The sequence below is a fragment of the Tachysurus fulvidraco genome, chromosome 5, assembly GCF_022655615.1.
Source record: "Tachysurus fulvidraco isolate hzauxx_2018 chromosome 5, HZAU_PFXX_2.0, whole genome shotgun sequence".
In the NCBI taxonomy this organism is placed as follows: Eukaryota; Metazoa; Chordata; class Actinopteri; order Siluriformes; family Bagridae; genus Tachysurus; species Tachysurus fulvidraco.
The window spans coordinates 5,024,330-5,090,869 of NC_062522.1; the positions used below are offsets into that span (position 1 = coordinate 5,024,330).

Here is a 66,540-nt window from a genome sequence, read left to right on the forward strand (position 1 = left end):
TTCCTGTCTTTTGTATACTATCTGCTTAACTCACTTTGTTCTAGAGTAGTGTGATTTGAATCGTGTTATATTCTATAGCATTGTTGATTTTTATAGTGTTGGTTTTTGTTGTTCTCTCAGCTGATTAATCAGGAGTAGTTTCAGTCTCCCTTAAGGTGTGAATTGGGGGCAGGGCTTACCTATTTAAATTGAAGGTTCTCTGCTACAGACGCTAGCGTCTGTAGCGGTTTGTTAGTAGCTCTCTCCCTCTCTCTCTAACATTAGTGTCTAGTATTGTTTTGATATATTCTACCATACCTTAATTCTCACTCTTGTTTGACCACAAATATGTGCCTTAAACCCATCTCTGTACTCAAGGCCTACTCTCGCAGACGCTCTCATCCACAAAGCAGAGGTCACAATCCCAATAACCTCATCTACCCTCCTCTGTTGTGTAAGTCTCAAACAGTAGTGGTAGGTGGGCTCTGGAATTGTCAGTCTGGGGTAAAGAAAGCTGATTTTATCTCTGCTTCAACTTCCCATTACTCCTTTGATTTTCTTGCTCTAACAGAAACCTGGATATCCCCACAGAACACTGCTACACCAGCTGCTTTATGCTGATGATACACAACTTATCTTCTCTTTCCCACCCTCAGATGCCACAGCTTCTGACCGGATCTCAGCATGTCTGGCAGAAATTTCATCATGGATGACTGCTCATCAGTTAAAGCTCAATCCTAGCAAAACTGAACTGCTGTTCATCCCAGGTGATTCATCCCCAGGTCACGATCTTGCTATATCCTTGCACAACGATCTGATCTCCCCTTCAGCCACAGCTCGCAACCTTGGGGTAACCGTGGACAATCAACTGTCCTTTTCTTCTCTACAACATTAGAAGTATTCGGCCATTTTTGTCCACACAGACTGCCCAGGTACTTGTTCAGTCTCTTGTCATTTCTAGACTGGATTACTGCAATGCACTGCTGGCAGGTCTACCTATGAACGCAATCCGTCCTCTGCAAATGATCCAAAATGCAGCTGCCCGGCTTGTTTTCAACCTGCCAAAGTTCTCTCATACCACCCCGCTGCTGCGATCCCTCCACTGGCTTCCGGTAGCTGCACGCACCCGATTCAAAACACTGATGCTGGCCTACAAAGCCAAAAATGGACCAGCTCCCTCTTACCTCAAAGCCCTCATCATTTCTCGCACTGCACCCCGTAACCTCCGATCTACCAGCACTGCTCGACTGGTTCCACCATCTCTCAGGGTAAGAGGCAAGTATACTACAAGACTCTTCTCTGTACTGGCACCAAGGTGGTGGAATGAACTTCCCCTAGAGGTCCGGACAGCTGAGTCACTGGCTATTTTCAAGCGGCGGTTGAAGACCTACTTATTCAGGAAGCACTTCAACTAGCACTTCTTTCTAGCACTTCTTAGCACTTCCTTATCCTTTGCATTTAAAAAAAAAAAAAAAACCTTTGACACTTTTTCATTGTAACTTTGAACAAATGTTTTAAACTCATGGTATCTTAAGTATGTAACCTAGTGAACCAGCATTAATGTATTCAGTGTTAGAGATTTAAGCACTTATGTACGTCGCTCTGGATAAGGGCGTCTGCCAAATGCTGTAAATGTAAATGTAAATGTAAATGACCTGGGGATGAATCCGATCAGAAATGCTGAGATCCGATCAGAAGATGTGGTATCTGAGGTTGGGAAAGAGAAGATAAGTTGTGTATCATCAGCATAGCAGTGGTGAGCGAACCCATGTGAGGAAATAACTTCACCAAGAGAGTGAGTATACAGGGAGAAAAGAAGAGGACCAAGTACTGAGCCCTGTGGGACACCAGTGGAGAGTCTGCATGGAGCAGATGTCACTCCCCTCCATGTTACCTGATATGAGCGTCCTTCCAGGTAGGAAGCGAAAAATTCCCAAGCTGATCCGCAAATCCCAAGACTCTTGAGGCTGGATAAGAGAGTCTTGTGGTTGACTGTTTCAAACACTGCTGAAAGGTCAAGTAGGATAAGGACAGATGACAGTTTGGCTGATCTAGCAGCATGTAGTTTCTTAGAGACATCCAAAAAGGCTGTCTTTGTTGAATGAGCTGCTTTAAAGCCAGACTGGTTGGGATCTTGGAAGTTGTTCTGTGAGAGATAGACAGACAGTTGATTATAGACAATGCGTTCAAGAATTTTTAAAAGAAACGAGAGAAGTGATACTGGTCTGTAGATATTGATGTCTGATGGATCCAGAGCAGGTTTCTTTAGGATGGGAATAACCCTTGCTCTCTTGAAAGTAGTTGGTACCTGACCAGATGCTATGGATCTATTGATGATAGTGGTAATGAAGGGCAGAAGGTCTTGCGAGATGGTCTGGAGCATAGTGGAAGGTAGTGGATCCAATTGGCAGGTGGTAGGATTGCAGGACTGTATGAGTTGTAAAATCTCTTCTGCTGCTACAGTTGAGAAATGTGACAACGAAGGTGTAGGGAAATCCATATTCTGAGATGTAAGTGCAGTTGGGGCTGAAGTGAAGGTCCAGCAGATTTCTTCAATCTTCTCCTAGTAGAAAGAAGCAAAGTCTTTTGTAGTCAGGGAGGATGAAGGAGGAGGAGCTGGGAGGTTGAGCAGAGAAGAGATGATGCTGTGGAATTTCCGAGGGTCATCTGAGGAAGCTTCAAGCTTTTCCTTGTAGAGGAAGTCTTGGCAGAAGTCACATCTGAGGAGAATTTGGCAAGGAGTGTTCGTTAAGAATCAAGATCTGCATGATTTCTTCCACATCATGCTACCACCCTCAGAATACTGAGAAATACTATGAACCAGATGGTAAGGGGAAGGCTCACCACGAGCGACCTAAATCGTGAATGTGGTGAATGAACCACCTTAATTCATGCAGTTCTTAGAAATAACTTCAGTTTAGCAACGAGTATCTTGCTATAACACCCCTAATACTTGTATTAATCAGTTATGTATATTGTAAGCATGTTTTGAACTTGCTTTTAACAGGGTCCTTGGTCTCTAGAGACGTGACTGCATATGCTGGGACAAGAAGCAACATCAAGTGCAAATATGAGGATGAATACAAAGACAAACCTAAATCCTTCTATAAGATAAAAGAGACAGATCAGTGGAGTTTTAATCAAATACGTACAAAAACAAACAGTGAATGGTCACATAATGGCAGATTCTCAATTCATGACAACAGAAGTGCAAGATTCTTCAGTGTGTTTATCAGAGAGCTGAATATGGAGGACACTGGAACATACGCATGTGGTATTGCTGTGACTAATGAAACAGAGATCCACACTATAGTGAATCTGAATGTAACAGAAGGTGAGGAGCTGATAAGACTGTTGTCTTCCTTTTTATACGTAAACATATCAGAATTATTGCAATGGTCAAATGTTACTTTGTAAAATTGTGATATGATGAATGTATCGTATATAAACTGACGTGACTGGTTGTGATTTGTAGGTTTGTCCTACGAGAAGTCCATCAGTGAGATTGTCCATATAGGACAAGATTTGACTGTAAGCTGTAATTACCCAGAATCCCACAGGAACGACAATAAGTTTCTCTGCAAAAGGACTGGAACTGCTGCTTGTTCTTATGCTTTGACTGTTAAAGAAAGTAGAAAGTATGTAAAAAAGGGACATCTCTCCCTGTATGATGACAGAGAAAAACAAATCCTTACTGTGAACTTCAGAAATATGACTGAGCAGGACAATGGTGAATATTGGTGTGGAGCTGAAGTGAACTGGAAATCTGATCATGGCTACAAGGTTTATTTCACACGGATCAACCTGGAAGTAACTGGTGAGTGACACTGACATTTTATATCTTGACCTTTGGACTTTTCAGAAAAACTATGCATCCAGGAAGTATTCACAGTGCTTCACTTTTTCCACTTTTTCTTATGTGACAGCCTTATTCCAAAATGAATTCAATACATTCTTTTTGTCAAAATTCTACAAAAATAACCATAACGATGAGAAAAAACATTTGTTTGAAATCTTTGCAAATTTATTAAAAATAAAAAAAGCAAAAAAATTAACTTTTTTCACTGACCTGTTGTAGAATGGACATTAATTACATTATTTTCTGTCCACGAGGATGAGGTTCCCTTCTAAAGACTGGTTCCTCTCGGGAGTTTTTCCTTGCCACCTTCGGCTCTGGCTTACTCATTAGGGATAGATGTAAGAATAGTATAGTATAGTAACATTCATTCAATCATTCATTTTCTACCGTTCATCGGAACTTCTCGGGTCACGGGGAGCCTGTGCCTATCTCAGGTGTCATCGGGCATCGAGGCAGGATACACCCTGGACGGAGTGCCAACCCATCACAGGGCACACACACACACTCTCATTCACTCACACACTCACACACTACGGACAATTTTCCAGAGATGCCAATCAACCTACCATGCATGTCTTTGGACCGGGGGAGGAAACCGGAGTACCCGGAGGAAACCCCCGAGGCATGGGGAGAACATGCAAACTCCACACACACAAGGCGGAGGCAGGAATCGAACCCCTGACCCTGGAGGTGTGAGGCAAACGTGCTAACCACTAAGCCACCATGCCCCCAGTATAGTAACTTTTTTTTTTTTTTCTACATTTTTTCTATACTTATGTAAAGCTGCTTTGAGACAATTTGATTTGTTATAAATGCTATACAAAAAAATATAATTTAATTTCTTTTAATTGAAATGTACATAAGTATTCACAGCCTTTGCCATGACACTCAAAATTGAGCTCCGGTGCATCCTCTTTCCACTATTCATCCTTGAGATGTTTCCAGAACTTGATTGGATTGTCTACACCTGTCTATATAAGGTCCTACACTTAACAGTGCATGTCAGAGCACCAAACAAACCATGAAGTCCAAGGAATTTAGACCTCTTTAGACCTCTGAGACAGGATTGTATCGAGGCACAGATCACAGATCTTCTTCAGCATTGACGGTCCCAATAAGCACTGTGGCCTCCATCATCTGTAAATGGAAGTAGTTTGGAAGCACCAGAACTCTTCCTAGAGTTGGCTGCCTGGCCAAAGTGAGTGATCAGGTTAGAAGGCCTTAATCAGGAAGGTGACCAAGAACCTCAGACTGAGGAAAAGGTTCATCTTCCAGCAGGACAACAACCCTAAGCAAACTTCCAAGATAACAAAGAAGTGGTTAAGGAACAACTTTTTGATGCCCTTTTTCCACCAAAAAGAACCGGGTGCTGGTTCAGAGCTAACTAGCTGGTTCAAAGTTGGTTCCACTGGCGAACCTTCTAAGAACCGGTTTGCCTTTCCACCAGCTAGAGAGCCATCACAGAGCCGAGTCTGACGTCACTGTATATGTGTCACGTGTCCCAGCAACTTTAGCGCAGCAGCGGCAAACACAACATCAACAATGGTGGATGTTGCTTTACTGTTAATGCTCATGGCTTTGTGAACCTACATTGGCATCCAAACGTGGCGAATAAAACGTGTACGTGCAGCTCCATGTAATCTGTTATTTTATCAGAAAAAGTTAGCCTTAGCATGTAGCTACCTACTATCATGTGTGCTGATAATGTATCATATCGCGGTAAAGTAAAAGTGTATTAAACATTGGTATACTCAAGGTATATTATCAAATGTGCTAACAGTAGCCCCGCCCACAGCCCCTGACACAAGCGGTTCTTAAGTCTAGACCAGCAACGTTTTGGTGCTACTTAAGAACCACTTTTCCTGGTTCAGAGCCGGTGCTTTGGCTGACGAAAAAGAAAGAACTGGTTCTAAATTAAGCTCTGGCTCCGAACCAGCACTCAAACTGCCTCAGTGGAAAAGGGGCATGAATGTCCATGAAAGGCCCAGCCAGAACCTAGACTTGAACCTGTTTGAACTTCTCTGGAGATATCTGGCTGTGAACCAACACTCCTCATCCAACCTGATGGAGAGGATGAGAGGTCCTGTCTAGAATGGGAGAAACTTCCCAAAAATAGATGTGCCAACCTTGTAGCATCATATCAGGAATAGGGAGAGATATATAGTATTTTAAATTTTAAGTTAATCTATTTTGAATTCATTTTAAACTTTAATTGTATATATTTATTTATTTCTTCTTCTTCTTCTTCTTCTTCTTCTTCTTATTATTATTATTATTATTATTATTATTATTATTATTATTATTATTATTTTTATATATATTTATTGCTTTTTCTCTCTCTTCTGTTTCCATACTCCAAAGCAGTAAAGCTGCTTTGAGAGAATGGAAATTGTTAAATCCGCTATACAAATAAATTGAATTGAATTAAAAAAAAAATACTCAAAAAGATTGAGGCTGTAATTGCTGCCAAAAGTGCTTCAGCAAAGTACTGCGCATAGGCTGTAAAAACATGTGATTTTTTTTTGTTTTTTTTATTTTTAATAATTTTGCAAAGATTTCAAACAAACATATTTCACGTTTTAATTATGGGGTATTGTTTGTAGAATTTTGAGGAATATTATAAATTTAATCCATATTTTATTAAGGCTGTAACATAAAAAAATATGTGGGGAAAAGTGAAGCAATGTGAATACTTTCTTAAGAGATTTCACTTCACTGGAACTAAGATGCCCAAACCTGTTACAGTATATTAATGTGCCATTCACAAAATGAGGTTCATGAAGGCATGGTTTGCGGAGATTGGTGTGGAAGATCTTAAATGGCCTTCACATAGCCATGACATTGACCCACCATAGAATTCCAATGCTCTTGCGGCTGTATGGACGAATCCCTTCAGCCAAGCTTTGGGGAAAAGTTTTCCTAAATGACTGAAGGTTATTAGAACTGCACTGGGGAAGGGGATTAAATCTTGAATGGGATGTTCAGCAATAATATTTGTTGAACATATGCTACTCAGGTGTCCACACACATTTCTTTTGACCATATAGTGTAGTTTTAACATGACCGAATGACTGATGACTCATTTTCTTCCAGGATTTCCAGTTGTGGTCATCGTGTTAGCGATCCTCTTGCCACTTCTGTGTATAATCTCATCCCTCGGTGTGATTCTATATAAGATGTACAAGCGACAAGGCACGTACACACAAACACACATGCACACCATGTATTTGTGGTTTTATTCCACATCTTCTTTACCCTGATATATCTTATGTGTGCACACACATGCCTGAGATCTTCACCAGTAACAACTTGAAAGTGATGAAGTGGTTGCCATAAATACCTTCATGCCATTCCATTTCTTTTCCTTTCATGAATGTGTCCATTAATGCGATTGCAAAATCACCAAATATTATAGGGACTGTTTTCCTTTTTTTGCTGAAAGGTTGGTGAACTGAAAGAAAGGCATATAAAGATCAGCAGAGCCGATATCACTTTTCGTTTCATCCACGAATGACAATTACCAGTTTGTTAATGAACTACAAGTATCACTTTACTCAAAATTAGCAGGTCTATGGCTTTCATTCAGACTTAAAGTGAAGGGTCTCTGCTCTGCTGTGTGCAATATCAGTTTTTTAAGTGAATTAAAAATATGATTCAATACATAGAATGATTCATTCACTTGTTCAAAAACACTGATTCGTTTAGGTGTTAAACACTGCAACAGCTTAGACAGTAATGTAGAACTGAATCATGTCCAAAACTCTTAGAGTTTGCTCAGATTTACGACACTACCCATCATCCCCAGTGTATCCTATGACAATGTCATATGTCTTGCATCATCACTCACACCTGTTCCATGTTACTCTTAATAAGCAGTCCTGTATAATTTTATTTATATGGACTTTGTTGTCAAGCTTGTGTTGCATTTATGTGTTGTCATGTGTGCCACAGTATTTTTTGGTGTTTCTATGTTCTTCATATAATGCAATTGATGTTTATTCTTGTTTTTACATCTTTGGTTTTGTTAGGGCTTAAAACATGCTTAAAACTGTTACTACATAACAGTACACATGTCAAAAGGGTTTTAGTCATACATGTGGTTTCAGTACTTATCAAGCTCATAGTAACTTAAGTAACTAACATAGTCACTTGTTCTTTTTAATGTTATCATCTCTGTGTAGGTCAAGGAACAACTGCACAGATTTACAGAGGGGTGAGTACATTCACTCAATCCGCTCACTTTTCACATTTCAGGCTTTTAATACTTACTATTTTTGTTTGTCATTTCAGTCTAACAGCGGAGTTGAGAATGAACCCGAGGCTGTTTATGACATTGCAAACGTCAACATCTACCAGTTCGATCCAGTCTATGAAAATCTCAGTTTTTAAACTGACCAACATGATTCAGTCTATCAGAATGTAAAGCCACTGAGCTTAAGGCTTCTTTGTTACACTGATCTTACTGGTCTTAATCCAAAAACCATTATGATTTTTTTAATGTCAGATTATATTTGTAACTTTTAATGATGAAAATCACCCAGAATTTGTTTCCTGTCCCTCTCAAAAACATATAAACATGGCTCGTTTGTCCACGCTGTGTAGCAACCAAGCTACAACATGCTAACAAATAAGGAAGGATGTGTGGTGAGAGAAATAGTTTTGTTAATGAACAATAGACTTTAACAAAAAGATGTGACCAAACCCAGTACTGCATCCCAAATGAGAAAAATATAGTCTGATGTGATCTTTGTACTTTTTGCTTTAACATAAAATGTTTAATTTCATGTTAGTGTTTTCCTTGTGAGTAATATATATATGCCATTCCCTAAAATAAAATAATTCATTTGAATTTGAGTAAAAGCCTGTTTGTTTCCTCAGTTATCCAATTAATGTTTTTATCAGTAAAATGACAAGCTTGTCTAACTTGTCTAACTTGTCTCCCTTCACCACTGAATCTAACAATAAACTGTTAAAATATTATGTACACTATTGTTGTTACATGTTGGATTCCTATATTTTCTATTAGTAGCCTGTATATATTGTATATATACATACTCTACATATTCTGCATATTAATAAATATACACCATACACAAATAAACCCCAACCCAACACTGTCAATATGATTTGACATCATAATATTTTCAAATTATATTAGTCATTTGAAAAGGACTGCACTTTTCTCACAAACTTCTCCAATAAAATTGCTGAGACGTGTTGTCTCAAAGCAGAAGTGATAATTGCTAATTTTCTGTTTAAGACACAGATTTGTTAAGACTGAGCACATTGACAGAGCTGAACAAAGACAATAATGGTGTGTAACAGAACAGGAGCTTTAAAATCTTTCTGAAGTAGAGTTGGTGTAGAGATCTGTGAGAGTGAACTCAGGATGAAGATCCTCCTCATCTTCGCTCTCTGTCTGGTCTTAGGTAAAGAAATGCACTTCAAAATAATCCTCACTATCAGCAGCAGTGTTACATGAAGAAAGGTTTAGCTCAGATGGATTTTTGGTGTTAGATGGAGGAGCCTCAAAGGAAATAACAGGATATTCAGGAGGAGGAATCATTATCAAGTGCAAGTTTGATAACAGATTACAAACAAAATGCAAAATATTTCTGTAAGGGTTCACTGCCAGTCTGTTCTAAACAAATATATACAGGATATAAAAACCAGTGGGTAAATTCAGGAAGACTCTCACTGTTTGATCACACCAGCTCAGCAGTGTTATGTGTGATGATCAGAGAGCTCACTGTACAGGACAATGGGACGTACTACTGTGGAGTTTAGTTTTGTTCAATGATGTACTATAAGAAAGATAAGAAAGGTGAGTCTCCCACCACTGCCTTCTGTTTATGTTGCTGAACATTCAGCATCAGTCTTATTAGCTTTACTGAATTTTATGAACAATACAAAGTTTTGTAAAGTGCTCAGTGAGTTTAAAAAACTCTCTCGGGTCTGGCCTCGACGTGGCGAGGGAGCTTGCGTGTTCCAGTGACCCTGGAAAGCGATACAGTCGGGAGCTCGCTCCTGGTAGGGTCACCCTAGGTGGGCCGGTCTCCAGGGTAGGTTCCAGACAAACAAAGACCCCAGCATGTCGGTACGCTGTGAGGTGGCAGCCCCACCAACCGACTATTCTACGGAGGGCTAACAACCCACCCAGGAGAAACCTCTTTTGTTACGAAACCGATCAGAGAAAGAAACTGGACTGCCCAACATGGTAACGGACCCCAGCCTGCCCCCGACCAACAAGTACGGATCAACCTTCGTCATAAAACCCGAATCGCCACATGGAATGTCCAGACATTCCTTCGCCCTGGAGCTGCCACCCTGCTGTCCCGAGAGCTCTGCCACTATAACATCTCCTTGGCCGGGCTCTATGAAGTTCGCTGGCACGGCAATGGTGAAATAACAGCAGGCGGCCATTGCTACTTCTGGAATGGCCCCGAGAGACGAACAGGCCTTTATGGTGTGGCCCTTGCCATCTCAAAGGACCTCCGCAAGTCCTTAATCAGCTGGACACCCCTGAGCAACAGATTACTGTCGGCCCGCTTTCTCCAACAACATGACAAGATGACAGTAATCGTCGCTTATGCTCCCACCGATGTTGCTGATGAGTATGCAAAGGATGCTTTCTTTGACCAACTCCACCAGGCTGTTGGCCTAGCCTCACCACATGACATCACCATCATCCTCACCGATACCAATGCCACTTTGTCCATCAGTGATCGGTCCACAGGCTCACCTGTCGGCACAATCTTTGCTGACAGGTCCACAAACGACAACGGTAACCACCTTCTCCTTCTCTGAAACCATAATAACCTCTGTGTTGCTGATACCTGGTTCCCCAGGAAGCTTATCCGTTACTGGACATGGTACAGCCCAGATGGCAGAACCAGGAAAGCGCTGGACCATATCCTCATCTCTCGACGCTGGAAGTCGATTGTCACCAACTGCCGTGTGTACCGAGGAGCAGAGCTTGGCAACACAGACCATCGCCTGCTGGTGGCCCATCTCAAGTTAAAGCTGCGAGCCAACCAGCACACCAAGACTCTGCCTCGCCTGGACTCCTCCCTACTCAGTGACCCAAACATCGCCACAGACTTCAGTTGCGCCATCCGCCGCACCTTTTATAACCTGGCTAAAGACAAGGTGAACGACTGGCAGACCTTCAAGGAAAGTATCATCCAGTCAGCTCACAATGTCTTCGGACACTTTCGACCTCCCCCGAAAAAGCCCTGGATATCAGAGAGGACACTTAACATCATCGACCGGCGACATGAGGCCCGTCTCCGAGGTGACCTGACAGAGTATCGGCGACTGAGCCGCCAACGCAATGTGGCTATAGCCGAGGATAGAGAGAAGTTCTGGCAAGCAGAAGCTAAACAACTAGAGTCCGCGGCTAATAATAACAACATGAGCCATGTTTTCTGCTGCGCCAAGCCCGTAATGGCCCCCGCATTAAGACAGCCCTGGTGAAAGATTCTGATGGCAACCTTATAGCAACTGAAGCAAACTGCCTCGAACGCTGGAAAGAGCACTTCAGCCTCCTTCTGCAGCATGGCACCTCCCCAGCCGATCCCACCATCTCATTGGCCGCTAATACTGCAGCCCCTATTGTTGCCTGCAGTACAAGCCCTGTCACACCTGAGGAAGTGCGAGCTGCCCTGGGGAAACTTAACAACAGGAAAGCCCCTGGCATATGTGCAATTACCGCAGAGATGCTAAAGTCAGGTGGTGAACGCATTGTCGAGTGGCTTACCCGCATATTCAATGAGGTGTGGGAGACAGAGAGGCTCCCCAGCGACTGGACCAGAGGAGTCATCTTGCCCTTCTGGAAACGTAAGGGCGACAGGCTAGTCTGCGGCAACCACAGAGGCATTACCCTTCTCTCCATCCCCGGCAAGATCTTTACCAGGATCTTGCTTACTCGTGCTCTCCCAGCCATTAGAAGCATCCGCTGTCCCCAGCAGGCCGGCTTCATGCCTAATCGCTCTACAATAGACCAAATCTCCACCGTTCGCTTGCTGATAGAGAAGACCTATGAATTCCGTAAAGATCGTCATCTTTACATCGGATTCATAGATCTGAAGTCTGCCTTCAATACCGTCTGCCACACTTCACTGTGGAGTATCCTACACACCCTTGGAGTACCACCCAAGATCGATGCCCTGTTCAAGCTGCTTTATAGCAATGCTCAGAGCTGTGTCCGCATCAATGGCAGAGACTCAGACTGGTTTCCCATCTCCAGTGGCGTTTGCCAGGGCTGCATGGCTGCACCTGACCTCTTCAATTGCATCATTGACCATCTGATGTCCAGGGTTTTTGAGCGGGTCCCCGGTGTGTCCTTCGGCAGCTACCACCTGACTGACCTGGAGTATGCTGATGACACCATCCTGCTCAGCACGTCAACAAGGAGTTGCTATAGAGGAAGCAGAGCAGCTGGCACAAGACCGTCAGTGCTGGAAACAACTAGTTCATCTGGTCGGCTCAACGCACAGGGATGGGACAACCCCCTACCCATCGCAGGAGCCAAATTGATTGATTGAAATTCAGTTTAAAAAAGAATCAGATAATATATAACTACATTGTTATATAATTCCCATTTAAACTAACTCTTCTGGACACTTTAGAACTTTTTTATCCATTGGGGGCATAGTTTCCCTTTTTTTTGGCCATATCTTTGTCCTTGTTTCAGCTAGAGGAATGAATTTTTGGGACAATCCTTAATATAACATGTACTTTGGAAAGAGCATTTCAAATTTTTGACAAGGTCTATAAGTCAAGTCAAGTCAAGTCACCTTTATTGTCACATCACCACGGCACATGTGCCTTGGTGAGTGAAATTCTTGGGAGCGAGCTCCAGACATTGCAGAACCATTTACATACAGTAGTAACATAACATAAACATAAATAGAACAGTTTACAGACAGGTTAGAGAAAAAAAAATTTGCAAAATGCTCAGTATCATTGAAATGTGCAAATGTGGAAAATGTGGAAAGGGTGCAATGAGTTCATACATAGTCAGTACACACAGTGTACTGCTAGACATATATATATATATAACCATACATATATGTATGTATAAGTATAAATATAAATATAAATATATATATAAAGTATTATATACATGTAATATTATGTAACATGTTAAGGTGCAATGGACTGTACAGATACAGAAATGTCCTGTGGTACCGATAGCTTATTGTCAGATAGATTGTTATTTTAGATTAGATGCAGTGTGTGTGTATAGTCCCATGTGTATTGATGCAGTACGAACACCATGTGCGTGTGTGCATGTGTGTATAGTCCGGTGTTGAACTGTTGAATGCTGTGTGCTGTGTTATTTATGGCTGTTAATTAGTCTGATGGCCTGAGGGAAAAAGCTATCCCTCAGTCGACTAGTGCGGGATCGGATGCTGCGGAGACGTCTTCCTGAAGAGGAGCAGAGAGAGCAGTCTGTTGGATGGGTGGCTGGAGTCATTAATGATCCTCCGAGCTTTCCTTATGCACCGCCTGTTGTAGATGTCCTGGAGGGAGGGAAGCTCACCTCCAACAATGTGGCTGGCAGTTCGCACGACCCTTTCCAGAGGCTTACGGTTGCCAACGGTGCTGTTTCCAAACCAAGCGGTGATGCAGCCCGTCAGGATGCTCTCTATAGTGCAGGTGTAGAATGTTCTGAGGATGCTGGGGCTCATTCCAAACTTCCTCAGCCATCTCAGGAAGAAGAGGCGTTGATGTGCCTTCTTCAGCACTGTGTCGCTGTGTGTGGACCAGGTGAGATCCTCACTGATGTTGACACCCAGAAACTTAAAGCTGCTCACACGCTCCACAGGTGTCTTGTCGATGGAGATGGGTCTGTGTTCTCTGCTCTGTCTCCTGAAATCAACCACCAGCTCCTTGGTCTTGTCAATGTTTAGTGAGAGGTGGTTCTTTCAACACCATTTTGTCAGGGTGCTCACCTCTTCTCTGTAGGCCGTCTCATCGTTGTCGGTGATTGGGCCTATCACCGTTGTATCATCAGCAAATTTGACGATGACGTTGGAGCTGTGTGTAGCTGTACAGTCGTGTGTATACAGGGAATACAGGAGTGGGCTGAGGACACAGCCCTGAGGAGCACCGGTGTTGAGGATCAGAGGGGATGAAGTATTGCTGCCCATTCTCACCACCTGACTTCTGCCTGTTAGGAAGTCCAGAATCCAGTTGCACAGAGATCTGTTTAGTCCCAGAGTCTGAAGCTTCTATAATTCTATAATGTTCTGTTTTCAGAGTTTCAACCTGTAAGTGTGCTTTGAGACCAAAATTGATGCATCATTGATGCAGTGTCCTTGAAGCGAGAATTGCTAAGCTTGTTGAAGCAAGACATTGAATGGATCTTTTAAACCATACATTGAGCAGTGCTGGGTGATGATTTATCTGCAATTAGAGCAGACCTACGATCAGTAAAAAATGATAAGGCCGCTTCATACGCTGAGTTGTCTGCACTCAGAGGTACAGTGGGGGAAATGGGTGATTCTCTCCCAGTCTATACTGAGGATGTATTTGAGTTTGTTTTATGGAAAATAAGTGTGAGGACAATTAGGATAGTTGGAGTTCCTGTGGATACTATCATCAACACCAAAGTTGTCACTACACTGTTTAAGGAAGCTTTTAAATTTGACAAAACACTGCCTCTCAGCCAAAGCCAAAACACAGTGAGCGACCACGCACTGTTATTGCAAGGTCTCATTGTTATAGTGACCTTGAGAATGTTCTACCACGTGCAAGAGAGAGTCTAAAGGTTGTTGTCAGAGACATAAAGATCTCCTGGCCATTTGAAAGTATTCATTTGTTCTTAAATTCATTTATACTTAAATGTGTCCTGTTAAGTTGAATTCCGGTATTCCTGGTGTAGGCTCATCTAAAGTTTTTAGCCATTTGAACCGGCTTAACACTGACAAAGTGTTTTTGCAAGAAACTCATCTCAAATTTATAGATCATTACAGGCTTCTTGGATAGGGCATGTTTTTCATTCTAACATTAGCTCTAAATCAAGAGAAATTAATGCTACATCCAAATCATTTTATGACTCTTTGTATAAATGTGAATTTCAGGCCAATGCCACTATTATGAATCAGTTTTAGGACAAACTCGAAAACCCTACCATTGGTTCTGACCATGTACAAGAAATACATGCCCCACACTCCCTTGAAGAAATAAAATTCTCAATTAAAGCAATGCAGTCCAATAAAGCCCCAGTTAGTTTTTTCTTTTTCTTTTTACTTTCTTTTTATTATTGTTATTATTATTAATGTTGTTGTTGTAATTCTTTTTACTTTAAAACCAAAATGGGATTCTTATCATTATGTGACTCACTATGTTTCCATTCATGCAATTATCTACTTAGCCAATCATGTGGTAGAAGTGCAGTGTAAAAAATCAAGTATATATGGGCTTTGTAACCATTGGTGCATGCATACACACACACACACACACACACACACACACACACACACACACACACACACACACACACACACACACACACACACACACACAAACAAACACTGCTCTGAGCTGCTTGGAACTTTCCCCACTTCTTTACCAGTGCTGAAGCATTATAAACACTGAGCATGAATATATAATTACATTTACAGCATTTAGCAGACACCCTTATTCAGAGCGACTTACATTTTACAGTATACAACTGAGCAATTGAGGTTTTAGGGCCTTGCTCAGGGGCCCAGCAGTGGCAGCCTGGTGGACATGGGAATCAAATTCACAACCTTCCGAGTGGTAGTCCAGTGCCTTAACCACTAGGCTACTAAATCCCACATAATAATTATAAATTACAGGGTAACGTGGATTGCTCAATTACATCTCAAGTATGGAGGGGTTTCCTTGGGCAACTGCACGTCTCTGTAACTCTGACATCAGGCAAAAGTTATACCATTCAAATTGCAATCCAGTAGTGTTACATTTTATTCCTTCACTATCAAGGCTTCACTTACCTGAAAAAAAAACCCATACAGGCCTCTATACTTCATTTTTCTAACTCCCCAAAACACACTTCCTGTTTTTTTTTCTTCCTCTTTTTCCCCATGTGGTTACACTCCCACCTGCTGGTAAAGGCAATAAACATGTAACTAAACAAAACAATTTAAAGGAATTATTAAATGAAACTGAGGTGTATTAGCACAAATTTAAAAGATCCACAGAGGCACCATAAACGGAATGTAATGGAATGGAAGTTGAAAGGACTAACCAGGAGATTAGATGCTTCTTTTGGGATTTCTGTGCTTAGAATCAGGACATGATTCATGTGGTCATTAAGGGTTACAGGAAGTGAAACACCACTACATAAGGCCACCACCTTGTATTAATCACTTATGAATATTGTAAGCTTGGTTTGAACTTGCTTTTAACAGGGTCCTTGGTCTCTAGAGACGTGACTGCATATGCTGGGACAAGAAGCAAAATCAAGTGCAAATATGAGGATGAATACAAAGACAAACCTAAATCATTCGGTGGGGACTCCTGTAGTCTCGTGTGTCCATGGCCATGCCCATTCGGTCCCTACCGTACAGGTTAAGATCCGGAGCAAAGCAGGAGAGTGGCCACTTCTCATCGGCCTTATCCCAGATCTCCCTGTTCCCCTCTTGCTGGGACACGACTGGCCAGGGTTCACCGCTGCCATGAAGTCTACTACCAAGAGTGGACCGGAACAAAAGAAGAAGGGCCGGGACTGCCGGGACTGCATAGCTCGGGCCAGAGACTCCTCTCCAGGTGTGTCCCAGTCGCTTACTGACCCTCTCTCTTCGCTGTTTTGACAGGCCACCCAGGAGAGGGGTTTCGGAAAGGAACAGAAAGAGGATGACCGGCTGAAGCACTGCTGGGGCCAGGTCCTGAAGTTTGAGGGAGTAAACACCAATCCTGCCCGGCCGCTCCCCCGTTATACTTCCTGGTGAGGAATGGGCTTTTCTACGTTCACACAGACAGGAGAGGAGAACCCTGTGACCTGCTGGTGGTGCCAAGCCGTGTACTCCGCTAATGCTCCACCTAGACCACACGCACCCCTTGGTAGGCCATCTTGGACCCAAGAACACGCTAGAAAAGCTGCAGGATCTATTTACATGGCCGGGCATGAATGCAGGCCACTCTCCTCAGCGACCAAGGTACACCATTCATGTCAATTAATGATGGATCTGTGTCGGCTGTTGCAGGTCAAACACCTGAGGACATCCATCTACCACCCCCAGACAGATGGATTAGTAGAACATTTTAACCAAACCCTGAAGCGGATGCTACAAAAGGTGGTAGACCAGGAAGGATGGAATTGGGACCTCCTCCTTCCTTCATACTCTTTGCTGTCCTGGAAACGCCCCAGGCGTCCACAGGCTTCACCCTGTTCGAACTCCTGTTCGGACAGAACCTTTGGGGCTTGCTGGACGTAGCCTGGGAGACCTAGGAGGAGCAACCTTCCTCTCCGTCATTGACTTCATCCAGGACATGCAGGCTCGGATCCAGCACATCGGGCCCATCGTGAAGGAATACTTAGAAGAAGCTCAGCGTGTGCAGCAAAGGACATACAATCGGCCCGCCCAGGCTAGGGAACTTTGCCCTGGGGAGCAAGTGATGCTATTTGTTCCTAGCGTGGCCAGTAAGTTCCTGGTGAAGTGGCAGGGCCCGTACATGGTCCTCTGGACTGGTAAACTATCGGTTGCAACAGCCAGGTAAGTGCGCAGACACCAAATTATATCACATCAACATTTTGAAAAAATGGATTCCCCTGCCGGCTGTAGTGTCTGTGTTTGCCTCCCTTCACACAGATCCCCAAGAGTGTGCCCTAGTAAGGAGGGGAGATGATCTCACACCAGCCCAACAGCACAACCTCACTGAGTTTGTGCTGCTGGGTATGTAACTCATCTGATAAATTTTGTTTTACAGTTCTGTTCTATGTGAAGACCATCAGCAAGACTGTCACTGTTAAATTGGCTGCAAGTTTATATAAAACAACTGTTTCAAAAAGTCAAAAAATATGTGAACGAGGGGAAATTCACGCTGTATGATGACAAAGAAAAACAAATCTTCAGTGTTCGTATTAGAAATGTAATTGAACAGTAATTGAACAGTAATTGAACAGGACTCTGGTGTGGAGCTGAAGTAAACTGGGAATCTGATCACGGATACAAGGTTTATTTCATACAGATCAACCTGGAAGTAACCCGTAAGTGACAACGGACAGTCTGTGAATTCAAACACACATTACAAACAATTTCATAGCAGAGTCAAACTAACACATCTTTATTTGAATAAATTAATTTTAGATCATTTATATTATTAGGCAAATATATAGATAGATTAAATTATTTTGTTCTACTGGGAGATCATTTTGTTTGTTATTAAAAGAAATTGCTTATTTTTAAACATTTGCCAATAGAATATTTCAAGATTGAAATGAGTAAAACAAAGTAGCGTAGAAATATATTAAACGGTCTTTTTCTCACCTCACAGCAGGCAGAATTTCTGGTGTTCCTACTTACACACATAGTATGACATACACTAATCCATGTGCTGGAATCCTTTGAGTTCCTCTGCTTATGCTAGTTAATGAATGATTCCAGGGTAGTACTTAAGGCTGAAACCTGGATTCCTGTCTAAGGATATTTCCTTCATATCTGTGAACCACGGGATTGAAGCTGGAGTATTCTATGAAGGTCACTGGAGGAGGGTCCATCATTCAATACACAACAGAGATCATGCTCCAAATCAGCACCCTTGTTTCTGAAGTAGACCAAATCAACATGCCCAGTGTCCCTGATGCACCAACCTCTGTCAAAAATCCTGAAAAATCCTGTCTGCCAAAAGTGCCTTTTTTCCCCAAGAGTCTTCTAATTGCACATGATCTCACCAGGATCAGAGAAGGGGATGAGTGTAAATAGAGTTTTGTTATACTGTTTGTGCTGTTTTCCAGTGTTTTATCAATAATATCCTCAAAGCAATGCTCGGGAAATTTGTCCTAGAGTTTATTTTTTAATCTGTTCACCATTCATGGAGACCCATGACATCCTGAATCTCTCACTTTCCTCATCTTCAGAGAATCTGGTTAGAACTGTGAAGTCCCAGTTAGTTGTTAAAAATCCCTGTAACTTGGAAAAAGACCTAAACTACACCTCACTATGTCTTCATGAAAATGTCCCCAGCTGAATGAAATTAGAATGTCAGGAATGAAGAGCTTGTGACGGTTAAACTTGCACTTGGGAGAATTGTGCCACTTCGAGGGGGCAGCATAGCACTTTGATATTTATATAGAGCATAAAAGCTATTTGAGGAAAGCTAAGAAGTTTCAATTAAGACATCTTAGCTGGGAGTTCTTAATCTCACAATTCTAGTTCAACTTTTCGTACCATCCTAGTTTAAAGAATACTAATGCTGACTCAATGTCATGTCTACCGTAGGTCTTGACATTTCCTGTCACAATTACTGCTAAATTTGATCATTTTTATGTTATAACATTACACATGCATTGGTTTCTGTTTCATTATGCAGAAAGATGGCCTCGTGATGGCCTGTGGGGGGTGCTCTGGGAGTATGGGGTCCGGGGCCCTCTGTTAAGGGCTGTCCGGTCCCTATATGACCGGAGCAGGAGTTTGGTTCGCATTGCCGGGTGTAAGTCAGACTTGTTCCCGGTGCATGTTGGAATCCGGCAGGGCTGCCCTTTGTCACCGGTCCTGTTCATTATTTATATGGGCAGGATTTCTAGGTGCAGTCGGGGGCCGGAGGGAGTCAGGTTTGGGGACCACAGGATTTCGTCTCTGCTTTTTGCAGATGATGTTGTCCTGTTGGCTTCTTCAAATCAGGACCTTCAGCGTGCACTGGGACGGTTTGCAGCCGAGTGTGAAGCGGCGGGGATGAGAATCAGCACCTTCAAGTCCGAGGCCATGGTTCTCAGCCAAAAAAGGGTGGCTTGCCCTCTTCAGGTTAGTGGAGAGTTCCTGCCCCAAGTGGAGGAGTTTAAGTATCTTGGGGTCCTGTTCACGAGTGAGGGAAGGATGGAGCGGGAGATCGACAGGCGGATCGGTGTATCTTCCGCAGTGATGCGGTCGATATACCGATCTGTTGTGGTGAAGAGAGAGCTGAGCCGCAAGGCGAAGCTCTCTATTTACCAGTCGATCTACGTTCCTACCCTCACCTATAGCCATGAGCTTTGGGTCATGACCGAAAGGACAAGATCCCGGATACAGGCGGCCGAAATGAGTTTCCTCCGCAGAGTGGCTGGGCGCACCCTTAGAGATAGGGTGAGGAGCTCAGTCACTCGGGAGGAGCTCAGAGTAGAGCCGCTGCTCCTCCACATTGAGAGGGGTCAGCTGAGGTGGCTCGGGCATCTGTTTCGGATGCCTCCTGGACGCCTCCCTGGGGAGGTGTTCCGGGCATGTCCAACCGGGAGGAGGCCCCGGGGAAGACCTAGGACACGCTGGAGGGAATATGTCTCTCGGCTGGCCTGGGAACGCCTCGGTATTCCCCCGGAAGAGCTGGAGGAAGTGTCTGGGGAGAGGGAAGTCTGGGCATCCCTGCTTAGACTGCTGCCCCCGCGTCACGTGATTTGTGCCATTCATTAATTTGACAAAAATATTTCCTCGTTTCAGACAAATGAAGTTTATGCAAATGACCCGCATGCTTTTCCTCGCAGAAATCTACCACCGTCTCTCTACCAGATTCTGGACTGCAACACCATCCAACCAGATCCTATCTACCAAAGTCTCATGCATTAAACCTAACAACAAATTACGTCTGCCAAAGTGGGAAATAAAGCTGATAACTTTTCTATTAAACTGGACTGGTCTGGATCCCAAAGAGAGGCAGATTTATTTCACACAATTTACTTCCATGCTAATCAAGAATGTTTCAGTCCCTCGAAATGTATTTAATGAACACTAAACGTTTATTGTTGTAGTATTCTTGTTTTGGTATTTTTTTCATCATTAATCATAATTTAGAATTTTCTACTTTAATCATTTAATCATTTCAATAAAATTATTTTGCATATTAATGTTGTAATGATGCATTTGCCAAATTTAGGATGTGGAAGCTTAACAATACTTTATATTGATTAATTGATTGATTTACTTCTAATTTCAAGATTATTATTACTATAATCTGTCTCTTATCTTTGTTTTGATTATGTATGATTTAATTAGTCACAAGATGTGTTGGTGTCTACTGTTTTTTATATCTGTCTTTCTGTCTCCTGTCTGCTATAAGGTTAGACCTTGTGAAGGCTTCTTTAGTCTTTTGTATTTTAAGTCCTGCATAGATCATGGCCTGTCGTTAATGTGTTGCTCGTCAGATTATCTTTCTAGAAGAAGGTGACAATGTTAGCTCACAGGCAAACAGTGTTAAAGGGTTAATATCACAATGTATTTGAAGCTCCAATAAAACCACCTCTATTAGTTAGTTTTGTGTTTCTTTGTCTTCTTTGTAAAGAATCTACAATCTAATATTTGTTAATCTCAGTATGTTTCGTCATTGTATAGTCGATGTTGATGTTCGTGGTACATTGCTGTGGTGTGGTGTATTTTAAACACTACACAATTAACTGCAGTGCTTCACTTCATGCTGGCTATTAAAGAGGTTCTGATTCTGATTAGAAATGTGTTTTTTGTGATCAATTATAATATTTGGACCTAACAAATTCAACAAATTAAAAATATATATATTTATATTTATATTTAGCATATTAATCCTGTCCAGGGATGAAGTATATCTTAAGCCTATAGGGTTAACCCTAACCCTAACCCTAATCCTGGGTTAACCATCCAAGTATGCAGATTGTTTTAAGATACTTTGAGCAAAGGATTTATTAAACTTATTCAGGTATTTATTCATTTATGAGGTACAAAGCACATCACAGTGTCACATGATGCATAGACAATACTATTCTTCAGACTACTTCCTGGAATCCCCTGTTTTTATAAATAGCCTCTATATGTCTGCATACACTATTTAAATGTTTTGAATATTAAAAATCATGCCGCTCGTACTGTGGTGTGATTCAACGTGATGAATCCTATGCAAATAACAACACATTTACAAATAAAGAAAGTCTGCTGTGACTGAGTTCATGTGAATTTCATATTACACACTTCACACATATATTTGCTGAGATGTTTTCTTACACATTCAGAAGGAGAAGTGGTCATTACTTCAGTTTCTGCTTAAGACACAGATGAAGACACGACACATTCACGGAGCAGGACAGAGACAGTAACAGTGTGCAACAGAACAGGAGCTTTAATATCTTTCTGAAGTAGAGTTGGTGTAGAGATCTTTAAGTGTGAACTCAGGATGAAGATCCTCCTCATCTTCACCCTCTGTCTGATCCGAGGTAAAGAAATGCACTTTAAAATAATTCTCACTATCAGCAGCAGTGTTACATGAAGGAAGGTTTTACTCAGATGTATATTTGATGATTTGTTAGACGGAGGAGCCACAAAGGAAGTAACAGGATATTCAGGAGGAGGAATTCTTATCAAGTGCAAGTATGATACAGAATACACACAAAATGCAAAATATTTCTGTAAGGGTTCATGGGCAGCCTGTTTTGAACAAGTAAAGACAGAAAATAAAAACCAGTGGGTAAATTCAGGAAGATTCTCACTGTTTGATGACAACAAATCAGCAGAGTTCTGGGTGATGATCAGAGAGCTCATTGTACAGGACGCTGGGATGTACCACTGTGGAGTTGGTAGAGATTTATTGATGGACATTAACACATCAGTGGAACTGAAGGTTAAGAAAGGTGAGTCTCCCATCACTGCCTTCTGTTTATATTGCTAAACATTCAGCACCAGTCGTATTAGCTGCACTAAATGTAGGAACAGTAGGTGATTGAATTGTTACATAAATCTCACTAGGCACTTTATTAGCAACACCTGTAAAACTCATCTTTCATGCAATTATATAATTAGCCAATCATGTGAGCCACCCCAAAGGTGGTGCAAATTCACCCTCCTTGCCGAAAGAGGACATCCACCACAGCCATCTGCTACACTGGCCAGTGGACTACCTCAAGCTTAAAGCTAATTGGTCCCCTGTTATTATGGTGCAGGGACAATTGAAGGGTGGGGAGGAAGAAGGGACCATAAGTGGGAGATGGAGGAAGGGAGATGGGAGGTAGAAGGGAGAGGATTATCTGCCTCAGATATGCCACCAAGTGGTCCTCTGCCAGCTGGGCCAGTTAATCTAGCAACACTGGATGCTAAACTAATTCTGCCATACCCACCAGATGTCAGGCAATGAACTGCTCCATTACTACAGGATCTTCTGCAACAAACTCCTTTGCCAGCAGGCACTTTCATCAGGCATCATATAGCTTTTGGGCAAACACAAGCAGGCGGCCAAGCTCACCGAATGCCAGCCAGCAGAAGTGAGGATGGTGCTGTTCATGTTGTTGGTGAGGCTGAATATGTTACAGTATCAGCTGCTTCGGGTCCAGTTGCACCAGCCAGTTCACAACTGGCAATGAGTGATCTAGACTCACGCTTCCATTGCACTCATTGCCAGTTCACAACTGGCAATGAGTGATCTAGACTCACGCTTCCATTGCATAGATCCAAGAATAGATTCAGCTCATCCAAAATACAAGACAGCCTCACCTGCCAGTTATAGAGATGCCTCCCTCCCAGATGTGCTGAATGACTTCTATGCACAGTTTGAGATGCAGAACAATGTGGCAGCAAGACCATCCCTCCCACCAACGATCAGGTACTCTATCAATCCACGGCCGACGTGAGGAGAACTCTATGCAGAGTTAACCCACAGAACCCTGCAGGACCAGACAAGGTCCTGCAGGGTTCTGTGGCAGGGTGCTAAGGGAATACGCAGAACAGCTAGCGTCTGTTAACATCTTCACTTAACATCTTCACTGACATATTCAACATTTCCATGAGCAGGGCTGTTGTTCCAACATGCCTCAAGATGACCACCATTGTCCTCGTTCCAAAGAAGTCTACAGTGTCCTGCCTCAATGACTATTGTCCCTTCACACTCACACCTATCGTTATGAAGCGTTTCAAGGAGCTTGTCTTGAGGCACATCAAGACCCAGTTACCACCCTCACTGGACCCACTACAGTTTGCGTAATGTCCAAGCCGATCCATGGACGATGCGATTGCCACGGCCCTTCATTTAGCCCTCACCTGAAATGCTGTTCATGGCTTCTGCATAATACTCACTGCTATTTGTTTATATGACAAATAAAATATGTATTCCTCAACTTTTCCTGTATTTGCCAGCCTTTTCATTGTGCCTTTTCTATTTTTGTAATCACAATGCCTAATTACCTCTCCTCATACTGCCATCCACCTTTTGAAAATACAGGACTTGGATTTTGGTTCAAGTTCACACCTTGAGTATGGAGAGGTGTCTAGAGGAAACTGCCATCTCAGTCTGACATCATTTACATTTACATTTACATTTACCGCATTTGGCAGACGCCCTTATCCAGAGTGACATACATAAATCTCTAACATTGAATACATTAATTCTGGCTTACTAGGTTACATACTTAAGATACCATGAGTTTAAAACATTTGTTCAAAGTTACAATGAAAAAGTGCCACAGGTTGTGTTTTTTTTTTTAATGCAAAAGATAACTAAAGAAATGCTAGTTGAAGTGTTTCCTCATTCCACCACCTTGGTGCCAGAACAGAGAAGAGTCTTGTAGTATACTTGCCTCTTACCCTGAGAGATGGCAGAACCAGTCAAGCAGTGCTGGTAGATCGGAGGGTGCGGGGTGCAGTGCAAGGAATGATGAGGGCTTTGAGGTAAGAGGGAGCTGGTCCATTTTTGGCTTTGTAGGCCAGCATCAGTGTTTTGATTCTGATGCATGCAGCTACCAGAAGCCAGTGGAGGGATCGCAGCAGCGGGGTGGTATGTGAGAACTTTGGCAGGTTGAAAACAAGCCGGGCAGCTTCATTTTGGATCATTTCAGAGGACAGATTGCGTTCATAGGTAGACCTGCCAGCCGTGCATTGCAGCAATCCAGTCTAGAAATAACAAAGACTGAACAAGTACCTGAGCAGCCTGTGTGGACAAAAATGGTAGAATCCTTCTAATGTTGTAGAGAAGAAACCGATATGAGTGAGTCACATTAGCAACATGAGAGGAAAAGGACAGTTGATTGTCCATGGTTACCCCAAGGTTGCGAGCTGTGGCTAAGGGGAGATCAGATCATTGTGCAAGTATATATGAAGATCATGACCTGGGGATGAATCGGATCAGAAATGCTGAGATCCGATCAGAAGATGTGGTATCTGAGGGTGGGAAAGAGAAGATAAGTTGTGTATCATCAGCATAGCAGTGGTGAGAGAACCCATGTGAGGAAATAACTTCACCAAGAGAGTGAGTATACAGGGAGAAAAGAAGAGGACCAAGTACTGAGCCCTGTGGGACACCAGTGGAGAGTCTGCATGGAGCAGATGTCACTCCCCTCCATGTTACCTGATATGAGCGTCCTTCCAGGTAGGAAGCGAAAAATTCCCAAGCTGATCCGCAAATCCCAAGACTCCTGAGGCTGGATAAGAGAGTCTTGTGGTTGACCGTATCAAACGCTGCTGAAAGGTCAAGTAGGATAAGGACAGATGACAGTTTGGCTGATCTAGCAGCATGTAGTTTCTCAGAGACATCAAAAAGGGCTGTCTTTGTTGAATGAGCTGCTTTAAAGCCAGACTGGTTGGGATCTTGGAGGTTGTTCTGTGAGAGACAGACAGACAGTTGATTATAGATAATGCGTTCAAGAATTTTTAAAAGAAACGAGAGAAGTGATACCAGTCTATTGTTACTGATGTCTGATGGATCCAGAGCAGGTTTCTTTAGGATGGGAATAACCCTTGCTCTCTTGAAAGTAGTTGGTACCTGACCAGATGCTATGGATCTATTGATAGTGGTAATGAAGGGCAGAAGATCTTGCGAGATGGTCTGGAGCATAGTGGAAGGCAGTGGGTCCAATTGGCAGGTGGTAGGATTGCAGGACTGTGTGAGTTGTAAAATCTCTTCTGCTGCTACAGTTGAGAAATGTGACAACAAAGGTGTAGGGAAATCCATATTCTGAGATGTAAGTGCAGTTGGGGTTGAAGTGAAGGTCCGGCAGATTTCTTCAATCTTCTCCTATTAGAAAGAAGCAAAGTCTTCTGCAGTCCGGGAGGATGAAGGAGAAGGAGCCGGGAGATTGAGCAGAGAAGAGATGATGTTGTGGAATTTGCGAGGGTCATGTGAGGAAGCTTCAAGCTTTTCCTTGTAGAAGGAAGTCTTGGCAGAAGTCACATCTGAGGAGAATCAAGATCTGCATGATTTCTTCCACATCATGCTACCACCCTCAGAATACTGAGAAATACTATGAACCAGGTGGTAATGGGAAGGCTCACCACGAGAGACCTAAATCGTGAATGTGGTGAATGAACCACCTTAATTCATGCAGTTCTTAGAAATAACTTCAGTTTAGCAACGAGTATCTTGCTATAACACCCCTAATACTTGTATTAATCAGTTATGTATATTGTAAGCATGTTTTGAACTTGCTTTTAACAGGGTCCTTGGTCTCTAGAGACGTGACTGCATATGCTGGGACAAGAAGCAACATCAAGTGCAAATATGAGGATGAATACAAAGACAAACCTAAATCCTTCTATAAGATAAAAGAGACAGATCAGTGGAGTTTTAATCAAATACGTACAAAAGCAAACAGTGAATGGTCACATAATGGCAGATTCTCAATTCATGACAACAGAAGTGCAGGATTCTTTAGTGTGTTTATCAGAGAGCTGAATATGGAGGACACTGGAACATACGCATGTGGTATTGCTGTGACTAATGAAATAGAGATCCACACTATAGTGAATCTGAATGTAACAGAAGGTGAGGAGCTGATAAAACTGTTGTCTTCATTTTTATACATAAACATATCAGAATTATTGCAAAGGTCAAATGTTCCTTTGTAAAATTGTGATATGATAAATGTATCGTATATAAACTGACGTGACTGGTTGTGATTTGTAGGTTTGTCCTACGAGAAGTCCATCAGTGAGATTGTCCATATAGGACGAGATTTGCCTGTAAGCTGTAATTACCCAGAATCCCACAGGAACGACAATAAGTTTCTCTGCAAAAGGACTGCAACTGCTGCTTGTTCTTATGCTTTGACTGTTAAAGAAAGTAGAAAGTATGTAAAAAAGGGACATCTCTCCCTGTATGATGACAGAGAAAAACAAATCTTTACTGTGAACTTCAGAAATATGACTGAGCAGGATGCTGGTGAATATTGGTGTGGAGCTGAAGTGAACTGGAAATCTGATCATGGCTACAAGGTTTATTTCACACGGATCAACCTGGAAGTAACTGGTGAGTGACACTGACATACTTTAATTTCAGACATACATTACATGAACCTGTATGATAGTGGACTTGATCTAGAATTTCTTATCAGGAGATAATGTCAGACAGCAGGGCTCTGGAGTTTTCAAGACAGGCAAGCGTGACATCTCCAAGACACCCCCCACCCCCCACCCCCCACCTGCAAACCCAACACCCACCCCACCCCACCCCAAAAAAATAAAACAACCTAAAATAAAATAAATAAATAATATTTTTTAAAAATCAATAATCTGAGAGTTGTTGTGTTTGGTAATGATTACTGAGCACATTTTAACCAAATACAAAGTATTTGTTTAATTTCCATTAATTAAATTGGTGTGTGTGTGTGTGTGTGTGTGTGTGTGTGTGTGTGTGTGTGTGTGTGTGAGAGAGAGAGAGAGAGAGAGAGAGAGAGAGAGAGAGAGAGAGAGAGAGAGAGAGAGAGAGATTATGACTGGTGGTGTTTATTGTAAGTTTTTGTCACCTTTTTTGGACTCCTTTATCATTTGTAATGTTGCTCTCATATAAAATAGTTCGGCTCAAGCTCAGACATTTTTAGGGTCATGATTGAGGACAATGTCCTGTCCAGAGACAAGCTGTTTTGTGTTGAGGTTTTGTTCAAACCGACCATCGAAAATAGCCTCGCTGATGAATGTTTTTTTTTTGTTCATTGGTTGTTGCGTTAAATCTTACCCAGATAGTGCTATTTCCATAGAGACACCGGTGCGGACTGATACATTTTGGGAGCTGCAGTATATTAAATATATGATAAATAGTCAAAAAGTTTTTCCTGCATGAGAAATATGATGTGTGGCGGGAGAGCGTGACAAAAGACCTAAATACGTTACTTGTACTCTCAATGCATGACACTTGACAGCCCTGAGACAGTTAAACATTATTAGGCAAATTTCTGTACGTCTTGTTCTTTTGAAAAATTGTTTCAAGCATTTATGATGAATAAGTTATTCTAAGCTTAAAGTGAGTAAAAATGTAAATGTTCTTTTAGCCAAAGCTGAAAAGCCACATTTACACATTTCCAAACATATTCCTAAAGCAGTTAGACATTTACAAAAAAAAATGCTAGCACCACAGAAATGTCTCACTTAATCTCTCTTAGGTTTCCTCAGCCAATATCCAAAATCTGACGGATGCACCAACTGATCAGATTCAGTTTTCATCCATGTGTCCCAGCACCTTTGATTGAATGCAAATCACACCTATAATATAATAGGATTACTTTGATTAATTTGATCAGATAATTATGCAATTTAACTTTCCAGTTTTCACTGTGGTCATTGTGTCTGTGGTTTCGCTGCTGCTTCTGGTGATCGGAACGATATTTCTTATATTCCTCATTGTGACTCTACATAGGAGATACTGGATGCAAGGTACACAAACACACACATGCACACACACGTGCTATACTGCTTCCTGAAAACTTCTCCTCCCTTTTAGTGCTATAATCATATTATATCATATGGTCAATTACGGACGTCAGCCAATCATACTGAAGGTAACACTTTTCTCTTTGTTGTCCTAGTATCCTTTCAGACCCAAAACCAATGACAACTTCCGGAGAGGTGAGACCAAAGTTGCAGCAAAACTACTCTCTCACATGATTTGCTCCATTACTTAATTTGACAAATCATTTCAATTTTATAAACTAAATATTTTACCTCATTTCAGACAAATGAAGATTATGAAAATGTGCCAAATATGCTTCCTCTACAATCAGCACAAAATACCAATATACCAGGGTCTGTCGATCAGAGACTGGACCCCAACACCAACCAGTCAGATTCAATCTACCAAAGTCTAAACGTTAACTCCAACCAATCAGATTCAGTCTACCAAAGTCTAAACCTTAACTCCAACTAATCGGATTCAGTCTACCAAAGTCTCAACCCCAAAACCAACCAAACAAATTCAGTCTACCAAAGTCTGAACCATAGCACCAACTGATCAGATTCAGTCTACTGTTTTTCCCCTGGACTGTTGTTTTTTATAGTGTGTGTATGACATCAGTCCACAGTTGTTCCGATTCCTACGCCGCACTACTTCCTGTCCGTGCGGGGTGTTGCAGGCCCGTTTTTCCCCCAAGGACATTTTTTGTTTATTTTTTGCTCTGTGGCAGAGGACTTTTCCCACCCTCCCCACCTTTCTGGATTTTCAGGACGTTGGTCTGGCCGCGGTGTGTCAGGGGTTGCGCTCGGCCCTTCAGCTCAGCTGTGGACGTCGCTCGGCCCTTCAGCTCGGCTGTGGACATCGCTCGGCCCTTCAGCTCAACTGTGGACGTCGCTTAGCCCTTCAGCCCCCACCTGCCTTGCCATGTGCCTTGCTCCCCCAACCTGCCTCGCCGTGTACCTTGCTCCCCCCACCTGCCTCACCAGCGTGGAATCCTTGTTGTCATCTGTCGTCCTATGTCATCTGTTGTCATCTGTCGTCATGTCATGTCCGGTATCGTCTGCGTCCTTGTTTCGTGTTTACTTGTCAATAAATCAAGTTTATTTTATGCTATTCTGCATTTGGGTCTGTTTTTATCCCCACGTTGCTGACACTTTTTTAAAAAGACATATATTCTGTTGGCTGTAGGTTTGTGAATATGGGTGTGTTTGACAGCCTAACATCTGTGACACAGACACACCCAGAAATCAGCAGTGAACATTACTGCATATGTAGAACATTACTATCATTCATTACATTAATAATTAATCACTGTTTACTTTTTCCGACTTTAATTTAATTATATTTGGTCATTTTATATGTGTTGCAATGATGCATTTGCCTTCAAAGTTTTTTTTAGAACATTGGAATGAGTAAGTTTAGTCACACAATGTTTTTTCCTGATTTAATTTATTTTTTACATATATATTTTCAGAATTATATCTTTTTTGTTAATTAGCTTAGTTTCACCATGTCTGAGCTTCTCTTGATATGATCTAGTTCCAGATTTTGTGTTCTGTTTGTGTACTTTGATCTGATATGGTTTTTGTGTGTTGCTGATCCTATTGTTCTACTTTTTTTTTTTTTTGCCATAGTTTCTGTTTCTTATTTTAGTATTTTCTTTGCACTCTTAATAAATCAAATTCTGTATTTGCATTCAACTTCTTTGCTTATGTAATGGTTCAATAAATTCTATGTGGCATTTCACAAGATATTTCTTTGATTTGGTTATTGTTGCAAAGTTTAGTTTGCGACTTTTTCCCATCCACAAATATATATATAGTTCTTTCATGTCCGCCTCTCTAGAGTGCTCTACATTGTGTGTGTATACCAGCTCCAGTTGTGTTCCATGCCATGAAGATTTCATTGGTTCGAGGCCAAGATGTATCAGCTCCAGTTGGACTGTATATTTATAATCACACCCTCCACTGTCACCCAAATTAGGATGAGGTTCACTTTTGAGTCTACTTCTTCTCAAGGTTTCTTTCTCTTCCATCTAAGGGAGTTTTTCCTTCTCACAATTGAGTCAGTCACCTCAGGTTTGATCATTGGGGATAAATACAAACACATTTAAATATAAGTCTAATATCCATCTTGAATTTTTGTATTATATTAATCTTTGTATAATGAACCTTTTGTATTATGTTTATTGTTCTGTAAAGCTGCTTTGAGACAATTTAATTGAATGTACATGCACACACACACACACACACACACACACACACACACACACACACACACACACACACAAAAATAGTGATGGCCAAAAAAAAATATTTGATAATAGAATATTCCAGATGATACAGTTTATGATTCATCCTGAAAGTTAGCTCTTTGTTAAAAAGTATTTGTTTGTTGCAAGTTTTCCCAATAGTTAGTAGTTTTCTGGAAATAGATCTAATATTTTATGATTATTTATTTATTTTATTTTATCTCAACTTTCTGAAGGAAATAATGGATGATATTTTCTTTTTTTTGAATTTCAAAACACTCCTAAACTCCTCGTGACCAACCAAAACGGTAAAAGAAAAAAAAACTTCTTCAAACTGTTTCCCATAATATGTGTTTCTCAAAACAGTCATTTAGGAAAATTATTATTCATTTTTGTTAGATTTTCTAAATTGTATACTTGTTAGGTGAAAAGATTTGTGTGTTGGTTTAGGGGCCAAAAAAAATAAAGACATTGTCTATAAAACTTTGACAGTTTCCTTGGTAGTTCTCTAACAACGCTGCATTTCAGTAAAAACTCTAAAATTAGATTTGCTTTTTTGTTTTGCTTTGTTGCTTGTTAGTTTGTTGTTTGTTTAAACGCTTAAACAAGATTAAACAAGAGTTTAAACAAAACAATGAAATTCTGAAAGGCACTTAGTCCTTCTTTTTCTCGAATACTACATATTTTTTAAATTACAATTTATTTATCCATATATTGTTAAATATCTTTAATTATATTTTAAGATTTTTTACCTCAACTGAGACGAGGCTGACTCTGTGAGGATCCTGAGGCATCTGGAGATCTACCAGCTGCAGTTAGACTCTGCGATACTAAAGAAGAGACGCCAACTCCATGTGGTCTTTAGGACTACAACCTCTTCATCAATACAACATTTATCAGACTGTATATTTGTAATCACACCTCCAGGTTCCCCTTTGAGTCTGGTTCCTCCCAAGGTTTCTTCCTTTACCATCTAAGGGAGTTTTTCCTCACTACAGTCACTTGCTCATTAGGGATAAATACGTACATACACATTTAAATATATTAATTTAATAAATTTAATAAACACATTTAATAAATATTAATCTTAACACTTATATATATATATATATATATATATATATATATATATATATATATATATATATATATATTATTCTTTATAATAACCTTTTGTTTTATGTTGATGTTCTGTGAATCTGCTTTGAGACAATGTCAATTGTTAAATAAATTAATAAATTTGAATCGAATCGAATTGAAACAACAAACAATAAAACAAAGGAACAAAAACAATATCTGTGACTGACAAGAGTCGAATATCATCCAGACCAATCATACACCGCCCCTTCATCCGGGTACTTTGGCCGTACACCGGCTAGTTAGTTAGCTAGCAAACCAGCAAAAAGGTTTAAAACGTTTTTAACTATTCACAATAGGTGTTTATAGGATGTGTCTTTATTAAACAGTTTGTGTGCACTAACAAATCTATAACTCTTAGATATCGCGTAGATTTACCGTTTTCTTTATGAGGAAATAATTTGTAAATAAAAGGAACCGGTTAAGTCACTTCCGCAGTTCTTTGGTAGACCAATCAGCGCGTCGGTACAAATTGAGTGACGTTCCCTTTAGCCAATTACTATATTACGAATTTTTGCCGGTAGCCAATCACAAAGAGGCATGTGGTGAAAATAGCGTTTTGGTTTACAGATTGATGTCAGCGAAACTGTCCCTTATTTGTCTTCATCTGAATCGGTAAGAAGTTCAAGTGTAAAGTCTTTCTTACAGAATATTTATATGTTTACGTTAGAATTCTTACATTTAAGGACGTGTTGTTTTAATACAGCCGCTTTATCCCTGTGTACATAACCGGCTGTATAAATGTAGTTATATTTACAGTCGTGTGCAAATGTTTAGGCACCCCATGACAATGTCCATGATGTACGTTTATAAATATTTGGGTGTTTGGATCAGCAATTTCACTTTAATCTATCAAATAACTGAAGGACTGTATATAAATATAAATATTTCAGTAGTGAAATGAGGTTTATTGGATTAATTAGACAGGTGCATAAATTTTGGCACCCCAACAGAAACATCACATCAATATATAGTAGAGCTTCCTTTAGCAGAAATAACAGCCTTTAGACGCTTTCTATAGAATGTAATGAGTGTCTGGATTCTGGACCATTCTTCCTTACAAAACGTCTCCAGTTCAGTTAGGTTTGATGGTTGGGGGGGACGGACAATACGCTTCAAATCGCTCCACAGATGTTCAATGATATTCAGGTCTTGGGGACTGGGATGGCCATTCCAGAACGTTGTACTTGTTCTTCTGCATAAATGCCCGAGTAGATTTTGCGCAATGTTTTGGGTCGTTGTCTTGTTGAAATATCTAGCCTCTGTGGATATTCAACTTTGTGACTGATTCCTCAACATTATTCTCAAGAATCTGCTGATATTGAGTGGAATCAAACTTTAACAGATTCCCAGTACCGGCACTGGCCACACAGCCCCACAGCATGATGGAACCTCCAAAAAAATATTACTGTGGGTAGCAAGTGTTTTTCTTGGAATGCTGTGTTCTTTTGTCACCATGCATAACACCCCTTGTTATGACCAAACAATTCAATCTTTGTTTCATCATTCTACAGCAACTTAGTCCAAAATGAAGCTGGCTTGTCCAAATGTGCGTTTGCAGACCTCACGCGACTCCGTTTGTGGCGTGTGTGCAGAAAAGGTTTCTTTCACATTCCTCTCCCATACAGCTTCACCTTGTGTAAAGTGTGCTGAATTGTTGAACGATGCACAGTGACACCATCTGCAGCAAGTTGATGTTGTAAGTCATTGGAGGTGGTCTGTGGGCTGTTTCTGACCGTTCTCACCATCCTTTGCCTCTCTGATATTTTACATGGCCTGCCACTTCTGGCCTTAACAAGAACTGTGCCTGTGGTCTTCCATTACCTCACTATGTACCTCACTATGTTCCTCACAGTGGACACTGACAGCGTATATCTCTGCGATAACTTTTTGTAGCCTTCCCCTAAACCATAATGTTGAACGATCTTTGTTTTCAGGCCATTTGAGAGTTGTTTTCAGGCCTCCATGTTGCCACTCTTCAGAGGAGAGACAAAGAGAACAACAACTTCCAATTGGCCACTTTTTTCTCATGATTGGATGTACCTATCTATGACGTTTAAGGCTTAATGAGCCACCAAACCAATTGTCTGTTCCAATTAATCAGTGCTAAGTGCTTACAGGTATTCGAATCAACAAAATGGCACGGGTGCCAAATTTATGCACCTGTCAGATTTCGTTTTGATGCATATTACTTTTTCTGTTAATCCAATAAACCTCATTTCACTACTGAAATATAACTGAAATATTACTTATTTGATAAATCAAAATTAAATTGCTGGTCCAAATATTTATAAATGAAAATCATGGAAATTCTCAGGGGTTCCAAAACTTTTGAATACGACTGTATATAATGAATAAATAAATAAATTACTGGAGTGTTTTATTACAGGAATGGAGTTGCTGTCAAAAGTGGATCATTTTTTAATCATTCTTTTTTTAATCATTAGATCACATCAATCCGTTTTGTTAATACCACTGTTTTTGTATAATTATTTAATTTCATGTTGTTTTCCAGCCAGCCGAAATGCCATCTTTTAATATTTAGAGTTCTTTAATATGCTTGCAGGTCGAGATGAAGAAGAAAACCTTAATGGTGTTTGATTTTGATCACACGCTGGTGGACAACAACAGTGACATGTGGGTGATCCAATGCACACCTGAGCAGAGCTTACCTGCCTGGCTTGAGAATTCATACCAGAGAGGACGCTGGACCGAGTACATGGGTCGAGTGTTCACTTACATCGGAGAGCAATCTATCCGTCCGGACGCAGTACGTGAGGTCATGCAGACGATCCCGTACACAGATGGAATGATCGAGCTGCTGAAGTTTATCTATCACAACAAGAGCCACATTGATTGCATTATAGTCTCTGATTCTAACACACTGTTCATAGACTGGATTTTAGAAGCTGGCGGCATGAAGTGCGCCGTCGATATAGTCTTCTCAAACCCGGCCAGCGTGAACCAGCATGGGTACATCGAAGTCGGGGGCTTTCATTCGCACTCCTGTGAGCGCTGTCCTGTTAACATGTGCAAGCAGAAAGTGTTAACTGATTTTAGAGCCAGACAGGCAGATGTTGGGGTCCATTACCACACCGTGTGTTATGTAGGGGATGGATCGAATGATTTCTGTCCTATTAAGGCTTTAAATGAGGGGGATATTGCAATGCCAAGAAAAGGATACAGTCTGGAAAAACTGCTGGCCAAAAGCAGGAGTGAAAGTAATGCTCCTAAAGTGCAGGTGATGCCCTGGAACAGCGGGACTGACATACTAAACCAGCTAAAAATCATCCAGCAACAGGCTGAACTATTATAAAACATTAATGATGGGCTGCTGCAAAAACACAGCAAAGAAAGATAAGGATAAAAATCATTCAAATAGCCTCACATAGTCTGATGAATAACGTCTGAAATGTTTACACCTTCATTTATGCTTTTATTTTCTGTTTTTATTTGAAGTGCTGAGCCGTGGGCTGTGGATGTCACCCTTCTCTGACAATTCCGCAGTGTAAAGGAAACTTTTACCACGAAACATTTTAAATACGCTTGTACAAGTTTAGTGATTCTGGTGCTTGAATTGTTGCTTTATTACAGCACTTTAGAACCATCACAGATTTACTCTTAACACACTGATGTTAATGTTGTCAGGATCTTTCTTTAGAAACTGTGTGGAATTTAATGTTTTTTTTTTTATTATTATCACCATGTATAATGAAGAGAATATATAGTATCATGATTAACTTTAATAAAATGAGAAAAAATAACCTACAACACTTGTTGAAATTGACACATCACATTTTTATAATGTTTTTTTAAATAGATTTTAATAATGATAATTCTGTATACTGACTAAATGATGGTCTTCTACATAATGAACCATTTATTAAATAATTTATGATTACCAATTATAATAAAGCTTTTATAATCAAATTATGAATTGAAGTGTGTAAGTTAACTGCACATTGCATTTTAAAACTGCATAATACAGTAATACACTGCACAAAACAATAATAATAATCATTCATTCATTCATTTTCTACCGCTTATCCGAACGTCTTGGGTCACGGGGAGCCATCATTATAATAATAACAATAAAAATAATTATAACAACAATAATAATCATAATAAAAACAATAATAACAACAACAATAATAATGATAATGATAATCATCATTATAAGTGAAAGGCGGCGGAATCTGTTTCTACATTAACGAACATTGGGTGTACAGATGTCACAGTGCTGAATAAATACTGCAGCCCAAACCTGGAATCATTGCTCATAAACTGTAAAACGTTTTATTCACCGCGGGAATTCTCCTCATTCATTCTGACCGGAGTTTACATCCCACCGCAGGCCAACGTGAGTGATGCACTGCAAAACCTGGCACACCAAATATCTGGCTTGGAGCAAAATAATCCGGATTCTCTTTTTATTATTCTTGGAGACTTTAAAGGGGCAAAACTAACACTTTAACTTCCAAAATACAGACAGCAGATAAATTGTCCCGCAAGGGAGAAAAATACACTGGATCATTGCTACACAATTCTTAAGGATGCATATCGCTCTGTACCCAGTGGGGAACTCTGATGGGGAACCTTGGGGAACTCTGATCACTGCTTGATACATCTTATTCCAACATACAGGCAGAAACTAAAATCTACTAAGCCTGTAATAAAAACAGTTAAGAGATGGTCCAGTGAGGCATAGCAAGAACTACAAGACTGTATTGACTGCACTGATTGGAGTATATTTGAGGCTGGAAAAGCAGTTTTTGTGAAGACGTGTGTGTGCCAAACAAAACCTGCAAATACAGCAACAACAAGAATTTAAAAAACTTCGACAAGCCAAGGAAGATGCCTACAGTGGGGAGGACAAAACTCTGTATAAGAGGCCAGGAACCTACTGACAAAGAGCAAAGAAAGAAAAAAGAAGCTACTCTGAAAAGCAGGTTTTCAGATAACAACCTTGTGGCAGTGTGGAAAGGCCTGCAAGACATCACAAACTACAAGAGTCGCCCACACCGAAGCAAACAGAGACCTGGCTAACAACCTCAACACCTACTACAGGTTTGAGAACAACATCTTCGCACCTCCCATCCAACCCACCACACTGACTGACATCAGCATACTGACTGACTCTGGGAACCCCATTAACAACTCTTCCCAGCAATCAAGTTGCACTCACAATTTGTGAAGAGGATGTGAATCGGCTCTTTCAGAGACAGAAGACAAGGAAAGCCCCCGGCCCAGACGGGGTCTTCCCCTCCTGCCTCAAAGCATGCGCTGATCAACTGGCTCCTATATTCACCCATATCTTCAACAGATCTCTGGAGCTGTGTGAATCCCCTCCTGCTTTAAACTCTCCACAATCATTCCGGTCCCCAAGAAACCCTCCATCACTGGACTGAATGACTACAGGCCTGTCGCTCTGACATCTGTTGTCATAAAGACCTTTGAACAGCTGGTATTGGCCCACCTAAAGACTGTCACAGAACAGACACTGGATCCCCTACAGTTTGCCTACCATGCAAACAGATCAGTGGACGACGCAGTCAACATTGGACTGCACTACATTCTGCAACACCTGGACTGCCCAGAGACATACGCACGGATTCTGTTTGTCGACTTCAGTTTGGCTTTTAATACTTCCGGAAATTCTCCACTCCAAACTCCTAAGGCTCACTACACCCCCTCTATCTGTCAGTGGATCACCAGCTTCCTGACAGACAGAAAACAACAGGTGAGACTGGGAGGTCTCACCTCCAGCATTCTGACAATCAGCACTATCACTCCTCAGGGATGTGTCCTCTCCCCACTTCTATTCTCCCTCTATACTAATGACTGCACTTCAAGTGACCAAACTGTTAAACTCCTGAAATGTGCAGATGATACTACGCTCATCAGTCTCATCCAAGATAGCGATGAGTCTGCATACCAACAGGAGGTGGAGCAGCTGGAACAGTCTAGAGCTAAACACCCTCAAAACTGTGATGATAGTGGACTTTAGGAAAGACCCCTCAACACTACTTCCCCCCTCACAAGATCCAACATCAATTAAGGAAGTATGGTCTGCCACCGGAGCTGTTGATGCTGTTCTACACTGCAGTCATTGAGTCTGTCCTGTGCACATCCATCACCATCTGGTTTGGTGCAGCAACCAAACTGGACAGAAACAGACTGCACAGTAACGCACAGTAAAAACAGCAGAAAAAATAATTGGTGCCCCCCCTGGCCACTCCTAATGACTTGTGAGACACAAGAACCAGAAACCGGGCAGGAAAAATCACCACTGATTCTCATCGTCTGCATTGTCTTGTATAGTCTGTATAGTATAGTGTTATTTAAGTCTGTACTTTTGAGAGTCACAAACTGCTGGAACCAAATTCCTTGTGTGTGTCAACCCACTTGGCCAATAACCTGATTTGGATTCTGATTCTGATTCTGATAATAATAAAAACAACAATAAATATAGCTGCAAGCAGCAATTCCAGGGTCAAGCCGATCAGATGCGCTCAGAATATGTCGCTGATGAACCATACCAAGTTTCGTAGCGATTTGGCATTGCATTCGTAAAATACTGAACTTAACGTGAAAATCTCATGGCCACTAGGTGGCGCTGTCACGAAACGTTGCGAAATGTCTATGTGTGTGTGTGTGTGTGTGTGTGTGTGTGTGTGTGTGTGTGGATGTTTGGACTGTTGGTGGCACTAGAGGGTTTGAGCTAGACACACCAAAGTTGCTATAATAACTTCTAAGACTGGCCTCTACATGTGTGCCAAATTACATAACTTTCCTATGTATGGTTCTATGGGCTGCCATTGACTTCAATGGCAGAAGAGGAAGAATAAATATAGCTGTATGCAGCGATTCCGGGGTCAAGCCAATCAGATACGCTCAGAATATGTCGCTGATGAACCATACCAAGTTTTGTAGCGATATGGCATTGCATTCGTAAGTATGTGTTGTGTGACTCTGTGTGTGTGTGTGTGTGTGTGTGTGTGTGTGTGTGTGTGTGTGTGTGTGTGTGTGTGTGTGTGAGTGTGTGTGTGTGTGTGTGTGTGAGTGTGTGTGTGTGTGTGTGAGTGTGTGTCTGTGTCTGTGTGAGTGTGTGTGTGAGTGTGTGTGTGTCACTGTGGTGCTGATTCTGATTCTGATTCTGATATCAGCACCCAATACTTTCAGCTATATTGAACCAGCCTCACAATGAACATAATTGGATGTTTGGACTGTTGGTGGCGCTAGAGGGTTTGAGCTAGACACACCAAAGTTGCTATAGTAACTTATAAGACTGGCCTCTACATGTGTGCCAAATTACATAACTTTCCTACGTACAGGCTGCCATTGACTTCAATGGCAGTAGAGGAATAATAATAATAATAATAATAATAATAATAATAATAATAATAATAATAATAAAAAGAAGAAGAAGAAGAAGAAGAAGAAGAAGAAGAAGAAGAGGAAAACCGACAATAACAATAGGTGTCTACGCCCCTTCGGGGCTTGACCCCTAATAATAGTAGTAATAGTAATAGTAATAGTAATAGTAATAGTAGTAATAGTAGTAGTAGTAGTAGTAGTAATAATAATAATAATAATAATAATAATAATAATAATAATAATAACAAAAACCATAATAATCATAGCAATTATTATAATTATAATATATAAATATAATAATATATTAATACTATATTAAAATAATATATTTAATATTCATTTTACATTACATTTGAAATATTTATTCGGATAAGCGGTAGAAAATGAATGAATGAATGTTCTTGATAAGGTTTGAACCCTGCTACGTTTTTTCATACATTCGGCCATTTTTGTAGTCTTTTTGTAACCTCGAACTCCACTTCCCATGATTCCTCGATAAATGACGCAACGCGCATGCGCACTTAAGAAAAGCGTGTGTCAAACGTGAGCGAGGCAGAGCTGCAGTTCATCCCAACGGAGGTAGATATTCAGGCACGAAAGTAAGTGTTTTAACACCAAGATATGTTTGTTTTTTTAAATAAATTGTTTATATTTAGACTTATGCCCACGTGCGTGCAGTATGACGTGAGGTTTTTTATCCATGTGGATTAAACCTATTCAGTCAGACACCAGACACGAATCCAGCGTGTCCTCGTTTATATTTCCGCTATTCGGATTCAATTCTGACGACTTTCACGTTTCTGAGGACTTTTTTTCTCCAGTACTTTTTGGTTTGTATCCAAATCTCGTCGGTGTTGCTGAGTTTTCGCGAGAGTTGGATTCAAACATGGCGGACATGTAGTGCACGCGCGCCACATGTGTACATGTGTTTATACTCTTAAGTGTGTTTACGTTAATAATTCACCGTTAATATGAACACATAATAAGGCCAGATATTTTACTTCCATCACAAACTTTTGTTATATGGGCTTGTTTATCATCAGTCGTGGAAAGCTGTATAATTGTATGTAAATGAGGAAGAAATAAACCAAATTGTACAGAGTTTCTTCAGCTCTTTATTAAAATGCACTTTTACTTCTTTCTGTTTAATGATTAACGGAAAGAACGAAATGATTTTGATTTCTTATGTTTTTTAAATGATCCTCTGATGTAAAATGGCTTGGAATGAAATTATGCAGCTGTTAATTTAAAAAAGGCCATAAATGTCTTCAACTACAAAGTGTAATCTATTTTAGTGCTATAGTAGTGGTAATATTAATATAATAATAATAACAATAATAATTGTTATTATTATAAACCCAGTCCAAGTGCAAGAGGGGGAAGTTGTGGCCTAATGGTTAGAGAGTTTGACTCCTAATCCTAAGGTTGTGGGTTCGAGTCTCGAGCCGGCCATGACTGAGGTGCCCTTGAGCAAGGCACCGAACCCCCAACTGCTCCCTGGGTGTCGCAGCATAAATGGCTGCCCAGTGCTCCGGGTGGCTGTGTGTGTGCGCGCGCGCGTGTTCACTGCTCCGGGTGCGTGTGGTTTTGTGTGTGTGTGCACTCTCACCGGTGTAATGTTTGTGTGTGTGCGCACTTTGGATGGGTTAAATGTGGGGAAACGAATTCTGAGTGGGTCACCGTACTTAGCCGTACAGTATGTCACGTCGCTTAAGTGCAGTTTTTGTCTGTTTGGTGATCTTTAGTTTGGTTTTGATTAATTTTCTGCATACAAACTCTTCTATTATTTGTATAACAGATGTTCTTTCTTTAAAAGTGGACGTATTTTAATACAGTTTTTTATTTTTCGATTAGGGATGGCTGAAGAGCAAGAAATGTCTCCCCTGGAAAAGAAGGTGGCTGAACAGATAGAGGTGAGAGAGACTGACACCGCTTTAACAGCTGTGTGCTTCAAAATGTGCTTAAAGGGATTAAATTGTTTGTTTAACTTTTTCTCTTCCCTTTCAGTATTATTTCGGAGACCACAATCTCCCTCGAGACAGGTTTTTAAAGGAGCAGATCCAGCTGGATGATGGCTGGGTTACTCTGGAGACCATGCTTAAGTTTAACAGGTACAAAAACTCAAAGCGGCAAACGGGATTAAATTATCTTATATTTATCTTGAGAGATTTAAATCCTGCCCTGATGGTAATGTGTATAGATATTCCTTTCGTCTTATGTTTGGCTCGAGGAGTTTCCGCTGTTGTGGTGTTCTCACAGGTGTTTGTTTCCGCAGGCTAAAGAATTTGACCTCAGACGCTGCGGTTATCGTCGAATCTCTGCGGAAATCGAAAACGGGGCTGTTGGAGATCAGTGAGGATCAAACAAAGATCAGACGGAGCCTGAGCAAGCCTCTGCCGGAGTACACCGATGAGTATAAAGATGCCCTCAAACACAAATCTATATACATGGTGAGTGACTTGATATTTAGACCACACTTTCTTCACTGAGACTCGCTCGTCCACATTTTAAAGCACACACACTGTAAGAAATATTTAACAAATCTCTGCTGCTTAAAGAGCTAACGAGTTATTTCTACTCACGTCTACACACATCGCTCTGTACTTCTGCCATTTAGGCCACAGATGTTTATCCATCGTGGCACCGATATAACGTGACCTGGTAGATATGAGAAAAGTGTAAACGAATATATTACACATCAGAACATAGCTAATTAAATTGTGTACATCTTGGGTACGATATTTAACCCGACACATTACCTTATAAATCGATGCAGCCTGATCACCTGTTCTGTTAAATGCATACATACGGTAGCAAATATGCCACTGTTTATCAGCTAATAAATATTACATTGTCCCACAGAAAGGCTTCCCTTTGGATACGACACTAGATGAAATTAAAGACTGGCTCGCCGACAAAGGACATGTGGAGAACATTCAGATGAGGAAAGGGCCACAGAAAACTTTCAAGGTAAGACTGATGCTTTTACACAAGAAAAAACTAGACCTGTGTGTGTGTGTGTGTGTTTCACTGAGTTTATTTATTTATTTTTTTGATCGACACACATCCGATTCTCAGAATGACGCCCGCTGAAGTCCCTCCCCCTCCTTACGCTACTTGTTGACGAATCAGTGATCAGGGAACGTAGAGTTAATGGTACGGATTAGGTGCGATATATAAATTGACTTTCTGAAGACACAGTTTTAGAATTTCATCATGAAGCAATGTGTCCGAGCCATGTTAAGTTATAGCTGTTAAATTCTTAAATCTGATTGGTCAATAGCTCCAACCGTCCCGGCTGCAAGGCAAGTCGGCTTTTTAATCAGGATGTCGATCAGATTCAGGTTTATTGGCCAAGGGTGTTGAAGCACACAAGGAATTTGGTTCTAGCTGTTTGTGACTCTCAAAAGTACAGACATAAATAACACTATACTATACAAACTGTACAAGACGATGAGATACAATATAGAAAGAATGAGTATAAAATATGAATATAGAATATATGACTGATCAGGTATGTACATAAAGTGTGGGAGTGCAAATAACAGTATTGTGCAATATTATGCTTTTTGTACAATATACAGCATCAGTAGTGTGTGTAATATATACAGGTGATGTGATGACTGACAGTTCTGATAATGCAGTGCTTATAGATATGAAGCAGGGAATATAATTATGGTGAGTTGTTAATCAGGGTGATTGTCTGGGGAAAGAAACTGTTCCTGTGTCTGGCAGTTTTAGTAAACAAAGACTAATTAATAATGACTAATTCTCACAGACCTGTATGGTAGAGGCTTCTCTCATATATATTATATATACATGTATATACATATAAAAAATAAAATTTTAGCAATAAAGTCTGTGGTTATTAACACTAAACGGTGAACCCTTTTTGTTGTTTGTCGTCGTTAACGGATTCATTTTCGCAGACATTTAATAATCCTATAAACTGATAACTTTTTTACTTGAATACATTTGAATGTATAAAAGCTGCAACATTTTTGTAATATAACCAGAATAAAACTCTTTTCAAGGCAAACGACGAATATATTTTTCTCGCACTCGTATTCAGAATAAATAAATAGCTGAAAGCAGTGATCTTGTGTGTGTTTATTGTTCTGTATGGGTTTGGATCTGGAACGGATGTGGATCTGTTCATGGATTTGTGTCTGGATGGAAAAACTCCACAAAATCCTCCACAGTACTTTTACGGATAGCTTACAGAAGCTTGTTTATGGAATTACGGAGCGGTTTATCGATTCATCAAATCTTTATTTTGTTAGTTCAGCTGTATTTTAGTGTGTTTTTGTATTTGACTTGTTCATTGCAGGGCTCCATCTTTGCAGTCTTGGAGTCAGATGAAGCAGCGAAGACCTTCGTCGCAAGAGACGACGTTAAACAGTTTAAAGGAAACGACATGATCGTCCTCATCAAGTAAGTCACGCTTAACATTTGTGTAACGCATGAACGTGTCTGACACAGAGCACACGGTGTTCGAGCAGTGCCTAGATTAAAAAGACGACGGTCTCTCCTTCACAAGGTTAAGTGATGTGCTGGTGCCGTGACCCGTGAGCATAAAGTATATAGTCTCAATGCATTTCCTCTGTTTTATCTACTGATGTCAGTTCTCTGTAGCTGTTTAAGCTGAATTTTATTTTTTATTTAATTTTATATTTCACTACTAAATCAAAAACAATGTCTTCTAATTGGCTCTTATTTTTCTCTATTAATTTATGATGTTTTAAATTTCGCCCTAGTTGTTGTTTATATACTGAAATATTAGTTATTTATTTATTTATGATGGATAAATCTTACATTATTTTAAGTATTTGTTCATCACATAAATCTGAGCATTTTTCCTTTAAGCATATCATAAACGTCTGGTTATTCAGTTAGCTCGGCTCGGCTAAGGTACGTCGAGGCTCGTGTCGAGTCGTGGATACGTTTCTTAATTTCCTCATAACTGTTTGCTAAAAAAAAAGTGCATATTCTTCAATTTAGCAAAAGTGTAAATATTTATTGCCCACATGGCTTCATTAGATTTAATGTCGTAATGCAGTATTGAGCGATGGTTCATTTCTATTCCCTCTGAGGAAGGCGTTGTTTCACCTTTGACTTCTTCGTCTAGGGACGACTACTTTGCTAAGAAAGCGGAGGAGAGGAAGCAGGGCCGCGCAGACGCCAAGGCTAAAGCCAAGAGGTGAGAAAACGCAGCACTACACCGTATATTAGGGACAGGTTTGTCTCCTGATGTCCTCCAGTAACCATCACTCTAGATGCCGTCTGTAGTTTCGTTCGCGTCATCAGTCGTAGAAGAGACCTGAGTCACTGAAGGGGAAAGGACGAGGGGCGGTGACGAAATCTGACCCGTCACCTCCCAACCCCTGGCCATTTAGCCAATAGAAACAAAGACGACCGGATTTTTATGTAGACGACACAGGATTTAGTCTCACCCACGTCAGTGATGCAGTTTTTACATCTTTCAGTCTTCTCATGGAACCATTTTGATTTCAGTGAAAAAGAAGAGAAGCAGAAACAGGCTGAGAAGGAGGAGATGGTGAGTGTCTTTTTATTCATCTCTCTCTCTCTCTCACACACACACACACACACTAGTTCTAACACTTTATGCTGCTGCTGTAATAACAAATTGTGCACTTATCCCACCATCTATATTCAGTCTTTATTCTTCTACGCTTGTGTTCTGTAACGATTTATTGTGCTTATAACTTGCCGTGTCACATGGCTATCTTTTTAAGGACGTCATTTAATGTTTTCAGAAATCTCTGGACGAGCAGAGAGGCTGTGTGCTGAAGTTTTCGGGGGAACTGGATCACGTTTCTCGAGAGGATTTCCACCAGATCTTTGCCGAGCATGCTCAGATCAAATGGATCGACTTCACCAGAGGAGCTAAAGAGGTGAGAGCTGATTTTACTTCAATAAATGTAAACCAAGTCATACAGTATTCACTCATCGTGCTCTTCCTGTGCTCAGGGCACCATCCTGTTCCGCTCGGATGCTAAGGAAGCCCTGCAGAAGGCTCAGGAAGCAGCCGAAGGCTCCGAGCTGAAGATTAAAGATAAAGACGTTGAGTGGGAGGTGCTGGAGGGCGATGTCGAGCTGGAAGTTCTGAAGAAGATCCTGGAGAGCCAGCAGGAATCGCTCAACAAACGCAAAGGAGGAAGAGGTGTCGTGCTCAACCAGATAAACTCACTCCTTACACAACTAATGATCAGCTAGAGCTCTGGAACGTGTGACGAGAGGAATCTAGTGTAGCTAACGAAGGAGAATCAGTACAGCCTTCACCTCTAAAGGGTTACGCACAATACGCTCAGTGGAAATCTTTAAATTGAGCTACTGTGACTGTAGCAGGTGCTAAGCAGTGATTGGTCAGTCAAGAAACTGGGGCGGGACTTATTTGGATCATTCAGTCAGAGTATGAAGGAAATATCGCTCTCAAACTCACAAGTGTTCTCGTTTTGGTACGCAGGCGGTCACAGGGGACGCGGCCGAGGCCGGGGCGGCCGCAGGGACAGAGGAGGACGAGAGCAGACGCGGTTCCAGGGCAAGAAGACTAAATTTGATAGCGATGAAGAAGATGGTGATGACGCCGATGACGCAGGTAAGAATGAGATGGTCTCTGTGTCCTGGTGCAGATCAGAGAGTTCTCCATTAAAGTCCAACTGCCTGCAATGTTGGTGTGGTTTGTACAACAGATCTTGAGTGTACACTTGATTAATCTTTATCTTGATCATACAGAGCCAGCGGCGAAGAAGCGAACTTTGGAGTCTAACGGCAAAGATGCTGAGACTCCAGCCACCAAGCAAGCGAAAGTAGAGAATGGCTCATAAACGCACCGCTGCAGCGTGGCTGCTTTAACGCATATTGTAAATATTCCTCACAGTTACAATCAGATCTGTCAGAAACACGTCCACTGTTCCTGCTCACCCGCAGCTTCCGGTCTTTGCCCCGAACTCGCACCTGATCGAGCGATGCGGCGAAACGCACACCGTGTTGAATTTTGAGAAGGATTACTGGCACACATCCTTATTTCAGCTCTTTGTATTGAATCAGCCGATCGCGAACTTGATCAGTCACACGACGATCATTTTCAGATTAAAAATGCAACAAAGAAAATGTAACCTTTGTAGCTTGTGCTTAATCGGGAATATTAACCTTGACACAAATGTTTAACATCAGTCCACTTGCTGTTTGCTATTTTCCTCTCAACATCCTGCACAGACCAGACTGTCTGATTTAGCGGCCAGTGAGGTGTTGATGACGAAGCGTTAAGTAAAGGTTCGGAGCACAGACCAGATAAACGTAAATCACTAATGGTAACGACTTCCTGTAAGTGTGTCGTGTTACTTTTTTGACTATTGTTTGGATTTTGTTTTCTAATTACTTGGTTGATGTGATCAGGTTTGTGATTGGCTGATACTATGTTAAGTCCTGCCCTTCTTGTCATCTCAGCAAAATCAGGACGCAAATAAGCGTGTTTGGGTTTCATCTGTGTAGCTTCATAACGGTTCATAAATATTATTCTCATTATTGTGTTTCAAAAAAAAAAAAAAAAGTCTCCCAGGACTTTCGGTTTGTTGTCCCTAATGACGAAGACTGTAACACATTTCTATAACAAAGCGATGATCAGCACCACACACGTGCTCAGTCCCATTTCTCCAGATGGAAAGCACAGGGAACTTCATGGATCCTGCTAACTGGACCTCAGAACCGTTCTGTGTTCCCTTCTGAACTGGAAAGCCTTGTAGAAAAGCATCTCCTGACCAGACCTTGGATTTCAGTCTCAGGTCTGCATATCTGCTGGTTATATTCATTCCCGATAATCACAGACCTTAGAAACTGGTGTTAAAATTAGTGTCATAAGCCGTAACTTCTGCTACTAAGGGTTTTTATTTTCCCTTTGTCAATACGACCAAAATAATCTTTTTTTCTTTTTAAGTGGGTTATTATTTTGTGACTGAAGCCTCTTATTCCAGAGTGCCATTTTTAATTCACTTTGTTTTCTTTAAACCGACTGAGGATTTCAACAAGAGGCACTCTGACATTTTTTTTGACTACTTTTGGTTTTCATGTGTGAACTTTAGCTCATTTCATATTTTGAATTTGAATAAAAATTAGGAAAAACTTTAAGCCGAGTCTGTTGTTTAAAGTTTGTGTATCCATCTCAGTGTTGTGTATTTTCCCCCTCGCTCCCACACACATTTGCTTTGCCTCTTGACTCTACCGAGCCATTTTTTTTAAGCGTTCCTACGTCCTGGTTTTCTTGTTACGAGGCACAGAGGCGTTGTTCAGCTTCTGATTTTTTTTTTTTTTTGTCTGTTGTTTAGCAACTAGCCGTAACACAAAGACCTCATTATTTCAGATTGTACACCTTTGTCACCATGATGCAGACTTAACACTATAAAAGCCGAGTTACAGCTCTGTAAACATTTATGAAGTGAATAGATGTTGGGGGCGTGGCTATAAAATGACTGACAAATATGCAAACCCAAATATAAACCTTCTGGATTGGAACACAGGTCTCCATAATAAAGATTTTTTTGTTTTGTTTTAGCTACTTAATGCATGTTTACTGAGACAGTAGCTTGATTTTAATATTTTCTATAACTTTCTTCATACTTTCCCACATTGTTTGTTTGTTTACACAAGTATGACATGAGAGAAATTCTACAAGTAAATTTCCCAAATTAGTTTTCCATCCTGTAGTGTTGACTTTATTGAGTCGAGTGTGTACTCGTCCATCCTGGGCACTAGATGGCGATGTTGCTCCATTTGTTCTTATGTTAATCAACTCGATATCACCTTGTGAAAATAGTCTGTTACACTCACACACACTGTACACTGTTCCTCTCAGCAGTGTGTAGTTTGCTTCTAATGATTAGTTATTATCCTGTACATTAGTCACCTGGCTTCGTTTTCACTCGTGTGATGCTTTAAACAAGAATAAATAAAATTCTATATAAGCATATCATTCTGTTTATTATTATTTTTCACTAATTAATTTTGACTAATGTCACCGTTTACAGGTTTTTTTTGTTTTTAAGTGTTATGGTCGAGTTTTATCTATAAAATGCGAGCAACAAAAAGATAAAATAAATAGAATTAAAAGAAAATTCTGTTTATTATATTTTCTATGGTAAAATAAATAAACAGTACATTCGATCATCATGTTTCGATCCTTGATCAAGATTTTTATTTCCTTCAAAATCAAAGTCCATTTAAAATCAAAATGTGAAAAATTGAGGTGAGAAAAATGAAATGTATTAAAGTCTGCAATGAAAATCCCCATATTTACATTGTAGGCTGAAGTACAGCATTATTTACTTAAGTTTGTTACTTAAGATATATTTAATTAGGAGGAGAAAAAATAAATAAAGGAGAAAAATGAGAAAAATACAGTAAGAGAAGAGAACACGTGGACTTCGTGTGCAAAAGTAAACACCCCCCCCCTTCTTTCAAACAGATCATGGCTGATAAATAAAATATAGGACGAAGAGAAATCTGTTTGTATTTATTTAGTTATTAGATTAATTAGTTACATTAGTTTCATTCATCGCATGACATCAAATCCTTCTCCAGACTCTCAGAAGCATCAACACAGTGAATCGCCAGATCCTCACGCTGTCCTTTTTATATCACACTCGAAGCTGAACATATTGTGACGTTTGGCCTCGTTTTGTCTTTTTCATCCTCAATTCGGTGACGTTTCCACTTCCCTACTAGCTATCAGCATTCTGCTGGAATTTCCTCTTTCATGTATGCTGCTGATATGGAAATAGGTTCACGTAACACGAGCGTCAAAGCTAGCTCATATATTAGGTGCTGCCTGCTGGGATTTGCTCTGCTACATGAATAAATGTAAATGTGGTCTAAGACATTAAATACAAGAGAGTTACAAAAATCAAACGGATCAAATCTTAATGAAAAGGCAAACTCAGAACTGACTTGAGTGATTTGACAGTAATAGAGGTGGAGGAATGGATGTAGGTCGTGTGTGTGTGTGTGTGTGTGTGTGTAGAGATAGCAAGAGAAAAAGGAAAGCTGATGTCCTCTGTTGTAGGTCATCACTCTCAATGTGATCCATTTTCAAGAAACTCTCCAGTTTTCTTCAGGCTGACGTCGTGACGCCGCTCCTGCTTCTAAACAGCAATTTATTCATGGAGGTGAGAATGAGCTCAAACATTACAGACAGATTTACAACAAACAGATATAAAGCTTCCCTCGGCAACACACTGGCTCATTCATGGGCTTCATTCTTGATCTCTGGTTTTCACATGATTATTTTTCCCTCTCATTATTCATAGTAACACTCTCTGGTGTTTATAACAGTTTATAATCACACCCTCCAGTGTCACCCAAATGAGGATGGGGTTCCCTTTTGAGTCTGGTTCCTCTCAAGGTTTCTTTCTCTTCCATCTAAGGGAGGTTTTCCTCACCTCAGTCACCTCAGGCTTGTTCATTAGGGATAAATACAAACACATTTAAATATAAGTCAAATATTAATCTTGAATTTTTTGTACTTTATCTCTTATGTTCTGTAAAGCTGCTTTGAGACAATGTCCAATGTTAAAAGCTCTATAGAAATAAAACTGAATTGAATAGAATTGAATGGTTTCTTCCTCCAGAGTTTAGATGGTGGCCTATTATATAAACACACCCTTTTTTTTAAATCCCTGAGGACACAGGGACATGTCTATAGGGCACTTCTACAGGACCCGCAGAATTTTATAGGTGCCGTTTGGTTTTTAAGAGGTGTATTATTATTATTATTATTATTATTATTATTATTATTATTATTATTATTATTATTATTATTATGACCACTATATGAATGTGGTCATAATAATGTGTGAAATGTGTGAAATGAAAAACATTATAGAAATCTAATCAACTTTTTCTGACCAATTAGATGGATGTTTAAAAAAAATGGTTTAAGTCAAGAAGCTGACCAGCAGATTCAGGTCCTGTTAATGCCGATTTGATCGCTCTTAACATGACACAAAACTGATCCAGGTGCATGATGGGTAAGAAAGACAGACAGATTGACAGAGTTTAACAGAGGAGTCGTTTCTTCTCAGCACCGGACCTTCCTGGGCTGTAACTTCCATCAGTTAAACTGCTCCTGATGTATACGAGTGTGTGTGTGTGTGTTTGTGTGTGTGATGAATGAGACGGCAGCTTGGCCGATAGCGGCTGTTTAGACGTTATTAATGTTTGTGGATGAACAGAAATATTGGTGTTATCTGAAAGGCCGTAATCATAACCGTAATGGAGTGATCTGTAGCTGCAATACACACAGACATTTATCTTACGCACACGCACACACACACACACACACACACACACACACACACACACACACACACACACACACACACACACACACACACACACACACACACAGAGGGAGGACATCCACTGCCTGAGCACTGTGTTTGATAAATGTGTGTGTGTGTGTGTGTGTGTGTGTGTGTGTGTGTGTGTGTGTGTGTGTGTGTGTGTGTGTGTGTGTGTGTGTGTGAGTGTGTGTGTATTTGTGTTTGTGCTCTCTAAATGAAGATGTACCGGACTGGAATCAGGGAAGCATATTTTCTCCCTCTCTCTCTCTCTCTCTCTCTCTCTCTCTCTCTCTCTCTCTCTCTCTCTCTCTCTCTCTCTCTCTCTAACATCACCTTGTGTCTCTGACTTTGGACTTTGTTAGCATTGCCATGCTATCAGCCTGTATTTACTTAGTTGAGTGTATTTTCTCAGTAACACCTTATTTTATTTCCTAAAACAAGTTAATTTAATAAGTTAGTCATTGTCCTATAACACACCCTCACAACAACTTGCAAACAATTACAGTTTATTAAAAAATAATAATAATAAAATAAATAATGACACTTCATAGCTCTGCTATAGAACACTCTGAGGAACGAGCTTTCTGCCCTCTTCCACATACACACACTCACACATCCATGACTGACTACTGTCACGCTAACCTTAAGTTCAAAATTGTATTGTACACATACTGTACACATTACAACATGCATGCTGAAAGGGAGGAAAGGGATTGGAGGCAGAAAGGTGTTATGAATGAAATGCCAATGTCTGCATTTGTATTGATTAATGTTTCATCGGCTCTTTAACGATGGACGTAAATCATACAGCTACCAGCGATTGCCATCAGCTTATCTTCCATCTTCCTCAATTACTGGTTACTGTGAAGGTCAGAAGCCACACCCACTCTCCTGTTGGCTCACGTAATTAAACTGGAATGTGTGGCACTTATGACGCAAGCTCTTGCTTTTCAGTCTTCAATCCTATTGGTAGTTGCTAAAAATGTAAACTTTGGACACGCCCACATTTAGTCTCTAACGGTCACCGTCACTCATGTTGCTGGTTCTTGTTTTAAAATTTATGTCTAAGGATCACATTTTTTCGAGTATTCAATTGTTGTTTGTGTGAACGTAGCGTAGTGAACGTAGTGTGTTGCATAGATTCTGTATGGAATCAAATTCAGGTCATGTTAATTATCCTTGCACGTGCTGTATAAAAACGTATGCGAAGGTCAAATTTCTCTTTTGAATGCACATACTGTTCATGTGGAGATTATTTCACTCTCCATATTGGGTCAATAAAAATGAATTACTTACAATGTTTTTTTGTTGTTGTTTGCTATATGTGAAGTGGGATTTTTAACAATCCCCAGGCCTGTGTGTGTGTGTGTGTGTGTGTGTGTGTGTGTGTGTGTGTGTGTGTGTGTGTGTGTGTGTGTGTGTGTGTGTGCGCGTGTGTGTGTGTGTGTGTGTGTGATGTGTGTGTGATGTGTGTGTGTGTATGTCTGTGTGTGTATATGTCTGTGTGTCTGTGTGTATATGTGTCTGTGTGTGATGTGTGTGTGTGTGTATATGTGTGTGGGGGGTATGTGTGTGTGTATATGCGTGTGGGGGGTATGTGTGTGTGTGTGTGTGTGTGTGTGTGGCATGTGTGTGTGTGTTTCTGTGTGTGTGTGTCTGTGTGTGCGTGTGTCTGTGTGTGCGTGTGTGTGTGTGGACTCAGATGTTACTGGTCTCCCCTTCGGCTTGCTCTGATGTGTTATGAAGGCTGTCCGCCGTGATTATGGGACACGCGTGATAACGTCACCTCCAGCTATTTACGATCAGCTTCAGGCGCTTGTGCATGACTGTTGTCGTCACGGCAACCATGAATGAGACCCTCTAGTCTGATTGGCTGAGAGGGAGTGTTCATGCGGTTCACCCTCTCATCATGTTTTGTGTGTCATGAATATTTATGAGGGAAACCTTTTTTTTTCTTTTTTGCACACATGGGTGCAGTGGAATATTACAGTCCAGTACAGAAAAGGTGATAGTTACCATTTTACACACTTAAGCAGTTTTTCCCTCAAAATTACTTAACATCAGTTATTAATTCAGAAAATTAATTCTTAGTTCTGATTGGTCAGAAAGTCTTGATTAATTTTCTATAACAGCAGATCTGACAGTGGTACAGGTGCAAATCCCAGGTTAATATTAATGCATTTTTGTTTCTATAGTAACAGCTAATTTACAGACAGACAGACAGACAGACAGACAGACAGACAGACAGATAGATAGATAGATAGATAGATAGATAGATAGATAGATAGATAGATAGATAGATAGATGGATAGATAGATAGATAGATAGATAGATAGATAGATAGATAGATAGATAGATAGATAGATAGATAGATAGATAGATAGATAGATAGATGTCTATTTAAATATTGGCATATATCACCACAGAGAGTTAGAAAATATCCTTAGAGTACTTTAACATTAGAAACAAAATTAGAATAAATATTAAAGATTAAAAATGTGGTATTATTTAAAAACTTTGGATAATTATTTGATATAGTAAAGTTTACTGTAAGGAGAAAATGATTTTATTGAACATAACAAGAATCACCAACACAAGTGCTTTGGAACATTCAGCTGTAATTTGTTTTGTTTTTTTTAGCCTAAATCTAATTTTAATTTACGAGTGGAAAATAAAAGTGAGGCTCACAGACCTGTTAAATGTAACTAGGAAAGAATTAAACAATGTAGAACATGTTTATTAATAATTAAAGGTTGTTATTGTTGGCACATCGCTGTGTTCAGGACAAATCAATATGGAATTGACAAAAAACTGTCATTTAATTGTAATCAACTTTGGGGTGGTTTCATTATCTCAGCTAAGCTAAGCAACACACTGGGTCTTTTATTCTTTACTGATTACTATGCTATCCCAAATATAGTCAATCTGGTAGCGCAGCGCTTGTAGCTACTAACCAAAGAAGCAATACCAGAGAAGCAAACGTCAGTCACCTAAACAATGTCACACACTCACCCCATTACATAGCATTTAGCTCTGTAATGCAATCCATTTTCTGTACTGTTTATCCAAAACAGGGTCAAACGGAACCTGGAGTCTCTCCCAGTGGACTTGGGGTACAAGGCAGGAGACACCATTGGGCACAAACACACACACACTCACATTCACACATTACACACAGTTTAGATGTAAGTTAGCCTACAGTACAGTGCAGGTTTTTGGACTGGAAGATTAATATCATTTCTAACACACAATTCCACTTGATGGTTAACTGGTAGATTTTTTCCCTTGTTATCTACATTAGCTATATAGCACCAAGTATAAATCTACTGTTAATGAACTGAACCGATCGAACATGTCTTGATGGATCGACTGGCTTGGGGAATGATTTCATTTCTAGGTGAAGAGATAGAGAACATTGAGGATCATGGGGTATCGGTTTAATAATGATGCTGTGTTTCCTCTGACAAGGACAAATTCACCATTAATATGTCTGCTGTGTGGATGTGAAGATGATGAAGAATGAAAATCTTGAGATGTTTTATTGTGAATATGAAATAAGTATACTGTGTATACCGTGTAATGTTGTGATTGATCGTGTGTGTGTGAGAGAAAGTGAAAGAGAGAGAGAGAGCTCTGATTACTGATCATTTGTCTGTCTTGTGTTTTTCTCTGAACGTTCCCCTGAGCCAAGTCCTTTGTCCGTAATGTATGCAAATGGAATGAAAATGTAGCAGTTAGCCGCAAGTGGGCGAGATCTCAGGCAATTAGCATAAACATGCTCATTAGCATATATCTGTCAGTCAGCAGAGTGAAGCAGATTCTGGCTTAAGCAGTCACGTGACTGCACCAGGCATCAGACACACACGTATTCGCATAGTGACGTCAATATACACGTGTGTGTGTGTGTGTGTGTGTGTGTGAGAGAGAGAGAGAGAGAGAGAATGTCTGTGACGCACTAGAATAAAATTGACTCCTTTTCACCCAGTGTCGTTTTCTCTCTTGGGCTTTTCCTCATCTTTGGCAAAATTATACCTTTGCATCACCCACTACAAATCTGTCTCTTTTTTTTTTTGTGCTCTTTTTTAGACCTCATTTAGCAGTTTGAGTTTTTTAGCCCTGGCTTACTGTACCTTCACACAAGCAAGCAATAAGTAACTTCTTTTTATCCTTTGTTTCTCTCAAGCATGTACTTTAGCTTCTAATGTTAAAGCAAAATTAAATAAAAAATAAAAAATTCACGCTAACACTTTATCCTACTACTCAGTGTGAAAACTGCTGTTTGATTCACATCAAAATGACATGCTAGGCTTCATACTAGCTTCATCAGCAAATTAGCAAAAAAAGCTAACTGTACTGGCTGCACACGCTCACTGTATGTACCTGTGGCTCTCAGCTACATACTTCAGAGCTTTATTTCACTTCACAATGTCCGGATATGCAGTTAAGTCAAGGTCATATATGACAGGATCAGATAATAAAGTAATTGTTGCATACTTAATTAGCATAAAAAAACAACTTTACTGCTGATTTGTGATGAAGCTGTAATGTTAGTTTAGGGGTTAGCTTGTTTACTGTCATACAAGTATATGAATAGGGATAGATATATAGTATTTTAAATTAATTTTAAATTTAATCAAATATATTCACTCATTTATTTTTAATTCTTATTTTTATTCTTCTTATTATTATCATATTTATTTATTTCTTTTTCTCTCTCTTCTGTTTTCATACTTCTGTAAAGCTGCTTTGAGACAATGGGAAATTGTTAAAAGCGCTACACAAAAAAATTGAATTGAACTGAATTGAATGCAAGTTTGGAATTTAGTTTTCTGTAACGCTAGTTTGTAGATTAGCTTGATTTCTGTCACACTAGATTGTTTTTATCTTATTTTCTGTCATGCTAGTTTGGGTTTTAGCTTGTTTTCTGTAATGCTAGTCTGTTTTTCAACTTGGTTTCTGTCATGCTGGTTTGTGGTTTAGCTTCCATTTTCCATCCATCCATTTTCTACCGCTTATCCAGGGCCGGGTCACGGGGGCAGCAGTCTAAGCAGGGACACCCAGACTTCCCTCTTCCCAGACACTTCCTCCAGCTCTTCCGGGGGAATACCGAGGCGTTCCCAGGCCAGCCGAGAGACATAGTCCCTCCAGCGTGTCCTAGGTCTTCCCTGGGGCCTCCTCCTGGTTGGACATGCCCGGAACACCTCCCCAGGGAGGCGTCCAGGAGGCATCCGAAACAGATGCCCAAGCCACCTCAGCTGACCCCTCTCAATGTGGAGGAGCAGCGGCTATACTCTGAGCTCCTCCCGAGTGACTGAGCTCCTCACCTTATCTCTAAGGGAGCGCCCAGCCACCCTGCGGAGGAAACTCATTTCGGCCGCCTGTATCCGGGATCTTGTCCTTTCGGTCATGACCCAAAGCTCATGACCATAGGTGAGGGTAGGAACATAGATCGACTGGTAAATAGAGAGCTTCGCCTTGCGGCTCAGCTCTTTCTTCACCACAACAGATCGGTATATCGACCGCATCACTGCAGAAGATACACCGATCCGCCTGTCGATCTCCCGCTCCATCCTTCCCTCACTCGTGAACAGGACCCCAAGATACTTAAACTCCTCCACTTGAGGCAGTAGCTCTCCACCAACCTGAAGTGGTCAAGCCACCCTTTTCCAGCTGAGAACCATGGCCTCGGACTTGGAGGTGCTGATTCTCATCCCCGCCGCTTCACACTCGGCTGCAAACCGTCCCAGTGCATACTGAAGGTCCTGATTTGAAGAAGCCAACAGGACAACATCATCTGCAAAAAGCAGAGACGAAATCCTGTGGTCCCCAAACCGGACTCCCTCCGGCCCCCAACTGCGCCTAGAAATCCTGTCCATATAAGTAATGAACAGGACTGGTGACAAAGGGCAGCCCTGCCGGAGTCTAACATGCACCGGGAACAAGTCTGACTTACTGCCGGCAATGCAAACCAAACTCCTGCTCCGGTCATATAGGGCCCGGACAGCCCTTAGCAGAGGGCCCCGAACCCCATACTCCCAGAGCACCCCCCACCATGAGGGACACAGTCAAATGCCTTCTCCAGATCCACAAAACACATGTGGACTGGTTGGGCAAACTCCCATGAACCCTCCAGCAACCTGGTGAGTGTATAGAGATGGTCCAGAGTTCCACGACCAGGACGAAACCCGCATTGTTCCTCCTGAATCCAAGGTTCAACTATCGGCCGAATTCTCCTCTCCAGTACCCTGGCATAGACTTTTCCAGGGAGGCTGAGGAGTGTGATCCCCCTGTAGTTGGAACACACCCTCCGGTCCCCCTTCTTAAACAGAGGGACCACCACCCCAGTCTGCCAGTCCAGAGGCACTGTCCCCAACCGCCATGCGATGTTGCAGAGGCGTGTCAACCAAGACAGCCCCACAACATCCAGAGACTTAAGGTACTCAGGGCAGATCTCATCCACCCCCGGTGCCTTGCCACCGAGGAGCTTCTCAACTACCTCAGTGACCTCAGTGAGTCCACAACCAAGCCCTCCGCCTCTGCTTCCTCAATGGAAGACATGTTGGTGGGGTTGAGGAGATCCTCGAAGTACTCCTTCCACCGTCCGAGGATGTCACCAGTCGAAGTCAGCAGATTCCCACTCCCACTGTGGGAATAGGGCACTGCTTCCCCCTTTTGAGGCGCCGGACGGTTTGCCAGAATTTCTTCGAGGCCAACCGATAGTCCTTCTGCATGGCCTCACCGAACTCCTCCCAGACCCGTGTTTTTGCCTCTGCAACCACCCGGGCTGAAGCTCGCTTAGCCCTCCAGTAACTATCAGCTGCCTCCGGAGTCCCCCGAGCCAACCAGGCTCGATAGGACTCCTTCTTCAGTTTGACGGCATCCCTTACTTCCGGGGTCCACCACCGGGTTCGGGGATTTTAACTTGTTTCCTGTCATGCAAGTTTGGGTTTTAACTTGTTTTCTGTCATGCTAGTTTGGGTTTTAGCTTCTTTTCTATCATGCTAGATTGTTTTTTAACTTGTTTTCTGTCATGCTAGTTTGGGTTTTAGCTTGTTTTCTGTCATGCTAGATTGTTTTTTAACTTGTTTTCTGTCATGCTAGTTTGGGTTTTAGCTTGTTTTCTGCCATGCTAGTTTGGGTTTTAGCTTGTTTTCTGTCATGCTAGTTTGGGTTTTAGCTTGTTTTCTATCATGCTAGTTTGGGTTTTTGCTTGTTTTCTGTCATGCTAGTTTGGGTTTTAGCTTGTTTTCTATCATGCTAGTTTGGGTTTTTGCTTGTTTTCTGTCATGCTAGTTTGGGTTTTAGCTTGTTTTCTATCATGCTAGATTGGGTTTTAGCTTGTTTTCTGTCATGCTAGTTTGCAGATGATCTTGTTTTCTGTAATGATAGATTAGGTTTTATCGTATTTTCTGTAACACTAGCTCATGTATAGAGTTTTCCATAATGGTATTGTGTGATTCAAATATAAAGCGAGTTTATGGGACTGTTTGTTTTACTGTAATGCTCATTCACAAGTTAGACTTACAGTTACAGTTACAGTATCAGTTTTAGTTAGTAGGTTAGCCTGTTTGCTGTCATACTGCAAGTTTATGTACGTGTGTGTGTGTGTGTTCATCTAATGCTCAGAAGGTTAATTCTCACACCTCTGTTATAGATATTCATTCATTCATTCATTCATTCATTCATTCATTCATTCATTCATTTTCTACCGCTTATCCGAAACTTCTCGGGTCACGGCGAGCCTGTGCCTGTCTCATTCACTCACACACTCACACAGTACGGACAATTTTTCCAGAGATGCCTGTTATAGATATCAGTGTATTTATTGATCACACAGCATTTTACAGCTAACGTGCACAACAAATACACTCAATGTCCCAAATCACTAAAGGACTGTGTGGCCCTGGAAACTGAAGGCCCTACACTTTGGTTTCATTACACACACACACACACACACACACACACACACACACACACACACACACACACACACACAAAACAGAACATAGTGTGACCTATAACCTTTGGCCCTCTGCTGGCTCAGCGTACAGCGAGAGTCGCTCTTATCAGCCCCTGGCAGACACTCTCCCCTCGCCACCCTCACTTATCAGTGGAAAATTGCCTTTCTGTCTCGGTGGAAAAGCGAACGCTAATCCTCTCTCCCTCCCCCGCTGAGCTGGATTAAACCTTCTCACGCTTTAGGCTTATTTTAGAAAATGCTGAAACACAGCTAATCGAGATGCGAGCGAATGGCCCGAACCTTTTCTGTGCTATAAAATGAAAACGCTTATTAAAACGTTTTGATTTATTGTAAGAAAGTGGCAGTGATGAATGTGCACAAGATGCAGTTACATCCACACAAACGATATGAAGTGGGGGTCTTGCTGGAAAATGACGAATGTTGGCTAACAGCTGAAAAAGCTGCAGACAGACAGAATGTGTCACAGCAGAACTACACAGAGGAAGATCCACCTGACGATCACAGCAAGTACTCCTGAAGCCTTTCCAAACCTCTAAATAAAACACGGTCATATTATCATTGACATGATGAAACCTGCTACTTTATTAACAAGATCTATAAAGTATTATGGCCTACATATAAACATTTTAACAATTAATATGAATGTTTTTATGAATATAATATGTTTTTATGAAAAGATTGTCCCTAGTGTTCTAGTGGAAAACAGAGATTCTGATGAAACACCACAAATTCTTAAATTCCTGAAAGTCTACTTTCATATGAGCTTCATATTAACCACTACTCTGGAGTGATACATAATGAAGACCTTCACTGCTGGTGGTTAAGCAGGTGAAGGTCAACAACATTGAAATTATTTTTTCCCCCCTTCATTTATGGCATATGGTCGAGGCTTTTAACCAGAGCTTCAACTGAGCTTTATTCTTTAATTTTAACTAACGTCTATTCTAGTTTTAGCTAAGCTTTCTTTTGGCATTCAGTGCTTTAGCCCAGTAGATAGTGTAGCTGCCTCTCAGCCCTTCTAAAGCTGATATCTTTATCATTTATTTACCTCTCACTCCACTATTTAATGTCTTGTACACAGTAGTGATTCTAGACCATGCAAAAGACTTCTAGCATTCTCTAGATGTTTTATAAACAATCTTTTTCGTGTCTTTACCATCTCTGTGCTTTCTACAGTTGGAAGTGCTGGAAGTTGCCATGAGATCTGAGATCTAAAAAAGTTATTGATGACATACTGTTACTGACATCATAATCTGTTTTTTCTTCTCCAGGCCTCTTGTGTCGATGAGCATAAGCTGGCTTCTCGATGGCAGGCAATCATGCAGAACAGCAAGAAGATTCAGTTAGAAATCAAACTGAGTAGCTGTTAGTGCCTGTACACACACACACGCACGCACACGCATACACACACACACACACACACACACACACAATTTTTCTGGATGTACAGCTTTGCATTGTTAAACGTGATGCTGCTACATTTACAGATACACAAATGAACAAATGTGTGTGTGTGTGTGTGTGTGTGTGTGTGTGTGTGTGTGTGTGTGTGTGTGTGTGTGTGTGTGTGTGTGTGTGTATGCCTGCACAAGTGTAGAGTCATGTGTGGATGTCATGACTCACTGGCATTCTCTGCCCTTTTCAACAGAGCTGTCACTGTAGCTTTACATATTTACTCTGAGTGTGTGTGTGTGTGTGTGTGTGTGTGTGTGTGTGTGTGTGTGTGTGTGTGTGTGTGTGTGTGTGTGTGTGTGTGTGAGTGTGTGTGATCTGTCACTTTGGCTTTGTCTCCTTTTCCTCTCGTACAGTATTTGCCTATCAGGATCTTGCTAATCTGCTGTGTTGTTTTGTGTAAGTAGTTTTTTTAGCTCTTTGTGAGGACTCACACACACACACACACACACATACACACACACCACACACACGCACACACACATTGTTGTGTATTAACCTTTTTAGGACATTCAGAGTCGAGAATTCATCAGTGCTGTGCTGTGACTAACATTAGTTTGTGAGCTATATTTACTTTAGTTTTACTGTAATGCTCATAAACACCATATTCATACACACAGTTATAAAGCCACAGTGCCATTCAGTGACTGTACCTCATTCACACAAACTAACAGTACAAACCAATGTGTGTGTGTTTCTGTGTTCTAATAAAGTGCCTGCTCACCTCATTACTTCTGCATAAACCTTCTTTATTCTTTTGCTTAAAGGTGTATGTTTGTGTTAAGATGAAGGAATTTTATGTGAAGTGATTCATAATCTCTCTCTCTCTCTCTCTCTCTCTCTCTCTCTCTCTCTCTCTCTCTCTCTCTCTCTCACACACACACACACACACACACACACACACACACATAAATGCTGAAAACCATAAAGCTCTGAGAGTGAGGTGGCGAGTCGTGACTATAATGGCGATGATGACGATGAAGGAGGAGGATGTAGATGATGTGGAAAGTTACGAGTCGTGGTGGATTAGGAAGTCCTGTCACACAGTGATCTCTCTCTCCCTCTCTCTCTTTCTCTCGCTCTTTCATTCTAAATTCTGTCATTCTAAATTCTGTCATGCTCTTTATGTCTCTTCCCCATGTTCTCTTTCTAACTCACATCTTTTAAACTCTCTCTCTCTCTCTCTCTCTCTCTCTCTCTATCTATCTATCTATCTATCTATCTCTATCTATCTACCCATCTTTCTCTCTATCTCTCTATGATTTTCTTTTCTGTAAACTGTATATGCTCTCAATCATTTTATCTCTTATTAGTGATGAGACTAGTTATGAAAGGGTGATGAGCATAACGACAATGAGATAAAAGAGTGATGAGTGTAATGACAGAATGAACAGAGTAATGAGTGTAGTGATGAAAGAGTGATGAAAGAGTGATGATCGTAATGACAGAGTGATGAAAGAGTGATGAGTGTAATGACAGAATGAAGAAAGAGTAATGAGCATAATAACGGAGTGATGAAAGAGTGATGAGCGCAATGATGGAGTGATGGCAGTAATGACAGAGTGATGGAGTAAAACAGGTGTGATAAACTGAAACAGGAAGAGTTATGAAAGCATAATGAAGGAGGGATCCCCTACATCTTTTCTTCGTTTTCTGTCATTTTGCCTTTCTGTTTGTCACCCTGTTTTACTAGCTATAAAAGGGATTTAAGTGAAGGACTGATGAAAGAGTGATGACAAATTGATAAAATAAATGCTGAAATGGTCTGTGCCTGTTTTACTCTTTTCCTCCCAATATAGTCCTTCTTTTTCTGTCATCCTACCCCCCCCCCACCCCCCTCTAATAATGTAACACAGTTGTCTGCACTTTAACAGCACACTTGGTGGCAGTAATGTGAAACCCAAACCATCTGTTCATCTCATGGGGAAAGTTTAAGATTTCAATTCATCATCATCATCATTGTCGTCATCATCATCATCATCATCTAGCTCTCGTTTTGATAAAGCATTGACACAGTTGCATAATGCTCCATCTCCTGCTTGCTCCGTTTAACCGTTTGTCCTCCTTCCATCTTCACCAGGGCAAAAAAACCCAAGGAAATTACCCAGCCCCGGTTGCCATGGAAACCGTTCATGACTGCATCTGGCAAATTATAGGCTACTTCAGAGTCGTTATTTCAGGCGGCCTAAATGCGTGTCCCTTTGAGATGCCCTGCTGAACGGCTGAACATGACAAAACAGGGAAGAAAAGAAAAGGACACAATGAAACCCATCTAGTGGAAGAATCCAAACTTAGTGCTGTGTGTGTGTGTGTGTGTGTGTGTGTGTGTGTGTGTGTGTGTGTGTGTGTGTGTGTGTGTGTGTGTGTGTGTGTGTGTGTGCCTGCCTGTGTGGTCAAGAGAACAGAACTCTATGATTCAGCACTAAGATTCAGGTTTTGTTACACAGCCACACCCTATTTGTCAGACAAGAGGTTAACATACAGTAGCCAAGTCAAGTCAAGAATCAAGAAGCTTTTATTGTCATTTCAACTGTATAAAGCTGTTACAGTACACAGTGACATGAGACAACATTTCTCCAGGATCATGGTGCTACATTAAACAAAGACAGGCCTAAGGACTTAGTAAGTTAGTCCTAGATATATAAAGTGCATTCGACACTATAGATCACAACATGCTCCTAGATTGCTCACAAAATGACACAGGTATTCATGGACAAGCTTTAAGTTGGTTTAAATCCTACCTGTCTGATCGATACCGTTTTGTAAAATTAAATGCTGAATCCTTCAGTTTATTGCCAGTTAATTATGGGGTCCCTCAAGGATCAGTCCTAGGACCTCTGCTTTTCTCTATATACATGCTTCCATTAGGGAACATCATTAAAAGACATGGGATTAATTTCCACTGTTATGCTGACGATACACAGTTATATATCTCATCAAAACCAGATGAAATAGCTAAATTGTCCAAAATAACTCAGTACGTTAGAGAGATAAAAGATTGGATAAGCTGTAATTTTCTGTTGTTAAACTCCAGTAAGACAGAAATACTACTTATTAGTCCAAAAACCAGTACACAGAAACTCTCACAATTCAGCTTCCATTTAGAGGGATGTTCTGTTACTAGTAGCTCGACAGTGAAAGACCTGGGTGTTATATTAGACAGCAACCTGTCTTTTGAAAATCATATCGCTCATACCACAAAAACAGCCTATCAACCCAAATTTTATCATCTCTACACTGGCTACCTGTTAAGTTTAGAATTGATTACAAACTGCTGCTACTTACATACAAGGCTCTTAATTGTTTAGCTCCCATGTATCTACCTAGTCTTCTAACACGTTACAATCCTTCACGCTCTCTGAGATCACAAAACTCAGGACTTCTGGTAGTTCCCAGAGTATCTAAGACTACTAAAGGTGATAGAGCATTTTCTTATTAACAGTGGCTCCCAAACTTTTAAATAGTCTTCCTGATAGTGTTCGGGGCTCAGACACACTTTCCCAGTTTAAATGTAGATTAAAAACTCATCTCTTTAGTCAGGCGTACACACACACATAATACATCCCATAGTATTGTACACTATTACATCAGACTTGCAAATATTATGAACAGCAGCTATGTTAATTTCTCTCCACTGCTTCTCTCTTTCTACCCATCCCGAGGCATCCAGACATTGTACCAGCTCAGATCGTCTTCCGTGCGATGAAGACTTTGGACCTCCACTGAGATGAGGCCATCTCTGAGAATCCTGAGGGATCTAGAGATCTACCAGCTCCAGTTGGACTCTGCGATACTAAAGAGGAGATGTAAACTCCATGTGGTCATTTCCATCAATACAACTTTTGTTAGACTGTATATTTATGATCACACATCCCCAGTGTCACCCATATGAGGATGGGTTCCCATTGAGTCTGGTTCCTCTCAAGGTTTCTTCCTTTACCATCTAAGGGAGTTTTTCACTGCTGCCTGAGTCACCTCAGACTTGCTCATTGTGGATAAATACATACACATTGTGCACTAAATATATCTAATATTAATCTTACATTTTGCTTTCTATTAATCTTTCTATTATTCTTTATATTAACCTTTTGTTCTATGTTTATGTTCTGTAAAGCTGCTTTGAGATAATGTCAGTTAAAAAGCGCCATACAAATAAACTTGAATTGAATTGAATATCTGTGCAACCTGGTGCAAACAGTGTGAGATAAAAGACAAAAGGAGAGTATAATAGAAAGGAGAGTGCAAACAAACAATACAAGACATTACACAAAAGACATTACACAAAAGACAGTACACAAAAGCAGTGCCAACCAGTGTGAATACTGTGTGTTTTATATGTGGGATGTGGTAGCTCAGTGGTTAAGGTGTTGGACTACTGATTGGAAGGTCATGGGTTTGTACCCCACGGATGGGCCCCTGAGCAAGGCCCTTAACCCTCAATTGCTCAGTTGTAATCACTCTGTATGTGCAGAAATACTGGAACGAACACAATATAATAGAAGCAGTTATGTGAAGTATTGTAATGTATTGTGATATGGTGGTGCTAAATACATGGATGTATAATGGAAGAGTGTGTATTTGGTGTAGGTCAGTGCAGTGTGTGTGTTGTGCTCGGTTCAGTTCAGTTATTAAGGAGTCTGATGGCTTGTGAAAAGAAACTGTTACACAGTCTGGTCGTGAAGCCTGAATGCTTTGGTACCTTTCTCCAGAGAGCAGGAGGGTGAAGAGTGTGTGTGAGGTGTGTGTGTGGGGAGATTCACAATGCTGTTGGATTCGCAGATGCAGCATGTTGTGTAAATGTCCATGATAGCGGGAAGAGTCTCACTATCCGCTGAAGGGACCTGCGATCCGAGATAGTGCAGTTCCCAAAAAACTGAACTGACCTCAGAAAGCCGAGGTCAAGAAGCCTTTCCAACACATCATCATGAGGGTTACTGTTTCTGCTAAAAAGTTTCCAAGATGCTAACAAGTGATGCAAGTTTATAGCTACCAGATTAGCAGTAAGCAAACTGCATGCATAAATCATTACAAAATTGTTTCAAACAGTTGTTCAGATGTGCCAATCATACCCAGGGATTGATTCATACCTCCACCTCCGTGTGTGTGAGGTTTTACAGTACACATCTTGCAATATCCCTACAAAACAATCTGATGTCCACTTCGGTCATGCTCACAACCTTTGGGGCATGGAAAATCAACTGTCCTTTTTCTTGCATGTAGTTAATGGGACATGCTCATATCAGATTCTTCTTGCTTTCAACATACCTAAGTTCTGCCACACCACTCCACTGCCGCACTCCTTCCACTCCTTGGTGCAGCTGCATGCATAAGGATCAAAAGACTGATGCTTGCCTACAAAGCCTGAAGCACCGAGGTGGTGGAATGAACTTCCCCTAGATGTTCAGAAAGCTGAATCACTGACTGTCTTCAACTGACGGGTGAAGACCTACCTCTTGCTGAAACACATCAACTAATGCTTATTTTCCCTGTTTGTTTTATGTGTATATTTACAAAAAAAACCTGAACAGCGATTTAAGTTGATGGTATGCTAAGTCTGTAACCTAGTGAACCAGTGTTTTTATTGATAGAGACTGCAAAGTACTTTTGTACGTTGCTCTGGAAATAATGTCTGCCAAATGCAGTTAATGTAAATGTAATGTATGTTCTCCTTGTATCTTTAAATTGTCCATATAGTGAGTGAGTGTGTGTGTGTGTGTGTGTGTGTGTGTGTGTGTGTGTGTGTGTGTGTGTGTGTGTGTGTGTGTGTGTGTATCCTATCTAGGGTGTCCCCCGCCTTGTGCCCCGAGACTCCTTGGACAGACTCCAGGTTCCCTGTGACCCAGTTTACTATTAGCGCTACATAAAATGGACAGGAGTGACTCAGTATGTAATATACTGTACTTCCAATTGGAAATTTTCAATTAGCACAAGATTCAACAATGCACATTGTGTACATGTGAGATTCACATCTTAGAAATCATATAATTCTAATCAACAAATCCTACAGCAAAATAAGCAAACTCGTTTATGAAAGTTAAGATAGGGCGAGTTTCCCAAGGGTCCAGCCAGCGGTGTGGTGTAGGTGTCGACCCAGGAGAGTGGCACAGGCTGGCAGGAAGTCGCGGCGCCTTGCAATTGGGCTCAGCGGCACTGACCTTGGTACTGAAGCTTACGATTGCACGAGAACATGATTGAGTGTCACTGGCCGTGGTCCTGCATCACCGCCGTCTACTCCTGACAGCCAGTTTTTTGGTCGAAGAGCGGTTTTCCATACCATTGTGTATGTATGTGTATATGTATGTGTGTTGTAGGTGTGTTGTAGGTGTCATGGCATTCACTGTAGAGAGCAAAGAAAGAA

At 40.9% G+C, this 66,540-nt stretch overlaps 4 protein-coding genes across 4 annotated transcripts in view; all 4 read left to right on the forward strand.

Moving 5' to 3' along the window:
- Positions 1-7,691, forward strand: part of LOC113640782 (polymeric immunoglobulin receptor-like) — a 12,367-nt gene extending 4,676 nt beyond the window's left edge. Inside the window, exons 3-5 of the mRNA XM_027143429.2 lie at positions 2,987-3,313; positions 3,455-3,796; positions 6,932-7,691. Of these exons, the coding sequence (XP_026999230.2) occupies positions 2,987-3,313; positions 3,455-3,796; positions 6,932-7,098 (836 nt within the window). The 3' untranslated portion in view covers positions 7,099-7,691. The remainder of the gene's footprint in view (positions 1-2,986; positions 3,314-3,454; positions 3,797-6,931) is intronic.
- Positions 7,692-22,035: 14,344 nt separating this feature from the next.
- LOC113640783 (CMRF35-like molecule 9) lies at positions 22,036-26,811 on the forward strand. The gene is made up of 3 exons (XM_047813587.1): positions 22,036-22,199; positions 22,293-22,613; positions 26,402-26,811. The coding sequence occupies exons 1-3, from the start codon at positions 22,160-22,162 to the stop codon at positions 26,809-26,811; spliced, it is 771 nt and encodes a 256-aa protein (XP_047669543.1). The 5' UTR covers positions 22,036-22,159.
- A 5,407-nt stretch (positions 26,812-32,218) lies between these two features.
- phospho2 (phosphatase, orphan 2) lies at positions 32,219-35,786 on the forward strand. The gene is made up of 2 exons (XM_027143382.2): positions 32,219-32,630; positions 34,582-35,786. Exon 2 carries the CDS (start codon positions 34,588-34,590, stop codon positions 35,329-35,331), a length of 744 nt encoding a protein of 247 aa, XP_026999183.1. The 5' UTR covers positions 32,219-32,630; positions 34,582-34,587; the 3' UTR covers positions 35,332-35,786.
- A 4,079-nt stretch (positions 35,787-39,865) lies between these two features.
- On the forward strand, positions 39,866-47,540 carry ssb (small RNA binding exonuclease protection factor La). The gene is made up of 12 exons (XM_027143374.2): positions 39,866-39,991; positions 41,247-41,305; positions 41,400-41,503; positions 41,668-41,842; positions 42,255-42,362; positions 43,723-43,826; positions 44,521-44,592; positions 44,907-44,949; positions 45,170-45,307; positions 45,384-45,576; positions 45,880-46,011; positions 46,149-47,540. The coding sequence occupies exons 2-12, from the start codon at positions 41,249-41,251 to the stop codon at positions 46,238-46,240; spliced, it is 1,218 nt and encodes a 405-aa protein (XP_026999175.2). The 5' UTR covers positions 39,866-39,991; positions 41,247-41,248; the 3' UTR covers positions 46,241-47,540.
- Positions 47,541-66,540: the final 19,000 nt, after the last annotated feature.

What these genes read in the sequence shown, in the direction of transcription:
- LOC113640783 (XM_047813587.1), top strand. Translation starts at nt 22,160, where the DNA reads ATGAAGATCCTCCTCATCTTCACCCTCTGTCTGATCCGAG. An exon ending in CACCCTCTGTCTGATCCGAG is followed by an intron (nt 22,200 to 22,292) that starts GTAAAGAAATGC and finishes ATGATTTGTTAG; the next exon opens with ACGGAGGAGCCACAAAGGAA. An exon ending in GGAACTGAAGGTTAAGAAAG is followed by an intron (nt 22,614 to 26,401) that starts GTGAGTCTCCCA and finishes TGCTTTTAACAG; the next exon opens with GGTCCTTGGTCTCTAGAGAC.
- phospho2 (XM_027143382.2), top strand. Translation starts at nt 34,588, where the DNA reads ATGAAGAAGAAAACCTTAATGGTGTTTGATTTTGATCACACGCTGGTG.
- ssb (XM_027143374.2), top strand. Translation starts at nt 41,249, where the DNA reads ATGGCTGAAGAGCAAGAAATGTCTCCCCTGGAAAAGAAGGTGGCTGAA. An exon ending in TCACCAGAGGAGCTAAAGAG is followed by an intron (nt 45,308 to 45,383) that starts GTGAGAGCTGAT and finishes TCCTGTGCTCAG; the next exon opens with GGCACCATCCTGTTCCGCTC. An exon ending in TGATGACGCCGATGACGCAG is followed by an intron (nt 46,012 to 46,148) that starts GTAAGAATGAGA and finishes TTGATCATACAG; the next exon opens with AGCCAGCGGCGAAGAAGCGA.